General features: G+C 43.3%; 1 protein-coding gene and 1 pseudogene across 2 annotated transcripts; one reads left to right on the top strand and one right to left on the bottom strand.

The window, feature by feature from the left end:
* Window positions 1-26619: 26619 nt before the first annotated feature.
* LOC125550724 (DNAse I-like superfamily protein) lies at window positions 26620-36988 on the bottom strand. Its single transcript, XM_048713792.2, has 9 exons — window positions 36350-36988; window positions 34971-35063; window positions 34408-34552; window positions 30263-30461; window positions 29697-29775; window positions 28741-28802; window positions 28000-28086; window positions 27503-27606; window positions 26620-26926 (listed from the first exon to the last, which is right to left on the bottom strand). The coding sequence occupies exons 1-9, from the start codon at window positions 36986-36988 to the stop codon at window positions 26841-26843; spliced, it is 1494 nt and encodes a 497-aa protein (XP_048569749.2). The 3' UTR covers window positions 26620-26840.
* Window positions 36987-47766, top strand: LOC125550723 (ABC transporter C family member 10-like; annotated as a pseudogene). The gene is made up of 11 exons (XR_015600346.1): window positions 36987-37248; window positions 37390-38801; window positions 40192-40511; window positions 40592-40678; window positions 41512-42102; window positions 42203-42367; window positions 42456-42750; window positions 46029-46243; window positions 46345-46650; window positions 47207-47267; window positions 47348-47766. The product of XR_015600346.1 is annotated as an ABC transporter C family member 10-like (transcript).
* Window positions 47767-72089: the final 24323 nt, after the last annotated feature.

Below are 72089 nucleotides of genomic sequence, written 5' to 3'. Positions count from 1 at the left end.
CAAGGTACGTAGATGCATCTAATCACTCGTTGCTAGATGAACTCCTAGATGGATCTTGGTGAAACCGTAGGAAAATTTTTGTTTTCTGCAACGTTCCCCAGCAGTGGCATCATGAGCTAGGTCTATGCGTAGTTCTCTTGCACGAGTAGAACACAAAGTAGTTGTGGGCGTTGATTTTGTTCAATATGCTTGCCGTTACTAGTCTTATCTTGATTCGGCGGCATCATGGGATGAATCGGCCCGGACCGACCTTACACGTACTCTTACGTGAGACAGGTTCCACCGACTGACATGCACTAGTTGCATAAGGTGGCTAGCGGGTGTCTGTCTCTCCTACTTTAGTCGGATCGGATTCGATGAAAAGGGTCCTTATGAAGGGTAAATAGCAATTGGCATATCACGTTGTGGTCATTGCGTAGGTAAGAAACGTTCTTGCTAGAAACCCATAGCAGCCACGTAAAATATGCAAACAACAATTAGAGGACGTCTAACTTGTTTTTGCAAGGGTATGCTATGTGATGTGATATGGCCAAAAGGATGTGATGAATGATATATGTGATGTATGAGATTGATCATGTTCTTGTACAATGAATCACGACTTACATGTCGATGAGTATGACGATCTACAAGGATGATCATGGAGCCCCAAGATGGAGATCAAAGGAGCTATGTGATATTGGCCATATCATGTCACTATTATTATTTGATTACATGTGATGTTTATCATGTTTTGCATCTTGTTTACTTAAAACGACGGTAGTAAATAAGATGATCCCTTACAACAATTTCAAGAAGTGTTCTCCCCTAACTGTGCACCGTTGCTACAGTTCGTCGCTTCGAAGCACCACGTGTTAATCGGGTGTGATAGATCCTTTCGTTCACATACAACGGGTGTAAGAAGTTTTACACATGCAAAAACACTTAGGGTTAACTTGACGAGCCTAAGCATGTGAAGACATGGCCTCGGAACACAGAGACTGAAAGGTCGAACACGAGTCGTATGGAAGATACGATCAACATGGAGATGTTCACCGACGATGACTAGTCCGTCTCACGTGTTAATCGGACACGGCTTAGTTGACTCGGATCGTGTAACACTTAGATGACTAGAGGGATGTCTAATCTGAGTGGGAGTTCATTAATAATTTGATTAGATGAACTTAATTATCATGAACTTAGTCTAAAATCTTTACAATATGTCCTGTAGATCAAATGGCCAACGTTGTATTCAATTTCAACGCGTTCCTAGAGAAAACCAAGCTGAAAGACGATGGCAGCAACTATACGGACTGGGTCCGGAACCTGAGGATCATCCTCATAGCTGCCAAGAAAGATTATGTCCTACAAGCACCGCTAGGTGATCCACCCGTCCCACAAAACCAAGACGCTATGAACGCTTGGCAGACACGTACTGATGACTACTCCCTCGTTCAGTGCGGCATGCTTTACAGCTTAGAACCGGGGCTCCAAAAGCGTTTTGAGAGACATGGAGCATATGAGATGTTCGAAGAGCTAAAAATGGTTTTTCAAGCTCATGCCCGGATCGAGAGATATGAAGTCCCTGATAAGTTCTTTAGCTGTAAGATGGAGGAAAATAGTTCTGTCAGTGAGCACATACTCACTATGTCTGGGTTACATAACCGCTTGACTCAGCTGGGAGTTAATCTCCCGGATGACGCGGTCATTGACAGAATCCTCCAGTCGCTTCCACCAAGCTACAAGAGCTTTGTGATGAACTTCAATATGCAGGGGATGGTAAAGACCATTCCTGAAGTATTTGCAATGCTGAAATCAGCGGAGGTAGAAGTCAAGAAGGAACATCAAGTGTTGATGATGAATAAAACCACTAAGTTCAAAAAGGGCAAGGGTAAAAAGAAGTTCAAGAAGGACGCCAAGGAAGTTGCTGCGCCCGGCAAGCAAGCTGTCGGGAAGAAGTCAAAGAATGGACCCAAGCCTGAGACAGAGTGCTTTTATTGCAAAGGGAAGGGTCACTGGAAGCGGAACTGCCCCAAATACTTAGCGGATAAGAAGGCCGGCAACACCAAAGGTATATTTGATATACATGTGATTGATGTGTACCTTACCAGTACTCGTAGTAACTCCTGGGTATTTGATACCGGTGCCGTTGCTCATATTTGTAACTCACCGCAGGAGCTGCGGAATAAACGAAAACTGGAAAAGGACGAGGTGACGATGCGCGTCGGGAATGGTTCCAAGGTTGATGTGATCGCCGTCGGCACGCTACCTCTACATTTGCCTACGGGATTAGTGATAAACCTCAATAATTGTTATTTAGTGCCTATATTGAGCATGAACATTGTATTAGGATCTCGTTTAATACGAGATGGCTACTCATTTAAATCCGAGAATAATGGTTGTTCTATTTATATGAGAGATATGTTTTATGGTCATGCTCCGATAGTCAATGGTTTATTCTTAATGAATCTCGAGCGTATTACTACACATATTCATAGTGTGAATACCAAAAGATGTAAAGTTGATAATGATAGTCCCACATACTTGTGGCACTGCCGCCTTGGTCACATAGGTGTCAAACGCATGAAGAAGCTCCATGCAGATGGACTTTTAGAGTCTCTTGATTATGAATCATTTGACACGTGCGAACCATGCCTCATGGGAAAAATGACCAAGACTCCGTTCTCAGGAACAATGGAGCGAGCAACCAACTTATTGGAAATCATACATACTGATGTGTGCGGTCCAATGAGTGTTGAGGCTCGCGGTGGCTATCGTTATGTTCTCACCCTCACTGATGACTTAAGTAGATATGGGTATGTCTACTTAATGAAACACAACTCTGAAACCTTTGAAAAGTTCAAGGAATTTTAGAGTGAAGTTGAGAATCAACGTGACAGGAAAATTAAGTTTCTACGATCAGATCGTGGAGGAGAATACTTGAGTCACGAATTTGGCACACACTTAAGAAAATGTGGAATAGTTTCACAACTCACGCCGCCTGGAACACCTCAGCGTAATGGTGTGTCCGAACGTCGTAATCGCACTTTATTAGATATGGTGTGGTCTATGATGTCTCTTACCGATTTACCGCTATCTTTTTGGGGCTATGCTTTAGAGACTGCCGCATTCACTTTAAATAGGGCTCCGTCGAAATCCGTTGAGACGACACCGTATGAATTATGGTTTGGGAAGAAACCTAAGCTGTCGTTTCTAAAAGTTTGGGGATGCGATGCTTATGTCAAGAAACTTCAACCTGAAAAGCTCGAACCCAAGTCGGAAAAATGCGTCTTCATAGGATACCCTAAAGAAACTTATGGGTATACCTTCTGCCTCAGATCCGAAGGCAAGATCTTTGTTGCCAGGAATGGATTCTTTCTAGAGAAAGAGTTTCTCTCGAAAGAAGTAAGTGGGAGGAGAGTAGAACTTGATGAAGTATTGCCTCTTGAACCGGTAAATGGCGCAACTCAAGAAAATGTTCCTGAGGTGCCTGCACTGACTAGAGAGGAAGTTAATGATGATGATCAAGATACTTCTGATCAAGCTCCTACTGAAATTCGAAGGTCCACAAGGACACGTTCCGCACCAGAGTGGTACGGCAACCCTGTCTTGGAAATCATGTTGTTAGACGACAGTGAACCTTCGAACTATGAAGAAGCGATGGCGGGCCCGGATTCCGACAAATGGCTAGAAGCCATGAAATCCGAGATAGGATCCATGTATGAAAACGAAGTATGGACTTTGACTGACTTGCCCGTTGAACGGCGAGCCATAGAAAATAAATGGATCTTTAAGAAGAAGACAGACGCGGAATGTAATGTGACCATCTATAAAGCTAGGCTTGTCGCTAAGGGTTATCGACAAGTTCAAGGGGTTGACTACGATGAGACTTTCTCACCGGTAGCGAAGCTGAAGTCCGTCCGAATCATGTTAGCGATTGCCGCATTCTATGATTATGAGATATGGCAAATGGACGTCAAAACGGCATTCCTTAATGGTTTCCTTAAGGAAGAGTTGTATATGATGCAGCCGGAAGGTTTTGTCGATCCTAAGAATGCTAACAAGGTGTGAAAGCTCCAATGCTCGATTTATGGGATGGTGCAAGCATCTCGGAGTTGGAACATTCGCTTTGATGAGATGATCAAAGCGATTGGGTTTACACAGACTTATGGAGAAGCCTGCGTTTACAAGAAAGTGAGTGGGAGCTCTGTAGCATTTCTCATACTATATGTAGATGACATACTTTTGATGGGAAATGATATAGAACTCTTGGACAGCATCAAGGCCTACTTGAATAAAAGTTTTTCAATGAAGGACCTTGGAGAAGCTGCTTATATATTAGGCATCAAGATCTACAGAGATAGATCAAGACGCCTCATAGGTCTTTCACAAAGCACATACCTTGATAAGATTTTGAAGAAGTTCAAAATGGATCAGTCCAAGAAAGGGTTCTTGCCTGTTTTGCAAGGTATGAAATTGAGCTCAGCTCAATGCCCGACCACGGCAGAAGAGATAGAAGAGATGAGTATCATCCCCTATGCCTCAGCCATAGGTTCTATTATGTATGCCATGCTGTGTACCAGACCTGATGTAAACCTTGCCGTAAGTTTGGTGGGAAGGTACCAAAGTAATCCCGGCAAGGAACACTGGACAGCGGTCAAGAATATCCTGAAGTACCTGAAAAGGACTAAGGAAATGTTTCTCGTTTATGGAGGTGACGAAGAGCTCGTCGTAAAGGGTTACGTCGACGCTAGCTTCGACACAGATCTGGATGACTCTAAGTCACAAACCGGATACGTGTATATGTTGAATGGTGGAGCAGTGAGCTGGTGCAGCTGCAAACAGAGCGTCGTGGCGGGATCTACATGTGAAGCGGAGTACATGGCAGCCTCGGAGGCAGCACATGAAGCAATATGGATGAAGGAGTTCATCACCGACCTAGGAGTCATACCCAATGCGTTGGGGCCAATCAAACTCTTTTGTGACAACACTGGAGCTATTGCACTTGCCAAGGAGCCCAGGTTTCACAAGAAGACAAGGCACATCAAGCGTCGCTTCAACTCCATTCGTGAAAATGTTCAAGATGGAGACATAGAGATTTGTAAAGTACATACGGACCTGAATATAGCAGATCCGTTGACTAAACCTCTCCCTAGGGCAAAACATGATCAACACCAGAATTCCATGGGTGTTCGATTCATCACAATGTAACTAGATTATTGACTCTAGTGCAAGTGGGAGACTGTTGGAAATATGCCCTAGAGGCAATAATAAAAGCATTATTATTATATTTCTTTGTTCATGATAATTGTCTTTATTCATGCTATAACTGTATTATCCGGAAATCGTAATACACGTGTGAATACATAGACCATAATATGTCCCTAGTAAGCCTCTAGTTGACTAGCTCGTTGATCAACAGATAGTCATGATTTCCTGGCTATGGACATTGGATGTCATTGATAACGGGATCACATCATTAGGAGAATGATGTGATGGACAAGACCCAATCCTAAGCATAGTACAAAGATCGTGTAGTTCGTTTGCTAGAGCTTTTCCAATGTCAAGTATCTTTTCCTTTGACCATGAGATCGTGTAACTCCCGGATACCGTAGGAGTGCTTTGGGTGTATCAAACGTCACAACGTAACTGGGTGACTATAAAGGTGCATTACAGGTATCTCCGAAAGTGTCTGTTGGGTTGACACGGATTGAGACTGGGATTTGTCACTCTGGATAACGGAGAGGTATCACTGGGCCCACTCGGTAATGCATCATCATTATGAGCTCAAGGTGACCAAGTGGTTGATCACGGGATCATGCATTACGGTACGAGTAAAGTGACTTGCCGGTAACGAGATTGAACAAGGTATTGGGATACCGATGATCGAGTCTCGGGCAAGTAACATACCGATTGACAAAGGGAATTGTATACGGGGTTGATTAATCCTCGACATCGTGGTTCATCCGATGAGATCATCGTGGAGCATGTGGGAGCCATCATGGGTATCCAGATCCCGCTGTTGGTTATTGACTGGAGAGTCGTCTCGGTCATGTCTGCTTGTCTCCCGAACCCGTAGGGTCTACACACTTAAGGTTCGGTGACGCTAGGGTTATGAAGATATGAATATGCAGTAACCCGAATGTTGTTCGGAGTCTCGGATGAGATCCCGGACGTCACGAGGAGTTCCGGAATGGTCCGGAGGTAAAGAATTATATATAGGAAGTGCTGTTTCGGCCATCGGGGCAAGTTTCGGGGTTATCGGTATTGTACCGGGACCACCGGAGGGGTCCCGGGGGCCCACCGGGTGGGGCCACCTGTCCCGGGGGGCCACATGGGCTGTAGGGGGTGCGCCTTGGCCTTCATGGGCCAAGGGCACCAGCCCTACTAGGCCCATGCGCCTAGGGTTTCCACCACGGAGGAGTCCAAGTGGTGGAAGGCACCCCGAGGTGCCTTGGGGGGGAGGGAAACCCTCCCCTGGCCGCCGCACCTAGGAGATTGGATCTCCTAGGCTGCGCACCACCCCCCCTTGGCCCTCCTATATATAGTTGAGGAGAGGGAGAACTTCATACCTCAGCCTTTGGTGCTTCCTCTCTCCCCGTTACGTCTCTCTCTCGTAGTATAGGCGAAGCCCTGCTACTGTGACGCCCTGCATCCACCACCACGCCGTCGTGCTGCTGGATCTTCATCAACCTCTCTTCCCCCTTGCTGGATCAAGAAAGGAGGAGACGTCATCCATTCCGTACGTGTGTTGAACGTGGAGGCACCGTCCGTTCGGTGCTTGATCATCGGTGATTTGAATCACGTCGTGTTCGACTACATCATCCCCGTTCTTTGAACGCTTCCGCTCGCGATCTACAAGGTACGTAGATGCATCTAATCACTCGTTGCTAGATGAACTCCTAGATGGATCTTGGTGAAACCGTAGGAAAATTTTTGTTTTCTGCAACGTTCCCCAGCACCTACTAGGTGTAGTTTCAGTGATCAGGATGAAACGATCAAACACCTTTTTCTTGATTGCCCGTTAGCCAAATTTCTATGGCGGACAGTCCATATTCCATTTAATATTACTCCACCGAGTTCTGTCAACACGTTATTTGGAACGTGGCTTAACGGGATAGAGCCCGAAACAGTGAGACATATTCGCGTAGGAGTTTGTGCTTTATTGTGGGTAGTATGGAACTGCAGAAATGATTTGGTTTTTAACAGAACAACAAATATTCATTTTTTGTAGGTTATTTTCCGAGCCACTGTGTTGATCCGTATGTGGTCGCTACTCACTCCGACGGAGGCCAGGGAGCGTTTGGTTACTGGATGTAGCGACCCGACCCGAATGGATCAAGTCTCTGTGCTTATGTGTCATCCCTGGATCAGTATGCTGACACACACAGTACTCGAAGGATTTATAACAGAGGTAAATCACATGTATAAAGTAACGTAAGTACTATTACCTCAATCCAATATAGCGGAAGCAACAAGGTTGTGGATTCCCATCAACACCAACGGCAAAGTTGAGTGTAGAAATCGTAACCCTAACGTAACACTTACTCGTCGTAAGAAACCTGCAACATAAGACGTTGCAGCCCGAAACGGGTCAGTACATTGAATGTACTGGCAAATTCACACCATAGAGAATGATGAACATTGGCTATCACTACATGCATATTTGGCTGGTGGAAAAGCTCTATGGTTATAAGGTTTTTGCGTAAAGCCAATTTTTCCCTACTACAAAGGAATAAATTTATTTAGCTATCATGGTGGTTGTTGAACATTGAGAATGGTTGACAGCATTCTCAATCCCAATTAAAAATAATTAAAAACCCAACATCATTAATTAGAAGTAACATGTTGAGATTCACATGATATTCAAGTACTAGATACTCAAGTTGTCCATAACCGGGGACACGGCTAATCATGATTAGTTTGTACACTCTGCAGAGGTTTGCGCACTTTTCCCCACAAGACTCGATCGCCTCCGTTTGATTTCTCGCACTACAGGGTGTTTGAGAAGACGGATGACCGAGACATAGTCTTTCAGAAGCGCTAGCACCTTACGATGGATAGACCGGTACACCTACTTCCCCTACATTTGCTAGTCTACCCTATAAGAGTTCGCACGACTTAGTCAACTATGCCAAAGCCCATAATGGCTTGTGGCCGCACATGGAAGTTTCTAGCATGAAAGATCTTATGATCCCTTTGAGCCTGGGTGGCGGTCCGAAAAAAAACAGGCAAGTCCTGATAGACATCAGGTGCCTCAATCCACCCAGATGTGTGTTAGGTTGCCACCTTAGATAAACCATTAAAATTATCAATCTCACATCTGTCATGGATATCACTCACCCAATCCACGTCTACTAGCATAGCATGGCATAATAAGCAAACGTAGAAGTAACTCCCAAAGGTTTCATAATAATACAGGTAATAGGTACTACCTCATCTACTTCCCATCCCACAATTTAATTAGATCCTAATCATGCAATGTGAGAGGATTGATCTAATGCAATAAAACATGGGTTGTAGAAAAGGTATGATCAAAGTGTGAACTTGCCTGCAAGGTTGATGAAGATGATTCGCACTTAAAACTCTTGATAGATCTACTCGTCACACTCCGGTCAATCTATCGTAAGCAAACAATAGTAACCACACAATAAGTACTCATCTAATGCACAAGTAATACTCGAACGAGAGAACGAACCAGAAAGTTCAAATTAAGAACTCCGGTTGCAAAGAAAGAACGAACCGAACAAACGAAGGAAAACAAACGGCGGAAGAAAACAACTCGGTTCTAGCAAGTTGAAACTAGGTCAAAATTTTACAGTAGCAAAAACTTGTTTAAGTTGATTAGACGGAACGTCGGTTTCGAGACGAAACTCCAGGCGCTTGAATCATCTGATTCCGATAAACGGGCGAGAAGATAAACTAGAACGAAGATCGGATCTGAGATCGCGATCGCGGAATAAATCCGACGAAAAGAAAGAGACGAACGGTTAAACGAACGGGCGTCGTTAACCGGGAATAATCGGTGATCACGTTCATTGAGACGAACGGTCCGAAAGAAGAACGAAAACCGATCTAGGGTTTTCGGAAAAGAAACCGAAAAAGAAAACGGAAAACCGATCTAGGGTTTCGGAAAAGAAACCGAAACGAAGAATCGGAGAGAGAAACCGGAAAAGAAAACTGGAACGGTTTCTTTTAAAAGAACCGAGCCGCGGGGAAGAAAAAGAGAGGCGCGGGGCTACCTCCGGCGAGGCGGGGCGAACGGCGGCGACGGCGGCGTGCTAGGGCGGCGGCGGTGGCGCTATAGGGGCGGCGGCGGCGGGTGAGGGGCGCGGCTTGGGGAGGAGAGGGGGTTTGGGTTTTTGGTGTGAGGAGAGGGGGTTTGGGTTTGATTTGATGGGTTTAGAGGGGGGGTGTTGGGGTATTTATATTGGGGAGGGGAGGGGGTTTACTTGGGGTAGAGGACAAGAAATAGAATAGAAATAGGAATCCTAGATGAAAAAGAAACGGAATAAAGGAAAGAGCTAGCCTAGAGTCCAACTAGGACTCGGCTAAGACAAGAGGCGAGGCGGCGGCGCTGCCTACCTGCGCCTGGCGCACGCGCGCACAGCGCTGGGGTGGCCGGGTGAGGGGCCGGCTGGCATGGGCCTCTTTTTTAAACGGTTTCGCGCGCAGAAAAACACAGAAAAGAAAATCTAATCGAGCTCCAAAATTAATAAAGTAAATTTTCCCCGACTCCTAAAAATGAGCCGAACAAAATGAACTTTTCTCCGGACCTAAAATGCAATTTTCGAAAACGCGCATTTTTCCCTATCTAAATAAAATGCAAATAAAACTCCGGCAAAACCAAAAGTTGATCTATTTATTAAATCTTCATTTTCCTAAATTTGGGAAAGTCATATTATTCCCTCTCTCTTATAGTTTGACACCGGAAAAATTATTGAAGATGAAATAAATAAATCAAATGATCCTCTTTTCCAAATTCGAGAAAACTCTCAAATATGAAAATAACGAAATCTCCAACTCTCTCCGAAGGTCCTTGAGTTGCGTGAAATTTCTAGGATCGACCAAAATGCAAGAAAATAAGATATGCATGATGATCTAATGTAACATTCCAAATTGAAAATAAATTCAAAGGGGGCTTTGAATTTAATTCTTTGAAACTTCCAACTCATATTTCATATAATTTGAAGAAGTCATTTTATCTTCTCTCATGAAAATCATTGAGTTGCATAAAGTTCCAGATTCGGAAATATTTTCAAATGAAATTTAAATATTTTCAACACCCCTTGTCATTTAAATAAATGGAAGAAGTCATGTCATCTTCTCTCCAGGGTTTTGTGGTGAAAAGAATTTGAATTCATGGAGATCAGAAAGCAAATATGAAAGTTTGGGAAAGTCCTTTTATTCCCTCTCATTTAACTTTCAAAAGTTTCGAATTCACTCACTTTCAAACAATCAGTCAAATCTATCTATTTATTATAACATTCCAAAATTTAAAATTCTGGGATGTTACAAACCTACCACCCTTAAAAGGAATCTCGTCCTCGAGATTCGGAGAGGCTAGCAAGAAAAAGTTAGGGTTTGGGGGTCTCCTCGAAATTCATCGATCGTCTCCGGGGTCTGGGGTGCTACTACCCTTAGAAGCATGGTTACGGTTCCATCAAAACTCATATACTCCATCCTTATTCTTGACAGTGTCGGTCTTCTCAAATCCTCGAGAAAATTCCTTCTTTGAGCTCTTCTGGTAGTGGCATAACCTTTTCCTCAATTCTTCTGTCCTTTCCTCTTGGTAAGGTTATTCCGAGATTGGGTCTTCTTAGCTGAGGGGTCGGGCGCCAAAACTAAACAACTATCGACATCTCATGGTGGTCAACAATTTATTGTTTCTCCTGCAGGAAATGGGTCTGGGTTGATCCTCACCGTATAACCTACGGTTGGCAAAACCCGTGTACAAGGGAAAAATATCGCTATACCATTCTACGGTTTAAACAAGGTTTAATATCGTCGTCTCTCTACTATAGGTAAGTCACTCAGATTTACCATCCCATAGCAAGGCGAATAATAAGAGTAAGTCGGTATGGTGATCAATCCATCCCGCACCCAAATCATTACCTTGTATATGGTTTAGCGAATCTCGCATTGTAACACTCGGTCATCCTCACAAGCATTGCAGAATTTCTCTCGTCGACGAACCAAGTTCGGAAAAATCCATTGATTCTGCAAGCCAGACAACCATCTATCGTTCCTTCACAACTCTCAGGTTTTGCGTTTACTCCTATAAAATCGTCTGTCGACAAAGGTATATCCACTTCCAGGGTTTTTCCTTCAGCAAGAATGTGCTTGCTTCTTGGCAGGTCCTGGGCCTTTGGGTTATGGCCCATCTCATCACTTGTAGTCCTTGAACTTATCATCGGGCAACCGATCATTATTCCAACTTCCAACTTCCTAGTATTCTTAAATCCATCCAATTGTACTGTCTTCCTTCCGTCTATTGGCACCAAACTAGGACATGATTACTCAGACTCATCATGGAATTTTCCATTGATCCATATTTCCAACATCATACCTCCTTTATATCCAATAGTAATTTATCTATTCATCCTCGTGGGATATCCCTCATACCGAGATAAAACTTATACTTATGAAGTTCATATTCCACTTCGTGGAACATCATTATCCTTTCCGCGGTCAAGCGTCCTTACATGGGAATATTGGCCATCTCTGCATGGCACTTCTTCAACTGGGAAACGTCATGAACTCTTGACAGTCCTTCGGGTAACTCAACTTGTAGGCCACTTCTCTCATACGCTCCAAAACTCAGTATGGTCCTACAAATCTCGGGGCTAACTTTCCTTTAACTCCAATTCGTTTAACTTCTCGCAGAGGAGACACACGAAGACATGCTCTGTCTCCAACTTTCATAGACTACGTCCTTGAGTTTTTGAGTCTACATAACTCTTCTGTCTGGACTGAGCTACCTTTAGTCTATCTCGAATCAACTTAACATTCTCTTCTGACTCCTTGATCATGTTTGATCCAAACAACTGACGGTCTCCAACTTCATCCCACATACTCTTGGGGCATCACACATATCGAGACAAAACTCGTATTCATTTTTGTCCGAATCCACTCAGTGGAGTATGCTTATCTTTTCCAGGGGTCAACGGTTCTTACAGGGTACTACCACCCTTAAAATGCTCCAATATTTTATAGACCATATTTCTCATATCCTCAAAATGGTCAAAATCCTTCTTCATAGAGTAACAACTCATAAGATCCATATCAGTACGAACGATGCTAACTTTATTGATTCTCAAATTATTACAATCTCCTGTTTTTCCATTACATGCCCCAACTCAACACCTCAATATAAAGGAAAATGTTCTCACTACTACGACCATATTTCTTCTGTTACAAACTCAACTACTTATCACAAGTCTCCTTCTCCTTCGGACAATCTCTGGCAAAGTTCCCTGCTTTATTACAACTAAAACATATTACTTCTGACAAGTATCGAGGTTTCCTTTTTGGGCATTTGTTGAGGTAGTGCCCTGACTCCTTGCACCCATAACAGGTGACATGACTCAGATCCTTCCTGGAATCCAATCTACTTCTCTTCCTGGTCCTTTCCATTCCAATTAGGGCTTCTATTTCCTGTGGGTCATATTCTACTTCCTCTATCGGGAATTCTACTAGATCCCCATTCATACAATTCTGGGAGAGGTGTCCTTCTTCTCCACATGAATAGCAAGACTTGGTGTAGGGTTTAATTGGTTCCTCTTTGGGTGTGTCCTCCACCTCTTTCTTCATCACAGGTTCTTCTAAACCTTCCATGAGGGATCCTTTCATTGCTTCTTCCTTCAGCTGGATGGTTCGTTGTACCATGGGGTAAATTTGGCACTGAGCAGGATAGTGGGTAGTCCCTTCACACAAGAAACAAGTAATTTGCCTAGTTGGGCATTCTTCAACGGGGTGACTTCCTTCATAGTTAGGGCATTCATCCTTGTGTTCTTTATGGTTGTGTCCTATTTCTCCATAAAGTTTGCATGCATAAGTTTTCTTCATATCCTTTCCATAAGACTTCAACTTCTGGGACACCAGGTGAGATCTTTGCAGAGTCAACTTTATTTCTCTCCAAGTGGTTACTCCTTGCCATCCATTCATGGTTTGGTATATCTTCCACCAACTAGCAGCTCCTCTTTCAAAGCATTGAAGAGCATGCTGGGCCATATCCTTTCCGACTATAGGGTTGTTCTCCATATGTTCCTCCATGTTCTGAATCCATCGGTCTATCTCCAATTGACTCATTGGTCCAGAAAATACAAGCTCATCTCCCTTCATCATCTATTGGGTCCATGGGTTTGGGGTGAGATAAGAGAGATAGAGAGGGATGCACATAATACAAACAAAAGTTTTGAAAAGACAGATTTTTTGTTGTGGCTGTCTAAAAACATCAAACAAATGACAGCTCACAAACGTCGCATCTAACGTAGGTACATAATAGGGGTTTGGTCTTCTAAGGTCAATAAATCTTCAACGTCTCCAAACTCTTCAAGCCTTGTTCATGTCTCCAATGGCTTCTTCCAATCATGCTTGTCCTTCTCAAGTTCTTTTGCCAGATCAACTCTGTTGACGCGAAGTCTCTCGTGACATCCTTGAATATTCTGAAATTGCATTCCAAACTTCTAGGTTTCAACATCCTTGGCATGAGCCATGGTCATACTGTCCCTCAGTTCCTGACGAATCTCCTGTATCTCAAGGTTTTACTTCTCTAGCTTGGCTGCTTTCAACTTCTGGTCTTAAATTCTTCACGAAATGCTTCCTTATCAATTAATGCTTCTTTTAGGTCCATCTTAACTTCTTGATGTAACACTCCAGATCCTGGTGATACATCGGCTAAGGTTAAAACTTCATCTTATGCTAGGTGCTCCATCAGCCTTCTTCCATCAAATCCATTCTGAGGACTTGCATCCTTAACTCAGCACGGTGACAATAGCATTAGCGGGTGATGACATCACGGATAACCGTGTTTCTGCCCTTGTCATTGCCATGAGCTATCTTCCATAATTGATATCCCCTGCCTTAGGGTTTTCTTGACAAAACTTTGAGTTCTCATGCTCCTTGTTTCAGTCTTTCTCCGATACACCTTGATCTCGGGCATTGACAACTTCCATTGTCTGCCAAGTTCCATAAGGGTAGCATTCCTAGGTCATACAAATCTGGGGATTCTTCAGAGCCTTCAAATTCTCCTAGTCTTCAGTCTTCAGCCATTGTAGTTTCCATAATCATAATGTATGGTAAAATCCTCTTCATTCCAAATGGTCTTACTTGTCTGATATCCTGTACTTCTTGGAGTGGTCTCATCAGTCGAATCTTCGTGTGGTCAAAAGGGGAAAGGGGTATGGTCTCACTAAAGAGAATTTTTGAATAAGCTCAGAAGAGAAGAGAGGTAAAAGATCTTTTGAAAGGGGAAGTTGTAGAGAAAATCTTTGCTATGGACTTGCCAATTTCTAGGGTCACGTCCTACAGTCAACATGTGCTCTGATACCATCTTGTAGCGACCCGACCCGAATGGATCAAGTCTCTGTGCTTATGTGTCATCCCTGGATCAGTATGCTGACACACACAGTACTCGAAGGATTTATAACAGAGGTAAATCACATGTATAAAGTAACGTAAGTACTATTACCTCAATCCAATATAGCGGAAGCAATAAGGTTGTGGATTCCCATCAACACCAACGGCAAAGTTGAGTGTAGAAATCGTAACCCTAAGGTAACACTTACTCGTCGTAAGAAACCTGCAACATAAGACGTTGCAGCCCGAAACGGGTCAGTACATTGAATGTACTGGCAAATTCACACCATAGAGAATGATGAACATTGGCTATCACTACATGCATATTTGGCTGGTGGAAAAGCTCTATGGTTATAAGGTTTTTGCGTAAAGCCAATTTTTCCCTACTACAAAGGAATAAATTTATTTAGCTATCATGGTGGTTGTTGAACATTGAGAATGGTTGACAGCATTCTCAATCCCAAGTAAAAATAATTAAAAACCCAACATCATTAATTAGAAGTAACATGTTGAGATTCACATGATATTCAAGTACTAGATACTCAAGTTGTCCATAACCGGGGACACGGCTAATCATGATTAGTTTGTACACTCTGCAGAGGTTTGCGCACTTTTCCCCACAAGACTCGATCGCCTCCGTTTGATTTCTCGCACTACAGGGTGTTTGAGAAGACGGATGACCGAGACATAGTCTTTCAGAAGCGCTAGCACCTTACGATGGATAGACCGGTACACCTACTTCCCCTACATTTGCTAGTCTACCCTGTAAGAGTTCGCACGACTTAGTCAACTATGCCAGAGCCCATAATGGCTTGTGGCTGCACACGGAAGTTTCTAGCATGAAAGATCTTATGATCCCTTTGAGCCTGGGTGGCGGTCCGAAAAAAAACAGGCAAGTCCTGATAGACATCAGGTGCCTCAATCCACCCAGATGTGTGTTAGGATGCCACCTTAGATAAACCATTAAAATTATCAATCTCACATCTGTCATGGATATCACTCACCCAATCCACGTCTACTAGCATAGCATGGCATAATAAGCAAACGTAGAAGTAACTCCCAAAGGTTTCATAATAATACAGGTAATAGGTACTACCTCATCTACTTCCCATCCCACAATTTAATTAGATCCTAATCATGCAACGTGAGAGGATTGATCTAATGCAATAAAACATGGGTTGTAGAAAAGGTATGATCAAAGTGTGAACTTGCCTGCAAGGTTGATGAAGATGATTCGCACTTAAAACTCTTGATAGATCTACTCGTCACACTCCGGTCAATCTATCGTAAGAAAACAATAGTAACCACACAATAAGTACTCATCTAATGCACAAGTAAGACTCGAACGAGAGAACGAACCAGAAAGTTCAAATTAAGAACTCCGGTTGCAAAGAAAGAACGAACCAAATAAACGACGGAAAACAAACGGCGGAAGAAAACAACTCGGTTCTAGCAAGTTGAAACTAGGTCAAAATTTTACAGTAGCAAAAACTTGTTTAAGTTGATTAGACGGAATGGCGGTTTCGAGACGAAACTCCAGGCGCTTGAATCACCTGATTCCGATAAACGGGCGAGAAGATAAACTAAAACGAAGATCGGATCTGAGATCGCGATCGCGGAATAAATCCGACGAAAAGAAAGAGACGAACGGTTAAACGAACGGGCGTCGTTAACCGGGAATAATAGGTGATCACGTTCGTTGAGACAAACGGTCCGAAAGAAGAACGAAAACCGATCTAGGGTTTTCGGAAAAGAAACCGAAAAAGAAAACGGAAAACCGATCTAGGGTTTCGGAAAAGAAACCGAAACGAAGAATCGGAGAGGAAAACCGGAACGGTTTCTTTTAAAAGAACCGAACTGCGGGGAAGAAAAAGAGAGGCGCGGGGCTACCTCCGGCGAGGCGGGGCGAACGGCGGCGACGGCGGCGTGGTAGGGCGGCGGCGGCGGCGCTATAGGGGCGGCGGCGACGGGTGAGGGGCGGCGGCGGCGGGTGAGGGGCACGGCTCGGGGAGGAGAGGGGGTTTGGGTTTTTGGTGTGAGAAGAGGGGGTTTGGATTTGATTTGATGGGTTTAGAGGGGGGTGGGTGTTGGGGTATTTATATTGGGGAGGGGAGGGGGTTTACTTGGGGTAGAGGACAAGAAATAGAATAAAAATAGAAATCCTAGATGAAAAAGAAACGGAATAAAGGAAAGAGCTAGCCTAGAGTCCAACTAGGACTCGGCTAAGACAAGAGGCGAGGCGGCGGCGCTGCCTACCTGCGCCTGGCGCATGCGCGCATAGGGCTGGGGTGGCCGGGTGAGGGGCGGCTGGCCTGGGCCTTTTTTTTAAACGGTTTCACGCGCAGAAAAACACAGAAAAGAAAATCTAATCGAGCTCCAAAATTAATAAAGTAAATTTTCCCCGACTTCTAAAAATGAGCCGAACAAAATGAACTTTTCTCCGGACCTAAAATGCAATTTTCGAAAACGCGCATTTTTCCCTATCTAAATAAAATGCAAATAAAACTCCGGCAAAACCAAAAGTTGATCTATTTATTAAATCTTCATTTTTCCTAAATTTGGGAAAGTCATATTATTCCCTCTCTCATATATTTTGACACCGGAAAATTTATTGAAGATGAAATAAATAAATCAAATGATCCTCTTTTCCAAATTCGAGAAAACTCTCAAATATGAAAATAACGAAATCTCCAACTCTCTCCGAAGGTCCTTGAGTTGCGTGAAATTTCTAGGATCGACCAAAATGCAAGAAAATAAGATATGCATGATGATCTAATGTAACATTCCAAATTGAAAATAAATTCAAAGGGGGCTTTGAATTTAATTCTTTGAAACTTCCAACTCATATTTCATATAATTTGAAGAAGTCATTTTATCTTCTCTCATGAAAATCATTGAGTTGCATAAAGTTCCAGATTCGGAAATATTTTCAAATGAAATTTAAATATTTTCAACACCCCTTGTCATTTAAATAAATGGAAGAAGTCATGTCATCTTCTCTCCAGGGTTTTGTGGTGAAAAGAATTTGAATTCATGGAGATCAGAAAGCAAATATGAAAGTTTGGGAAAGTCCTTTTATTCCCTCTCATTTAACTTTCAAAAGTTTCGAATTCACTCACTTTCAAACAATCAATCAAACAAGGAGTCAAATCTATCTATTTATTATAACATTCCAAAATTTAAAATTTTGGGATGTTACACTGGATCTATCCGCTGGGAGATGGTAGCACGGGATATCTTCAACCGGTTTGAATGGCGGTCATGTAATAGGATAGGCAATTAGTTTACCTATCTCTCTTATGCCGGCCGGTTGTGGCTTTTTTATGGCTAGTTTGTCTTTTGGCCCTTTTAGCTCTATGTGAGCTCTCCTTTATTTTAGTTTTGAGACTTTAAGACCTTGTTGAACCTATTTATTTATTTAATAAGTTGGCCGTATGCATCGTTCTGATGAAGAGGCCGGGGAGTCCTCCCTTTTTGAAAAAAAGGAAAAAATTAAGAAATCACCAACTTTGCATCTAACGAATAACGGAGAGCACCGATCGGCTGATAAGCTCATGAAAATAACAGATCTGACTGGTTGGGCCCACCTGTTGGGTTGATGTGGCAAAGACTAATCCAAGTCAATATTTGACCTGCTGAGGTGGACAGGGGACCCACCTATCAGTTACTCATTTTCTCGCCCCCTCCCCCTCCATTTTTTTCTTCTTCTCCTTCCTCGTCTCTTCCTTGTGGCGGTTGGTCTAGTGGCAAGCACGCGAGCACGTTGACAGGAGGCGGGCTTCAGAAGGAAAGGGAGTAGGCGCCAGGAGAGAGAGAGGGGGCCAAATAACTTTACTCGAGATGACAATATGGCTTGCACAAGTTTAGGCGTGGCGAGCCATATTGAAATCATTCGAATTATATAAAAGAAAGTTTACAGTAAGATCTAGTCCAAGACAGAGCTAGACCACGGTACATGGCTCCGTCCATTTGTCTATCCCATATTATTAGCTTTCATCATTCAAGGTGCAGAATAAATTATTCTTCACCTGAGGTAATCTTACGATCACTACCTAAATAAATTACGTTTACAATATAAATAGTTACATGCATATTGATTCAATATGTAAAATTTGGTATAAAAAAAAAATATAGGTTATAAGACCAGAAAAATCACATTTTATGTATGTTTTACACTATGATTTTACATTCGTAATTTTACGTAACATAAAATATTTTTTACAGCGAGTACATACTATGTTACGTTCTTTTTTTATGTATGAAATAAGACAAAATTTACGAAACGTAAAAATACGATGCATTGATGTCAAAATAGAGAGGGGATGAAAAATAACTATTCCTCATCCAGGGTGACGAATATCACGACCCTATTAGCCAGACTATATATAACTAACATGATTCACTCCCTCCGATCCATATTAACTGTCTTTGATATAGTATAAATCAAGAATTAATAGACCATGTAAGCATTAATCGCATCAACACACATGATTTATATATTAACACATGGATTAAAACTACAACACTATTGCATAGACTATCACTTTTTTGTTTTCTCTTGCTATTCCCCACTTCCGGTTTATAAGGTATGCGTGTATCCCTAGATCATCAATTTGTCCAATGTAATACACGATGTTTATTTGAGAAAGTATATCATTAGAAGTTTATTTCAAATACGAATTCAATGGTATACCCTTTGATGCACATGCCAATGTAATACGCTGGTACCATGGTTCGACAATGGTGATCAACAAAAGTGTGCGAGATATATGGGCAAACAAGACATATGTTATTGGTAATCTATTGTTGGAAATACAAGAGATTAACCATCAAAAAAATTGGAAATTTGAATTGTTGTCAACTAGTATTAGAGGAACTCCAGTTAATTAGCTAGTAGGCCACACCAGCCTTCATTAGTTCTTTTGAGTGAAAGGGATAGACTGCCAGGACAAGAACTAGCTTCGTCTTGTGCAGTTTTGCATCAAACATTACGAGCCTAATCACGACCGTACATTACATGTGATTGAACTCCCTGGTCGGCCGACGGTTAGCAGCAGGATCGCCCCTATCGATCCTTATGTAGGAAGTACTTGGTACATAACAACAATAGTACTAGTACATCACATGGTCTAGATCTCCAAATTATCCACAGACGTACTAATGATACTACAAAGCTCCCACTAGGAAGGAGGTAAGAAAACGCCTCATCGACCACCGTACCACAGGGAGCGCAGCCTGCAGGGAACAAATCAGCAAGGTGTCTCCCGGTTTGGTCATTCTGTTGGACGCGGACCGGAGACAAGGACAGGATTTGGATCGAGCACCGCCTTGCTTTCCCTAGACAAAACGAGGTTAATTAACTGGAGCCACACCAACCAAGCACGCACTAGAGCGCTAATTAGCCTAAGCTAATCACGGTGGACCCCGTTTTATCTAAACAAGATTAGCGATCACGTTCCGAAGATCGCCGCCGAGATCGGAGGCAGATACCTGAAATCGGCTTGTCGATGGAGTACAGAAGGAAAGACCAAGAGATGGATTGCTTTTGGGTAAAAGTCGGGGGTCAATGGGATACGCCGGAATCTGAATGTCGCCATCCTCTCGGCCCGCGTGCCATGAATCTTCTTTTCTTCCCCCCTCACTCTCTGTCTCTCTTTTTCTTCGATTTGCTGCGGTGCGGTTTCATTCGTTGGTTTCCTCTTGGGGGAGGGTGGAAAGTTGCTTTGGTTCAGGTGGGAGCGTCCTACGCGGTGCCCGCTGAGACAGCGACGAGTAGGTGTGGTGGATGGGCGCACCGTTCCGGTTGATTCCCCTCCCTGTGGTTGCTCCCCTACTGTGGTCGGGAAGCAAAGGTGCGTATGAGATCGTTCCATCGGGCTATCTTGGGTCGTTGATCGGGATCCTGGGTCGATCCACGCATGCGTTAGAAGCCAGCAAAGGAACACTACCCCGCGATAAATGTTCGGATGACTGAACCCTGAAAAAAGACCTCGATTATTTTTTAACAGTATAGTTGCTCATATACATGAGCATAAAGTCAACCTTATATATTCATGCATGCATACCCTATCCTTATGAGCACATCAAAAATATTGATGCGGCAACATCTTGAGATTGACAGCCGTCACATGCATCTTTATAGTCGACGGAAAAGTCTTCTACTGAACGAATATCGCCAAAAACCAGAAAGCCTAAAATAAATTTAAAAAAAGAAACAATCACCAGTGCCTAATCTAGAAGTTGAACTCTGATGAGTTTGTTCCACCTTAAGGATGATCTACTCTTAGTTCACAAAGAACTCAGGTTCAAATATCCTACTGACACATATGTCCAATGAAAACTGCTAAGCTTTTTTCTTTTGCTGGGGGAAAGCATTTCATTACTCAAGTGTTAACAGTTTTACATTCATCCGCAACGATAATACTAATCTCCGGTGGTGCGTTTGCAAGCCAACAGGCTGTTCGCTGTTGTCCGCGTCCAATTGCTGCCGTGGCATGCCCAGCTTTGTTCTGCATATTGCTAAGCTTTGTTATTCGACCAAAGGAGCTCAAGCTCCCAATTTTTTTTCGTGAAACTGGTAAAACAACCACCGATCCAACAAGTTCCACCAGGAATACACACCACGGGCGCAGCTACAGCCCAGCTTCAAAGACCGCCAATCAAGTTGACACACAGGGAGACAAATCCCCACAGTTTGAATAGATATACAATATAAGGACATCTTCAACGACAATCCGCAATGAACATGTTATTTGTCTGAAAATCCATCATCTGGACTGGTGTCCGAGCATGGATGCGGAAGCCAGCCTTCGAAAACTAGTCACTATATATGTACACCTTTTTTAACTTAAAAAACAAGTATGATTTATGATTTGATGGAAGGTTACTAATGATAGTGCTTTAATGCACGCATTTTACTAAAGCTAGTATTCCCTCTGTTTCTAAATATAAGTCTTTCTAGGATTTCAATACAAACTGTTGTCGGATTCGGGGCTCCGCTGACCCAAGAAAGATTCGAACTCTGAGGCGGGTGCGAAAAACTCAATCTTCCCAGCCTGCCAGTTCGTTGCTCCCTCGGCCTAGCTCGATGAGCGGGAAAAGAAAGAGACACGGCGGTTTACTCATGTTTGGGCCATCTTGCGGTGTAAACCCCTACTCCTGCTTTGATTAGCCTCGAGGTGGTTGTGGATGAACTAGTACAGAGGAAGAACAACCCCAGGAGGACTGTTCTTGTGCTTGGGTGCGCTGGTGAGGAAAGAGTGAATTCGATCCCCTCCCTATGGTGGTGGCCTTGGTCCTCTTCCCCCAAAACGAAGGCGGAAAGGGATCCCACAACGGCCAAGTTTGAAGGCAGACAAATAATACATCCTATCCTGACGAAAGGTGGTCTTCACCTGCAAAACTTCTTGTCGTGACGTCGTGGTGGGCTTGGTGATGACCTCTGTCCTGCCGTCCTGGCGGCCTTGGTCTTGTAGCACAGAAATGAAAGCCTTTGGCTAATTTCTCGGGACTCCGCGCCTGCGCTTGCCTCTTTAGCACCAAAGAGGAAACCTGTTGTATTGCGCCCGCTGGCGCCCGCCTGGCCTTGGTCGTCATGGCTTGCGTCGCCCGGACCTCGCGAGGTGGGCCTGCATATAAGTCTCCACCCCTCAAGAGCCAGTCTAGGGAGGCTGCTTCCTCTCGAGGTCTTGATGTCGTCCGCCTTGCGAGGGTCTTGTGTTATCGATGCTAAAGGTGGATCGTACCAGGCCGCTGATGGAGCCACGCCAGGGCCGCAGGCAGGTAAGTCTGGGTACCCCGGTTTCCAAAACACCTAGGAACTTGTAACACCCACGATGCGGCTATATCTCCCACGTGTCGGAGCACGACTTAGAGGCATAGCCGCATAGTAGGCATGTCGCAAGAGGGGTAATCTTTACACATCCCATGTACTGAATATGAAAGGGATAAAGAGTTGGCTTACAATCGCCACTTCACACAAATACAAGTTAAACATACATCATCCAGAATACAATCAAGGTCCGACTACGGAACCAAAATAAAAGAAGACAACCCCTAATGCTAGGTCCCCGATCGCCCCGACTGGGCTCCACTACTGATCAACTGAAACGAAACAACACAACGAACACGATCTTCATCGAGCTCCCACTTGAGCTGGGTTGCGTCATCTGCACTGGTATCAACGACACCTGCAACTGGTTTTGGAAGTAAATCTGTGAGTCACGGGGACTCATCAATCTCACACCCGCGAGATCAAGACTATTTAAGCTTATGGGTAGGAAAAGGGTAGTGAGGTGGAGCTGCTGCAAGCACTAGCATATATGGTGCCTAACTTACGCAAACGAGAGCGAGAAGAGAAGCAAAGCACGGTCGAGAAACTATTATGATCAAGAAGTGATCTTGAAACTACTTACGTTCAAGCATAACACAAGAACCGTGTTCACTTCCTGGACTCCGCCGGAAAGAGACCATCACGGCTACACACGCGGTTGATGCATTTTAGTCAAGTTAAGTGTCGAGTTTTCTACAACCGGATATTAACAAATTCCCATATACCCATAACCGCGGGCACAACTTTCAAAAGTTCAAAACCCTGCAGGGGTGTCCCAACTTAGCCCATCACAAGCTCTCACGGTCAACGAAGGATATTCCTTCTCCCAGAAAGACCCGATCAGACTCGGAATCCCGGTTACAAGACATTTCGACAATGGTAAAACAAGACCAGCAAGACCACCCACTGTGCCGAAAAATCCCGATAGGAGCTGCACATATCTCGTTCTCAGGGCTCACCGGATAAGCTAAGCGTACAGGAGCCGACGTAACCCAAGTTGCCAAGGGATGGCCCTGCACGGTGCTCTAGTTTGGACCAACACTCAGAGGAGCACTGGCCCGGGGGTTTAAAATAAAGATGACCCTTGAGTCTGCAGAACCCAAGAGAAAAAGGCTTAGGTGGCAAATGGTAAAACCAAGGTTGGGCCTTGCTGGAGGAGTTTTATTCAAGGCGAACTGTCAAGGGGTTCCCATTATAACCCAACCGTGTAAGGAACGCAAAATCAAGGAACATAACACCGGTATGACGGAAACTAGGGCGGCAAGAGTGGAACAAAACACCAGGCATAAGGCCGAGCCTTCCATCCTTTACCAAGTATATAGAAGCATTAATTAAAATAAGAGATATTGTGATATCCCAACAATATCCATGTTCCAACAAGGAACAAACTTCGTCTTCACCTGCAACTATCAACGCTATAAGAGGGGCTGAGCAAGCGGTAACATAGCCAAACAACGGTTTGCTAGGCAAGGTGGGTTAGAGGCTTGACATGGCAATATGGGAGACATGATATAGCAAGTGGTAGGTATCGCGGCATAGCAATAGAGCGAGCAACTAGCAAGCAAAGATAGAAGTGATTTCGAGGGTATGTTCATCTTGCCTGAAATCCCGTAAGGAAGAAGAACGAGTCCATGAAGAAGACAAACGGACGTAGTCGAACGAATCCTCACAACTCCGGAACGAAACCGAAGCTAACAAGAGAAGCAACTCGGAAAGAAGAAGCAACATAGTAAACAACCATCACATAAACATGGCATGATGCACAATCAAGTATGATGCATGTCCGGTTTAAAGAGGCATGGCAAAGTGCACAAACAAAACCACAAGTTAAGTGGAGCTCAATATGCAACGAGTTGCATATTGACGAAACACCACATGACTTATTTAGTTCTCTCTCGTTTATGTACTCAACAATATTAAATGTGGTTAGGCATGGCAAGAGGTGGAGCATAAGTAAACTAAACATTTAGGCAAGTTTAAATGAGGCCGGAAATAACAAACAACAATTCCGGTAAATCCCCATATGCATTTAGTAATTTGGTGCAACAACAATTTTAAACATTTAAATGTTATTATCATGATGCGAATGACATGTGCAAGTTTTATGCAGTTTTATGAAAATGTTGACATGAACAAGATATGAAGCATTTTTTATCATGGCGGAAACGAAAGGGGTGCCACGGCAACGAATCCGAAAATGATGCCACGGCAACATATCGGTTCTGGTAGCTCATGGAGATACCGATGCAAAAGAAGATGCGACGGGAGCGTGTCATGCGATGAACGGTGGGGTGCTCCCGGTTACCGGGTTCCCACGGGTGGACGGCATGGCAACGAGGAGGAACATGGAAGCGACATTTTTCTGACACGGTGCAAACACGAGCACCTCATGCATCGCAAACATTCGTTCTCGGAAGGTCATCTCGGCGGTTATACCTTTGGAGCGTGCATCTGGGGTGGTTTGGGACGCACAGTGTAGTCGTTCACGATCGTCGTGGGAAGTAGTGGTACTCGACGATGGTAGTGGGAGTAGTTGTTCACGGCGACGGCAGTTGTACATGGCAATCGTGGACGAACTTGGAGGGTCATCGATAGTCGTTCATGGGTCTTGAGCGACGGTTGTGGTACATGTTCTGTAGATGTTCGGGCGGCGGTAGTGGTACACGTTTTGAAGGTGAACTTGACGAATTCGAATCCCTTCGGGGTTGTCGTGGTACTTGGGGTCTTCGGACCCGCCGGTCTCGTTCTTGCGACGTTAGTTGAACTTGACATATTCGAGGGATCTGGGTGTCGCGGTACTTGGCGTTCTTGGCGATTCCGAAGATGGCGGTAGATGTACTTGGTGTCAATATGGTCTTCGGGTACTTGACGACTCCGAACGGGGCAACAAAACATAGTCGACCTTGACGTTTCAGTGTTGTAGTGGAACAAACGTCCGTGTAGCCTTGCCGGTGTAGGTACTTGGCAGTATCCATGCGTAGAGGTACTTGGCAGTTTCATGTAGATGAACTTGAGGTACTCCGGGGCAGAGGTCGCAACGTTGCAACGATGGTCTCGGCGCATCCAGATCGAAACAAGGCCAAGTGGCCTCGAGCATCGCAGATCGAGGCAGCGGCGGGCGCTCGTCTCCTGCTCGAAGCAGAGGCGAGGCCGACGGCACAGGGCTTGGGGGCGCATGGAAGCTGAAGGACGGAGCAGGTTCGGGCGCAGGAGGAGGCTGGCGAAGCAGGCTTGGCGGCGCAGCAGGTGAGCTGGGGACTCCTGGATCGGACGCAGGACGGACCGATCTCGCCTAGACCAAATCGAAAACGGGGCGCAACGGCGCCGGGGTGCTGCGGATGAGGATCGGCGTCAAAGATGCGCTCCTGCTGGTCGCCGACGGCAGCAGGATGAGGTGGCGTCGGGGTTCACAGCGGTTCCAGGCCGGGCTCCACGGGAACTTCGAACGCCGGCGGAGGCTGGTCAACACGGCGGTGAGCTCTTGTTGGCTGCTGCCGCTCAAGGCGTGCTCGGACTTGGCTTCGAGATGCCGCGGGCCCCAACCGCCTGCGGATACCTACTCGAAGGAGGATGCCATGGAGATACATACTCGCAACCTGATTGTATCATATCTCCAAAAATAAATACCGAACTATCGGCTCTCGTTTACCCATATAAACGACAAGTGAGCCTCTACAAAAGATCAAGCTATGGAAAAAGCATGCACTCATAAACTAGCTGTGTAGATATGAGTTCAACATTTGTTGATCAGTAAAGATAGATAGGTAGGACGCAGGGCTATTAACCATCCGAGGGCCTGAACCCGAGTAAAACCATCATATCACCTTTCATTGAACGAGGACCCTTCAAACACCACCCATCCTTCTACATTCTTCCACGATTTCATGTACTCCCTCCGTTCTGAATTACTTGTCACAGATATAGATGTATCTAGATGTATTTTAGGTCTAGATACATCCATTTCTGCGACAAGTAATTTAGAACGGAAGGAGTAGATCGTAAGATCGGTAGTGTATTAACCGTCAACACTATTTCCTTGGGCAATCTCTGCCCTATTGTATCTGGGTCATAATTCCCATGTTATTTTCATGCAACGGATGTAGATCTTGCTTAAGAAAATTGGCTGCCTGCATTGCAAAACATGATCTATATACTATATTAAGAAACAGAGGGGGCATAATGTTGCCCAAGCGCTCGCATCTGGTTTCTTCCGAAATTGTAAAAGCCAGTCATAAGTGGAACAACTCTTAGAAATCTGAACTTAGATACCAATAGCTGATCACAGTAAGAGTTGAACTCTAATTCCAATCCAGATCCGGACTAGAGGGTGCACCGCAGTAGTGGCCTACAGGTCATAAAAAATGTTTAAATAGCTCATGATAGGCCAAGCGCTTCAACTGACCTAATAATAATCTAATAATCCATGGTGTCCGGTTCGAGAAAAACACAGAAGTTAGCTGGAGCTCTTCGATTCTGGTGCTTCCGCTGCTTCTTTGGAGAGCACAAGTGAAACAGGACAGTGATCACTTCCATAAAATCCTGCCATCATGAAAGTCCACAAATTGAATCAAGGCAAACACACAGACACCTCACATGAGAGTCATGTCACCATTGACTCTTTTGTTTTCATTTTTGACATGAGAAACAGTTAGACATACTAATGCCACAATAAACTATATGGTCAAGCAAACATTAATAAATAACTGAACCTGTTACATCTTTTATAATGATTACAGATTACATGAACACGGCTGGGAACTTGATATGATTATGTCGAGAGATTTGTCAGAACTCCAGCATGAAATGCATCATCATTTTTTCAGATGCACATACGATGTAAATCAATAGGGAATTGTACCGGTAGCAGCTTAGGGCAGTTCCAAATCTATTAGTAGCTGTTTTTTATCCTTCCATGTTATCTCAAAAGCAAATTACATACACAACTATAATTTTCTTTATTTAACATTGAATATATACAGCCAAGACATGGTCCAACCCCCTTAGTTATTTGCAGCTGATGATAGGCAAATAAAATTAGAATTTCGGAAAGACCAAAGGTAACATATCACAGTTATATAATTTGTCATCACGCAAAGAAATATGTGCAATACAAACCTTCCAGTTCAATTCCATGACCATGCATTTCACATGAAACAATTCTGTCTTTCAACCCTTCTGAAATAACAAAATAGTCAATCCGCATTCTCTTTCCTCGGTACCTGGAGAAATATTAAGCAATAAATCAGTCCATATAGAAAAAGATGAAATACGTACACTCCAGCATTAGCTGTCATATGTAGTAAATTACAAAAGAACATTGCTTATCAGCAGAACATTAATAATCAAATTCATGCTGCCAAATTCTTTTATAAGTGCCGTGCCTGAAATAAAATCAGATTGCTGAGATGGGGGATAATTTGTTAACGGTAAACATTGAGGACCACATGCTTACAAAGTAACCATATATCTATACAATAGGGATCAAATAACCCATCCAAGACATAAAAAGGAACAGCAGATATGCTTCAATCATGCAGGGTCAAATTTTGATAAGCAACTGAACACTATAATTAATAATCTAGAAGTAATACAATCATGGAAATATTTCTTACTTCCCAACTGGATTCCCAGACCAAGAGAAGCCACACTCCATGTCTTTTTCTTTGTGCAGGTATCTGTAAGCATCTACCAGCTTTCCCCTATACATCCAAATGTTAGTCCATAAGGTGGTATTCAAGACTATAAAGATTAATGCTTCTATGCAACTAACTTTAGCCTTCTATATTTCCACTAAAATGTCTTATTCACCATTCATTGGTTTATAGGTATGTTTTTCAGGCCTGTCCTATAAAATTCCAGACAAAGATGACAGTATGTGTTCTAGCTAGTTTGAACTTCATCCTTTTTGTGTGTGCAAAAACCTTGGTCCATTCTGAATTTACAATGACTAGTAAAGTACTTATAAACAAATTTAGAGGTTGTACCAGCAATATCTATATGATGATATGAGAACTTGACACTGCCCCCAGTCATGTTGAACATTTACCTTACTGAGCATTGAAACAATAATCTTTTATGTTTCCATGACCACAATTCCACAAGATTCACATTTGAGATGCTCATCAGGGCACTTTTTTGTTGCTTGTCTAAATAGAGATGTTAATACGCTCCAGCTATATATCAATGTGGGGCATCAGTTGAGAGAAAACGATGATGGTTATGGTAGATTAAGCATGCAAACTAAATTAAAAGGTTGCATACATTTGTTCAAGGATGGCCTCCATTTGAGAAATGGGGGAGTGCTCTATCAAGGAGAAGGAAAAAAATGCTGAAATATGTTAGTTTACACATACTGGGACAATATATTGCCAAAGCGCTGTCTCTCTGCAAGGGTGAATCCTGGCTGTCCACAGTCCTGTAGGAATAGATGAGACATTCCTTTGCATTAATGCATAGCTAAACAGATACATCAGTAACAGGGTACTAGTCGTCCAGTAGAAGTGTAAAACTGAAAGATGCATTTAAGATAGGCTGTCAGCTGATAGGCCAGACATTGAAAATCTGTTAAGGGTGTAAGGCTCTGTCTGCCATCGCCGTTTTCTGCTGCATTAGGCCCTTAAGTGCCAAATTATGCCTTGGTGAGAAACAGATAAGTCTCACTATGGAGTGTTAAAAAAAACACGACTCTTATTGTTTATTTTCACTGAGACAATCTTACAGTCATATAAAGTATATATTAAATAATGAACAAAAGAGCACACACATAATAACTAACAAATTTATAACTATACCAACACCCAATGAATGTTAGCCTATTTGCATAAGATTGGAAGGTTTCACAAGCTTGCCACTCATGTGTAACAGAAGCAGCTAATTCTTGAAGTAGCCTATTTGCTGCTGTTGCTAGAATATATACTCTAATTTGATAAAAAGTAACTTCAACTGGCCAATTTCAAGGTGTGATTTGCAAATCCGAAAGAGGAAATATAGTACTTAGAAAGGACAAAATAAGCATTCGCTAAACTTACAATAAGTTTAAGATAGAGAAGCGAGAATTTGGCTATCCTCACAAGATAGACATTAGACTAGATGGGCCATATGGGCCAAATCATCCTATAAAAATGTCACACCTAGGAATAGCTGACCCATTTGGATTTGCTTGATAAGCAGCAGCAGCATACAGGTGGGAGTCGAAGGATGCACAAGGGATTATGGCAAGATAAAAGTTGTTTCCAACACTTGAGTTTTGGGGAACATGAACTGGATTTACAAGAATAACCCAGAATTGCATCTTTAAAGCAAATAATACCTCTTTATTTGGAGGGATATATCCATTGAGCTTAGCATCGCTAAAAAAATCAGGATGGCTGACATCGATTTCGTCATGACTGAAAGATTTAAAAAAAGGTTACAGGGGGTTGGTTTGTGAAAAATTTATAAGAGACTCATTCCATCTATATATTGTATAGAGAACATGAATTCCTCGAGGATGGCCACGTAAAGTAATAAAACTTCTCTCCCTTACCTTACGAATTTTCTGCTCAAAACAGATTTACTTGAAGTGCATCTTGTAATTATCGGGGATCACGATAATATGCAGGAGGAACTACTTATCATTAAGGAGTGGGGATTTGAACCCAAGACCCCATAGACCACTGCCTTGTGTTTGCCACTAGACCACATGGATGGGCCCTAATTATGAAGTTTGGGTTGGCCATATAAAATGCAAATCCACAACTACATGTTTTATTAATCTATGTGGTTTCCAGAAGACTAAAATTAACTTATCATCAATAAATATTAAATAGTAACTTCATGCAAGAGGAAGGCATATATAATAACAACATAAAAAAACAGCAATGGGTTCTTAATTACCTAACGTTCAGGTCTCCGCACCAGATTAAGGGCTTGTCTACTTGTTGAACAAACTCCGACATTCTTTTATCCCACTTTCTTCTTCTTTGAAATGAATTTTCCTCCTCTTTCCACCCGTTGTTTGGAGCATATGTGTTTAGCAACAAGAATGATTCAAATTCCACAATGATGACACGACCGTCTGCATCATGCTTAGTAGCTGAAACAGGTAAAATACTATACCATCAGAAAGAATAATAGTTTCTGCAAAATTTAATTCCAGAAAGCACGCAAAAATTCAAAATGACCACTTTGTTTATCATGTCAGGGCAGACCAACAGCTCCGCAGCCCCACATCTGCTGCACCAGCAGGCACCTATAAGTGATTAGGAGGATAAGATCCCCTTTGAACCTAGCCAATCTGTGGATGTGGAGACAAACCTTCGATGGCTCTGGCGGTGCACACAGCCAGACAGTACAAGCGCTCCATCTCTAGGCCACTTGACCGGTATGGGCCTGGGCCTCATGGGCCAGTATAGATGGGCAACACATACAATACTCCCCCTCAAGAGGGGTGATAGGTATCTATCACTCCCATCTTGTCACACGCTAGGTTGCATTCTCTGGTTCCCAATCCTTTCAAGCAACTGCAATTTGTTGCCATGAACTCATATGCTCTATCTTGATAATCCTAGCATCTAGCTTTTCTTCGATAATAATTTGTCTAGCTCCAAATGTTTGGTTCTATCATGTTGAACCGGAGATTTTGCTATATGGATTGCCGACTTGTTGTCACACCTTCTAATAGGTTCATTCATGCAACAGGTCTTCAATATCTTCAGCCCTGCTAATAGGTTCCTCATTCATAACTCACTCTATCCCTGAGACATGGCTCTGTATTCAGCCTCTGCAGTAACAACAAGTTGTTTCTTGCTTCTCCAAGACACTAGATTTCCTCCTACAAAAACACAATGATCTGAAGTTGATCTCCTGTCATCCAGGCAGCTAGCCCAATCAGCATCAAGGTAACCATCTACAAGAAGGTGTTCATGACTCTTGAACAACACTCCTTTCCCAGGAGTACCTTTCAAGTACCTCAAGATTCTATATACCATCTACTGTTGGAATTGTGTCGAATATATTGTACAAGGTAGGTTACAGTTGGACCGTGTCTAGATAAAGTAGGAGTCGTGTCCTAATAGGACACCTACATCCTAGGCCTCTTATATAATGCGGGGATAGACACACGATGTAACCTATACCAACATAATAGCACAGACATGGGAGCGGTAGTGTGTGCTGGCATCCGGGTGGCCAGGGTGCGGTATTGTGACAGTGTCATGGGGAGGAGCGCCCATAGTCAAGCCCTAGGGATGTAGCCGAGTTCGGTGAACCCCGTTAACAAATCCCGGTGTCATGCCGTGTGATTGTTTGGTCCTCGGATGATAGATGATGCATCTCGCATTATTCTTTCAAGTGGTATCAGAGCTACGTTATTTGGAGGTCGTGGATTGTTGATCCAGAGGAACAGACGAAGGAAATCGTGGAAGTGGTCGGTTTGATCTGGGTAATGTCGAACGATCAAGAGCAATGCTTGGAAAGATCGAAGTTGACGAGAAGCACTGGATTGATGGGAACTCACAAGTGTGCCAGCAATTGGGAGCAGCGGGTCGATTAATCAATTGCACCTGCAGCAAGCGACTGCATACAACAACGACAGCAACCAGATCAGATCGTGGTTCTTTTTAGAGATTGAATCGAAGCCAAGGGGCAGGCCGAACTAGGTCAGACGTAGGTGCAAGCTGGTCCATGAGGGCTGAAGCCCAGGTGAGGCCAGCGCTGCATGAATCGGGAGTAGAACTGAGATTTGTTTGGGATAAAAAAAGAGGACTGAGTCCTCACGTGCAACAACAGGCAAGAGGCAAAACAATCTGGCGAATACGAAAATTGCACGGGATAGTCCATTGGAGACGCAAGGCATTGGAGAAAAGCAACATATCATTTGATTTTGTGCTAAGTGTTGTTTTCCACGGGTCAGGCGTACATATAAAATTCATGGTGTCGACGGATACCAGGTTCGGGTTATGGCAGACAAGGGTGAAAGATTTTTTGGTACAACAGAGATACTTGAATGGGTTGCAGGATGTCAAGCCATCTAAGATGGAAATATCATGTGAAGGATGAAAATTTGCGGAGGATGATTTGGCAGCCTGGAATAAACTCAAGTCCAATGTACATGAAAGTTTGATGCATGGACGAATTCAAGGTGGTGGAGAATATTTGCCAAGGTGGAGTTTATTCGAATTGTGTCGAATATATTATACAAGGTAGGTTACAGTTGGACTTTGAGTTGGACAGTGTCTAGATAAAGTAGGACTCGTACCCTCATAGGACACTTGTATCGTAGGCCTCTTATATAATGCGAGGGTAGACCCACGATGTAACCTATGCCAACATAATAGCACATACACGCAGGGGGAGCCGGCGGTATGTGCCAGCGTCCAGGTGGCCGAGGTGCAGTATTGTGACGGTGTCATGAGGAGGAGTGCCCATAGGCCTCGGGGGTGTAGCCGAGTTTGGTGAACCTCGTTAACAAATCTCGGTGCCGTGCCTTGTGTGATTGCTTGGTGCTCGGATGATCGACTATGTGTCTCGGATTATTCTAACATCTACAACAAGGTGTCCAAGGTATACTTTCTTTGAGAAAGAGATATTCCTTTTCCAGACCTAGCCACTTCTATACCAAGGAAGTACTTGAGTCGACCACGATCTTTAACTTCAAAGGCCTTACTCAGACACCTCTTTAACCTTGCTATCTCTAGTCATCATCACCAGTGAATGATATCATTTACACAGACTGCAAGCATGGTTATGTTTCCTTTTAAGAGTGTCTATAAAACAATGTATGGTCACCATTGCATTGTCACATACTGCCCATCTAAACTTTCAAACCAAGATCTTGGAGACTACTTCAGTCGCAAAGAGTTTTCCTTAGCCGCATACCTCGTCAACCGTTTCAAAAGTCAAGAACCCAGGTGGGATCTCCATGTAGACCTCCTCCTACAAGTCCCCATGCAGGAAAGCATTCTTCACATCAAGTTGATGTAAAGACATTCTTCACATCAATGTTCATCTTTGCTACTAGAGCAAAGGTCTCATCATAGTCAATGTCGTAGGTCTGGCTGTACCCCCTTGCCAAAAGCCTCGCTTTGTACCATTCAATATTTCCTTCTGCATTCTGCTTCACAGTGTATGTCCACTTGCAGTTGACCACCTTTTTTCTTGTTGGAAGAGGTGTTAGTACCCATGTCTTGTTCTTACACAGAGTCTCCAACTCCACCATGGCCATACGCCATTTTGAGTTCTCCTTTGTCTTCTACCAGTCAGTCAGAATTGACACAGACTAAAGAGAAGCAACAAATGCTTTATAGGCTGGAGCTAGTGCTTCATAGGAAACATAGTTTCCAATATCATTGACATTGAACCCATACCGTTTATTTGGTATCCCCGTTGTTGTTCGAGTAGTTCTCCTCAAAAGCAATTTGCCCATTGATTGACCCTTCTAGTCATCATGATCCCCATCAGAGGAGATGGAAGTCACATCAGTACTACCCTGTTGTTTCATCAGTGGATGATCTTGCTCCCTCGGATGTGCAACACCATTACCATGCTTCCATGAATACACCTTGAGCTGCTCCTCTTGCGTGCGACTGTGTGAAATTGGTGTTGATGCTTTTTTTGTGCGCATTGGTGTGCAGGATTAGGTTATTGCTCTTCAGATGTGCCTTCCGAGTTACAGTTGGCGGATTTCTTTACGAAGGCCCAAACTAAGTGTTGTTGATCCACCTGGGTTTTTTTTGTGTGTGTGTGTGTGGGGGGGGGGGGGGGGGGGGTAGCCGTGTACCCCTTTGTATTTCCCTGTTCTATAAGGGGTTTTCTGCATATTGTACTGCACATGTACGTGTATATATACTGGCCTATGGCCACATGGAAATACAAGTTACATATTTCCTAACACTTACCACCCTTACCAAATTAAATCCAATGACATAATCACAAAAATATAACATGCCGAACAGAATGTCCCACTAGAGTAGAGCATGCGACATTTCAAAATATAGTGTAACAGGGGAGACAGCTACTCAACCTCTCCAAACCAAACTTACATGTTCTATCCAAGTTGAATGACACTTTCTTTGGTTCAAACTTCTTCTTCATAAACACAGCTGTGCCTGCATATTTTGAATCTGAAAGGGACCACCACACACGGTAGTCTTTGAAAGGTGAGCTCGACAAAGCACGCAGCACTGTCTGCATGACATCAAGAAGTAATTGTAGAATTACTTAGTTAAGCACAACTAATGCAACTGCTGTAACAACCTACGCTGAAAAGAGAAAACAGATGGAAACTAAGTTGAAATTTATTCATAATTGTTTCCTGCTAAATACACAGTCACCACAACACAGCAATGCTTCAGGATGCAACTGATACAAATCAAAGTCCAATTTTACACAATCTAGAGTAATTTTTTCAAAAAATAGATATACTCTTGCAAAACTATCAGAAATCACCCTTTTCCATAAAAACAGAGTTTTTACAAAGCCATTTCAAGGAACTACACATCTTATCCATAATGCGGAAATCTAATTTCAGCCAGAACCAATGGATCTGACATAAGGGATCCACTTTCCATAACTACAGGGTACAGGGCTACTCCCTTAGTATTACCTGTTTTTCTTCGCGTGACGACGTTGTGTCGTCTTTTAGCTCACTAGGATTTTTAGGTGCCCCTTTGGAACCAGCTGCTGGCATCCGCACTTCCTGGCAAGTGGCAAAGAAGTTCAGCAAAGATCCTACTCACTGATACATACATAATATGCTTAGATTGTTAAACTAAAAAATAAAGTAGACAACCTAACCCGAGAACAGCATAATAGTTGCGATTACTGATTAAGAGTACAAAACAAAACAACAATTTGTGGCTAGGGCAACTAAACACCCAAAAGGACAAATAATAATATTATTAGGCTGCTAAGTTGTCATAACTCATAACAACTAAAGGTATTGGAATTGAACGGAAATAAAGACCTTGGCCTGTCATTTTTACAACCCAAAAGTGGGGTTTGGTATAAACCCAGTTCTACTCTACTGCACTAAAACAAGAACCCAAGGCGGATTTGGATTTCAACTATTGAGCTGCAATTTCAAAAAGAGGCTAGGGTTAATCGATCCACCATATCCAGACATCAGAATAATGTAGAAGGACATAAGTTTTCTCAAATAATGATTCAGCTTGAGAATTACTTCATCGTATGGCCTATATTTTGTTGTAACTGTACTATTGCTGCAAATCAGCACATGGTATAGGTACGAGAACTTGTTGTAGCAGCAGATAGTGGCTAATTGAGCAACCAAATAACTGGAATTGGAACACTAGGACTGACATAAGTAACAGATAGACCAAAAACAAGTTTTTCACATTTTCTTTCCGCAATGTTGCCAACATTAATCCAGGATAAGTTGATAACAAGAAACAGGCAAGTAGATATCAGTTCACTGATTTAAGAATATTTTCATAGCATTCAGTCTGTTTCATAAAATGCTCAACACAACCTCTGCAAACACCACCCTAGCCTTTACAACCATCAACACTGCATGCTCTCTACTCTCAGTGGTACATAGCATTGATGTATTATGAGCAAATATAGCACAGCATGCCAAACAACCAGAAAAATGCACAGCAGGAATCGTCGGTCGGCATAATCAGTCACCAGCTAGTCAGCTAAGACAACTGGCACCATCAATCTCGCAAGGGATGCAGCACGCCGGAATTGGATTAAACCCTAGATCAATCAGATGGGTCAAACCCTAGATTACCAGAATTGGATTAATCTTGCACAAAAGGACAACTAAGATGTACTCGCCCCAATGTGCTAGATGAAATGCCTGCGAGCAACGGCAGCTCCTGCATGCCACATTGCAGCACACTCGCCTAAAAATCCCTCGGCACAGCACTCGCATTGCAGGCTAAAACCAAATCTAGGGTAGCAAGCAAATCCGGACACACAGAAAGGGTGCTGAATGAAACGCTCTTTGCCTTGGCTCACCTGGACGCAGATGACGTCGGGGTCGAGGCGGGCGACGAACTGACAGAACGCGGGCCAGTCGCTCTTCATCCGGAGCAGAAGGCTGTTGGCGTTCCACGTGATGAACCTGCGTGGCTCCTCGCCGGGAGGGCCGTCCCCGCCGGCGTCGGCCGCGGTGGGGGCGCGGCCATCAACGCAGTCAGAGGTCGCGGCTCCGGCGGGCCTCTTCTTGGCGGGGGATCCGTCCTTGAGTACGGGCTGGAAGAAGCGCTTCATGGCTGGCTGGTGCGGCTGCGCTCCCCGGCAGCCGCCAGCAGGGGAGGGAACACCGGAAGTGAAGTAACGACGGGCAAAATACTTTTTTTTTGCCGATAAAGGGCGCCTTCCGATATCTATCGTAGGTAAGGCCCAAGAAGCCCAGCAGCATCTCAGCCCAAGAAGCCCAGCAACAAACCGTGCACGATGCACAGCCGCCTCCGCGACACTCTCCGTTCTTCTCGCCGGTCCTTCCTCGACGGCTCGACCCCCACCGCGCCGGCGCTGCCGCGGAGCACCTCGGACGGCATGCAAATCAGGACATCCATACACAGCGGACAGCGCGCGCCCTAATTCTATCATATCGTGCCCCAGGTAGACCTCAAACCCGTCCCCCGTCCCCATGACATGCCGAGCGTGCTGTCCCGCTCCCCCGGCAAGGTGCCGGCAGCCGGGTGGCGGCACCCTTGTTCTCCCGGCGGCTTCCCACTTAGTGCCAGGGATTCGCTGCCACCAGTACCCAAAAAGCCCTCCTCGCCTCACCTTTGCCCACGCCGCCAAACACGCCTGCAGGCTTGCTTCCACTGAGGCACGCCGCCTCCAGGTCTGTCCACCTTTCCTCCACTGGACTGGCGTGCGGACTCGGAAGATTTCTTCATATTTCGGTAAGGAACCCTAACGTTGCTTGGATTTCTGCCTCTTCGGGTCAAATCCAAACCTCTTCTTCCTCTCATTTAGTTACTGAAAGTCTGAAACACTATGTACCATTTTGGTTTACATTTTTCTAATAAAATGTGTTGACGCAGCTTGCAAAGCAACTGGTTTGCACAACTTGCTAAACAATGACACTATTCAGGATGAATTTGATTCTGAGAGATCGGCGTCTCCTTTCTCGGTTGCTGGATTTTTCAGTAGGATGTCATTCTGGTGGATGAATCCCTTGATGAAGAAGGGTTACAGAAAGCCTCTTGAAGAGAAAGACATACCTGCGTTGGATGTTGCAGATCAAGCAGGCACTCAGTACTCAATGTTTGTGGACAAAATCAATGCTAAGCAATCATCTCTTTTCTGGGTAATTGTTTCATGCTACAAAAGGGACATTCTGTTTTCTGGGTTCTTCGCATTGCTCAAGGTACTCACTCTATCTTCTGGTCCGTTGCTCGTAAAGGAATTTATCAATGTATCCTCAGGAAAAGAAGCTTTCAAGCATGAAGGTGTTGTTATAGCACTTGGACTTCTTCTGTCTAAATGCTTGGAGTCATTAGCCCAGAGACAGTGGTATTTTCAAACACGGAGGGTGGGAATCCAAGTGCGGTCACTCTTGTCAGCTTCTATTTACCGAAAGCAACAGAAATTATCATGCTTTGCCAGTATAAAACATTCTTCTGGAGAGATAATGAACTATCTCATAGTAGATGCGTACAGGGTTGGGGAGTTTCCTTTCTGGTTCCATCGGACATGGACTACCGGCTTCCAACTTGGCATTGCCTTGGCAGTACTATACGATGCAGTTGGTCCTGCAACAATAGCATCTGTTCTTGTTATAATGCTTACTGTTCTACTGAATGCCCCTCTGGCCAGGCAACAGCAAGATTTCCAGAAGAAACTCATGGAAGCTCAAGACATGAGGTTGAAAGCTATGTCTGAGTCTCTTGTGAACATGAAGGTCCTGAAGCTTTATGCATGGGAGGCCCACTTCAAGAGTGTTATAGAACATCTTAGGGAGTTGGAGCTAAAATGGTTGTCAGCATTCCAACTAGGAAAAGCATATACTAGTGTTGTCTTCTGGGCATCACCTGCACTTGTTTCAGCGGCAACATTTATCGCATGCTATTTTCTGGGAGTCCCACTTAATCCTAGCAATGTATTCACCTTTGTAGCTGCACTGCGCCTTGTTCAGGACCCTATCAATCATATTCCAAACGTTATTGGCTCTGTAATTCAAGCAAGGGTTGCATTCTCTCGGATAAGCAGTTTTCTTGGTGAATCTGAGCTGCCAAAGGATCAAATTTCGATGGAGCATTGTGTGTGTAGTCAGTATCCTATAGTATTCAAATCTGGCTGTTTCTCATGGGACAGCTCAGGAAGTCCAAATCTGAGGAATATTAATTTGGAGGTGAAAGCAGGAACGAAGGTAGCAATCTGTGGCGAGGTTGGCTCAGGAAAATCCACTCTTTTGGCAGCTATTCTGGGAGAGGTCCCAAGGACAGAAGGAATGGTATATTTTTGCTGCTTTGTGTTTAATTTACTTTGCTAACCAATGATCATAATAATGATGTATGTTATTCTGGAACCTCCCTTTCTACCATCAACTTATTATCCATTTAGTATTGTCACATGGTTAGCATGTAGTGTACTACTTACTCTACTGTGTTGCAGCTATGAATCTAGCTTACAGTAAATGTGTTTGGGTTATACTAACAAAACTACCTTTTGTAATCTAAAGAGTGAGGTTATAACATTTTGTTCTGTCTATAGTATTGGATCAAATTATGGGCATCAAACTTTTTGTCCTCGCAGGTTGTGGCTGCAACACACTGCTCCTTAGTGTCATTTTCCAATCCCTTATTCAGAGCATGAGTGTGCCATGTTCAATGCTGCCACAAGAATCTTCGTCGGGGATTGGGACAACATTTACTATAGGAATTGATAGGTGGTTAAATGGCTTCTCTGTCGTGGTTCTCGGAATCCTCAGGTTCTTACTCCACCTGCTTTGCTTATCTCGCATGCATCGCAGCCTCGCTGGCCTTGAAACCTTCCGAGTTGATCCTGCAAAGGTCCCCTTTATGTTGGAAATTTTTCGTTTTACTTGTGATTTGCAAATGCGTCTGGATGGTTGATCACTTAGCCAGCTGTGGACTCTATCATAACGCCAACTGGCCACTGTGCAACGATCATGAGAGAAATATTGATCACCTATTGGTGCGATGCAGTACCGGAGTAGTGTTTTTTTCTTGGGCTCGTCTCCTAATTTCACACCCACCCCACAGGCAATGCTTCCCTAAAGATTGGTGGATCAACTCCTATGACACTCAACAAGCTTTTCGAGGCGACTAGAGCTGAGTGTCAACTCTAGCAAAGGGCTAGAGCTAAGGGATTGGTTGTTCCCTTCCCTTAGTTTGCCTACTAGTCGCTTTGTGGTCACTTTTTGTTTGCTTTTCTGGTTGTCAGCATGTCTTTCCTATTATAACTCTTGAACCTCTAGTACCTGATCTATAATTAGTTGGAATTATTTTTTCATGAGAAATGTGCATTATGCATAGTGCTTAGTTATAACAATGACTGTGTTATTAGCTTGGTTAGTGCAATCAACAAACAGTTGCACCACCCTCCTATTCCACTAAGTGGGAGAAGACAGGTTGGAGAAAAGTTAATTTTTTGTTGTGCATGTACTTACTGTTTATGTCATAGATATCTTCAATTAATATATTTTTAAAGTAATGTCTCTTAACATGTTTAGTAAACCTGTATATGATATTTTGCAAGACAGCAAAACAGAGGTCCAAATTTGGATTTCAATTTAAGCACAAATTACTAAATATTATTGGTGCGCGTGGACTGTTACACTTTTTTTCGAGTACTAATTTCATTGCTGAACATAATTGCAGAGTCATGTTTGTGGGAAAATAGCATATGTTTCTCAGGATGCATGGATTCAAACAGGAACTTTGCAGAACATACTTTTTGGGTCTAACATGGACAAGCAAAGATATGAAGAGACTCTCCGGCGGTGTTCTTTGGTGTATGACCTTGAAAGCTTGCCTTTTGGTGACCGTACTCAAATTGGGGAAAGAGGAGTTAATCTTAGTGGAGGACAGAAGCAACGTGTCCAATTAGCTCGCGCATTGTATCATGATGCAGATATATATATCTTTTGGATGATCCTTTCAGCTGCGTTGATGCACATACTGCTTCAAGTCTTTTAAATGTAGGGGTTATTTGTTGGCATCTCAGTTTGGCTACATGAGTCTCCAATTTTTCTAAATTTTAATGATCATTCTTTTGCAGGAATATGTGATGGGAGCTTTATCTGAAAAGACAGTTCTATTAGTAACCCACCAAGTGGAGTTCCTACACGCATTTGATTCTGTTGTCGTAAGTATTGACTCTTTATTCAACTATTGGCATTTTGAGAGGTTACATGCATGTTTCATTGCCGAGATAGAGGCTCCACCAGGCTTGTGGGATGCAATTTCCTCATGTAAGGTTTCCTAGCTTTCCCTTCAAGATCCTGCAGGGGTTGAGTGTTGGGCCCAACTGACATACAGGAATCAAGCTTTCTTCCTGATCCAGTCCTTGCTAATATGCATGTTAACCCTGGGTGATTGCTGCATATTATAGGATATTTTTTTATATTAATTTTATATACTAATAAGGGTCAATCAAGTAAAATAAGTGATTATTAGTAAAAACTAAAGTATTTGCTAATATACCAGTTTTAGGATTCATGGTGTGAGTCCAGGGAAGCACGCGGATCTCCTCTTATGCTTAACAAAGGGGGAGGCTAAGGGGCTTCATTACCACCTTGAATAAACAGAGTAGGCTTAGAAGTGTTTAATTGCAAGGATCAGATAATAGTGGGGTTTATAGGGCGATTTTCATTTGGCATTTGGCTATAAGCATATATTCATCCCACGTTTCATGGCTATTTTTTTCTCCCTTTCTTTATTGAGGTGGTGCTACCGGTGTTCCTGGGTAGTAACAGATTTGAAGTGATTCCTACCACCTGTCCTATTATTAAGTTGGTTGCACTACAAAATTGCGACTTATGTTAAATTCTGCATTAGATCATCATAAGGAAGCAACCATATGAAATTCATCACTGTATTGTGCTTTCTCAGCTATTCACAAGATACAGTTTGGTCATCCTTCGGTGCATGGGGAACTCCTACTATTTTGTTGACAGACAGTAACTTGTCTTTTGGCAGTTAATGTCCCATGGGCAGATCATGCATGCTACTTCATACCAAGAACTGCTAGTGTCTTCCAAACAATTTCAGGACCTTGTGAAAGCACATGAAGTCACTACAGACTTTCCTAATGTTAAAAGAATGGCTTATAATGTAGGCAAGCAGTTTGAGAGGAACGCCTGTGTTATTCACGGTACGGCAAAAGAATCCATCAAGTCATCAGCATCTGATCAACTAATTAAAACAGAGGGGAGAGAAATTGGTGACACTGGACTGAAGCCTTATTTAATGTATTTGGGCCAGAACAAGGGCTACATATATGCTAGTCTTGTTGCTATTACTAACATTATTTTTGCATGTGGGCAAATATTTCAGAACTCATGGCTTGCTGTTAATGTTCAAAATCCCTGTGTATGCACATTGAACCTTGTTCTGGTGTATACAGCCATTGGATTTGGTTCAATCATTTTCTTGCTATCTAGAGCTCTGTTAGTAGTTGATCTTGGTCTCCGGACATCAGGACCTCTATTTGCCCAACTACTTAGTGGCCTATTCTGTGCACCCATGTCTTTCTACCATTCCACTCCACTTGGAAGGATACTTAGCCGTGTAAGTACTAAGAACTGGTAGTACTATATGAATCTCGTTTATTTTAGTTTGACCCATGATAATTTTAAATTAGGCAGCAAGTAATAACTCTATGATGCAGGTATCATCTGACTTAAGCATCATCGATCTTGATCTTCCATTTACGATGTCCTTCAGTATTTGTGCCACACTAAATGCATATATCAATTCGAGTGTTTTGTGCTTCTTTACCTGGCAAATTTTGCTTGTTGCTGCACCTGTTATCATCATGGCTGTCAAGTTGCAGGTAAGCTTGTATAATCCCATTTACGCATGATGTAGTCTCTGTAGGCTCTTATTTACATGACCTGGTTTACTGAAATATAACATTACAGAGATACTACTTAGCCTCCTCAAAGGAATTGATGAGGATCAATGGCACTACAAAATCTCTAGTGGCCAATCATCTTGGAGAATCGATTGCAGGAGCAGTTACAATAAGAGCCTTTAAGCAAGAAGATCATTTTTTTGCTAAAAGTTTGGATCTTATCGACAATAATGCAAGCCCATCTTTTCACTGCTTTGCTGCAACTGAATGGTTGACTCAACGTTTGGAGATAATGGGTGCTGCTATTCTTTCCTTGTCCGCACTTGTTATTACTCTTCTTCCTGCAGGAACTTATAGCCCTGGTGAGATGTGTGAAACTTTATTCAAGGGAATGCAATGTTTTGTAACCATTAGTTAACTTGCTCTTTTGCCCTTAGTGCTAACCTGTGTTTTTGTAAAGAATTTAGGTACACGATGTTGAAGATTATATTGCATTGTTTTCCCTGTCAATAAATAAAAATTATATTGCAAGTGGTTCCTTTTCTCAGAGGATTACCCTTCAGCGTATATCTCGCTAATCACCATCTCGAGCCAAACTGCCATCCCATAGCTGTGACACAGTATCATATTTTTTTTGAAAAAGGAGATAACCCTGGACTTACATAGTACTGTTAGAGTTATAATATAAGTCATGTACCCCTTTGTATTTATCCCGTTGTATAAGGGGTTTCCTGCATATGTTCCACACCTGTACATGTATATATATATCGGCCTATGGCCTCATGGGAATACAAGTTGCATATTCCTAACATGGTATTAGAGCTAGGGTAATTTTGTCTGCACGTTGCAACTCGTGCTATCGATTCCCAGCCGCCTGTCTCATCTCGCTCGAAGCCCCCGTCCTCGATCCCCCCGTCCTCGATCTCCTGAGTCTCCCGATCGAAGCCGGCCCTCCTGATCGGATCTCCCTCCCGATCGGATCTCCCCAGCCAGCTCCGGCGCGACTTCCACGCCGGGACGCGACTTCCACGCCGGGACGCCTCCCTCCCCTACGGCGGAATCGGCGGCCGCCGCCAGGATCCGCGCCCGGTTCCCGATCGATTCCTGCCCGGCTCCGCTCGTGCTTCAGCCACGAGGTCCCGCCCGCGATCCAGCTGAGCTGCCCAAGATAGCTGGGTCCCAACTGCTCTCTTTCCCGATCGACGGGCCGGCCTCGATCCCCCAGCGCTCTCTCTTCCGCTAGGATCCCATCGCTAGCGTCCTCTGCTGTCGCTGGTGCTCTCGTTGGTTCCTAAAAAAATGTCTGCTACATCGGGCTATGTTGCTGTCCCTCGTTGTCCGGTGATCTTTGATGGTACTAACTACACTGAGTTTACTGGCTTCATGCGCATTCACATGCGTGGTATCCGTCTTTGGGGTGTTCTTTCTGGCGAGGTCTGCTGTCCGCCACGTCCAGTTCCTCCGGTGGCTCCTACTCCGCCAACTCCATCGGTTCTTCCTACGGATGCTAATCAGGCCGCCAAGGATGTGGCTAAGGTTGCTGATGAGGCTGCTGATCGTGCTTATGATGAGAGGGTTTTGGCTTATGAGGAGATTGCTGCTCTTGAACGCACTGGTACCTGGGATCTTGTTTCTCTTCCTCCCGGAGTCCGTCCGATCACTTGTAAGTGGGTCTACAAGGTTAAGACTCGCTCCGATGGTTCTCTTGAGCGTCACAAAGCTCGTCTTGTGGCTCGTGGTTTTCAGCAGGAGCATGGTCGTGATTATGACGAGACTTTTGCTCCTGTGGCTCATATGACCACTGTTCGTACACTTCTTGCCGTTGCCTCTGCACGCCACTGGTCTATATCTCAGCTTGATGTTAAGAATGCCTTTCTTAATGGTGAGCTGCGTGAGGTGTATATGCAGCCACCACCTGGGTATTCTGTTCCTGATGGCATGGTATGTCGTCTTCGTCGCTCTCTCTATGGCCTTAAGCAAGCCCCCCGCGCCTGGTTTGAGCGCTTTGCTTCTGTGATCACTGCTGCTGGTTTTTTAGCCAGTGCTCATGATCCAGCATTGTTTATTCACCTTTCTCCTTGTGGTCGGACTCTTCTTCTTCTTTATGTTGATGACATGATCATCACGGGGGATGATCCCGAGTATATTGCCTTTGTAAAGGCCCGTCTTAGTGAGCAGTTTCTTATGTCTGATCTTGGACCTCTTCGCTACTTTCTTGGGATTGAAGTCTCTTCTACCTCTGATGGCTTTTTTATATCCCAGGAAAAGTATATCCAGGATCTTCTTGCTCGTGCTGCTCTTACTGACGAGCGCGTTGTTGAGACTCCTATGGAGCTCAATGTTCACCTCCGTGCTACTGATGGTGATCCTCTCCCTGACCCGACGCGTTATCGTCATCTTGTTGGCAGTCTTGTCTATCTAGCTGTCACTCGTCCGGACATCTCTTATCCGGTTCATATTCTGAGTCAGTTTGTCTCTGCCCCCACCTCGGTTCACTATAGTCATCTCCTTCGTGTTCTTCGATATCTTCGAGGCACGATCTCTCACCGTCTATTCTTTCCTCGCTCCAGTTCTTTACAGCTCCAGGCCTATTCGGATGCTACGTGGGCTAGTGATCCTTCCGATCGCCGTTCACTTTCTGCTTACTGTGTTTTTCTTGGTGGTTCTCTCATTGCCTGGAAGACGAAGAAACAGCTTGCAGTTTCCCGTTCGAGTGCCGAGGCTGAGTTGCGAGCAATGGCTCTTTTGACGGCAGAGGTGACTTGGTTACGGTGGTTACTTCAGGATTTAGGTGTTTCTGTCACTACACCAACTCTGCTTTTATCTGACAGTACGGGTGCTATCAGCATTGCACGCGATCCTGTGAAGCATGAGCTCACCAAGCATATTGGTGTTGATGCGTTCTATGTGCGTGCTGCTGTGCAGGATCAGGTTATTGCTCTTCAGTATGTGCCTTCCGAGTTACAGTTGGCGGATTTCCTGACGAAGGCTCAGACTAGAGCACAACATGGCTTTTATCTCTCCAAACTCAGTGTTGTTCATCCACCATGAGTTTGAGGGGGGGTGTTAGAGTTATAATATAAGTCATGTACCCCTTTGTATTTATCCCGTTGTATAAGGGGTTTCCTGCATATGTTCCACACCTGTACATGTATATATATATCGGCCTATGGCCTCATGGGAATACAAGTTGCATATTCCTAACAAGTACTACCATCTAGTTCTGGGTTTCTTTGATGATCTTTTGTTGCATGATTCATCTTTGATTTCAGTCATTTGTCTTGGTGTCTGGTGCTCCCAGCTCCTTTTCTAGCTTCACACATCTTGCTCCCTTGCTCTTCCATCCTCAAGAGGTTGCTTGATTCCAAGTAATTTTGTCGAGACGAGGTCATAACATTAATCATCCATTTCACAGCATGGCAGATTTGGAAGAAACACAACATGATTCTCTTGTTATTATCATGCATATGTAGTTCTATGTTCCTGTAATGTTTTTTCTTATAGAATTTGACATAGGTTAGTTTATCAGTCTATAGAATTGCATCATTTCCTTTCCTTTTAGTAGTTGTTGAGCACATGAAATGAGAATTAGATTAAGATTAACTCATAATTATTAATGTTGGCTTATACAATTCTGCAGGTTCTGTAGGGATGTTGCTCTCTTATGGTCTGTCACTTAATATGTTATTCCTGTTCTCTATACAAAATCAATGTTCTCTTGCAAATCAAATAATCTCTGTTGAAAGGTTGAGCCAATACATGGGTATTGTAAGTGAGGCACCATATATTATGAAACAGAATCAACCACCGGATGCATGGCCCTCTGTGGGTAAGATAGAACTTGAAGGTTTGGAGGTAGGTGATGAAAAATAAATGTCTTGTTTATCGTCCATAGACATGACCAGTATGATTTTTTCATGCATTGTACATAATGCAATTGATATTTGTGTTAGCAGATAAAATATAATCAAGATGCTTCTCCAGTACTTCATGGAATTACTTGCACATTTCAAGGTGGCGACAAGATTGGGATAGTCGGTCGAACAGGAAGTGGCAAGACAAGTTTGATAAATGCAATTTTTCGTCTTGTTGAGCCTTCTGGAGGAAAGATAATCATTGATGACTACGACATCACAGAAATGGGGTTACATGACTTACGATCTCGAATTGGTCTTATCCCTCAAGATCCTATACTCTTTTATGGTTCCATAAGATATAATTTGGATCCTCAAGGGCGTTTCTCGGATGAACAAATCTGGGAAGTAGGTTTCCATATGTTGTTACTATAATTTGATTATTTTCTATTTTCCCTGTTAAAAGAATTTAGCATTCGTTCCTCAATGTTTTTTCTATGATGAAACAAGAATAGTTAAGAGAAAAGAAGATCAAAAGCAGACGCTCTCACATGCATCCATGAGTTATAATAATCAATAAATGACCTCATTATCTTTGTAAAAGATGGTGTTTTATGTTTTCAGACTATACCCCAGATGGAATGCTCCTTGGTTGTCAGTATATTACTTTCCTCTTGAGGGTTTTTCAATCATAGTTAGATAACCAGATCTTTGCACCTCTGGTTGCAATCTAGTAAATCAGTTGGTAGTGTTTGAACATTGTGATATGTTGCTGAAATTATTATGTTGAATAATTTATGGCATGGTAGCATTGAACTGCTAGCACCTTGCAAGCAGCAACACTACTGAAATATACTGCTAAAGGAAATATTTGCACTATTACACAATTTAGTACTAGTCCCCTCTTCCTAATAAACAGCTTATTTGAAAACTAAGGAAGCATTTGTGAATTAACCTTTGCCAGGTTCTAGGCAAATGTCAACTAATTGAAGCAGTTAAAGACAAGCAAGGATTGGATTCACATAGTAGGTCTTTTCAACCTCATTCTCTTTTACAGAACTTGCTGCAATTATGTCACATTTCTTTTACTTGCTTTGCCCAACAGTTGTGGAGGGAGGATCAAACTGGAGCATGGGCCAAAGGCAGTTACTTTGCTTGGCCCGTGCGCTATTGAGAAGAAACTGCATCTTGATCCTTGATGAGGCAACAGCATCCATTGATACTGCAACTGATGCTATTATTCAGAAGATAATCAGGACGGAATTCAAGGACAGCACAGTTATCACAGTTGCACATCGGATACCAACAGTGGTGGACTGCACCTGGGTACTTGTTATTAACAACGGTATGCATGCATCTAATCAGTCTTTATGGCTTTTCATGATTGTTTTCAGGTTCGCATGTGGTGTTAAATTACAAATATTGTTTGCTACCAACTACCAAGAGACTCTTTCAGAAAATGAATGTGCATGTGGTTCTTGCCCTCGACTCATTATTCGGTACAATCATGTTGCAGTTTGCTAGTATGGTTCCACCAGTGGTCATGAGTTGGACCCAACTCTTAAAACAACCTGCAGGTCTTATTTACATTTGTAAGTCGCACATATAGTGTATAAACAACACATTGCAGCCATAACTTTTGAGAGAAGTCCATATTACAACCCTGAACTTTTCGGTTTGTAGTCCATATTACAACCCTGAACTTTTCGGTTTGTCTAAAGATTCAATGCCAAACTCTAAAACCGGTTAAGATTCAACCCTGAACTATCAAAACCGGCTAGTATTTAACCCTTCTCTCCCTTGAATCTGGTTTTGACCCGTTGACCATCCAGTCAGCAGCCACATCAGCGTTTTGATTGTACAGGCAGAAATTGAAATTTGATGCTATTTATAGTTCCTTTGAGCCAAAATGGCTGAACATTTCCGAGAATGATCAGTATGTTATTCTATATTTTACAGAAGCTTTTCGATATTTCTGGATACTTTCATTTGTTTGGACGAAATTTGACCAAAATTGGGGCTGAAAATGTAATTTCAGGGTATTTATAAATATTTGGCAAAAAAACTGAAACTTTCTCAGAATGATCGACATACTATTATTGATTTTACAGAATTATGTCAAATTTCTGGATACTTTTATTTTTTGACCAAAAAAGGGGCTGAAAATGTAATTCATGTTAATTTTAAATAAATTTGGCAAAAAACTATGAAACTTTCCCAGAATGATAGTATAATATTGTTGATTTACAAATTACTTCAAATTTTCTGGATACTTTAGTTTTTGGCTAAAATTTGACCAAAATAGGGGCTGAAAATATAATTTTTTTCAGATTATTTTTAAATCTGTTTGACAAAATAAAACTGACGTGGCTGCCTACTGGACGGTCAATGGGTCAAAACCAGGCCTCCTCAGGGAAAACCAGATTCAGGGAAGAGAAGGGTTGAATCCTAGCCGGTTTTGATAGTTCAGAGTTGAATTTCAGCCGGTTTTACAATTCGGGATTGAATCTGACAAATGGAAGATTTCAGGGTTGTAATATGGAAAGACAATAGTCAAATAATGTAGAACTGACAGTACTTCTTTGGGACCAACTCTAAAATCAATTGGCAAGGGATTGTTGAAGATGGGCTCGTGCATCAGTTTGAACGCCCAAAATAAATAGTTACGCATGTCCCCTGCCTCCCAACCACACCATCACCACACAGGCACACACACAGGGACTGTTGGAGACCCTTGATCTCAGAACATAGCCACGGCTGGGAGGAATTGGGGAAGAGATACAAGGGATGGAGGGGTATTGCTATACCAACATGGTAACCAGGAAGTATAACCGGGCGAGCATAGTCATGCTTAAATCCATTACTATATGGGGCACCTTCCCCATATATAGCTGCATAGAGATGAGTTGAGGTAAATGACTGCGCTATCTCATGCTTAAATCCATTTCAATATGGGGCACCCTCCCCATATATAGCTTTTAGTTTAGGCCAGGTGCTAAGTAACCTACTTACTGTTCACTGAACAGGCGCAGCTGACTCAAACTGTTTTAAGTAACCTTTTCCCAATAGAAGTCTCATGTATAGCCGGAATCCTTCTCATTAGGAGCTCCCTAAAGGATAAATTCTAAGTTCTCCAAATAGTTGGTCAAAATTCTCGAACTTCTTGAATGTCAGCCAATGTGCTGTGTACTTGTGTGTGCAAATGAACTTCATCAATTTTGACAAGGTTAGCCATATCAAACGACTTCTATTTTCATCAACTTTCACGACAATCTGCTTTTGTATTGCAAAGATCAAACATGTCTTGATGAACGTATTGGTCAGAGTTCACTCCAATATATTTGAAGTATTGCATATTCTTTCTGGAAAACACCGTAGTGTCAAGATGGCATTGGATATCATTGTTCCCAAAAGCTGCAGAATTTCTAGAAATTTATCAGGAAACTGATGTGTATATTAATTTTCGTAAATTAGTGCACTACAAATTTTGGGATCATTTAATAAATTAAGGGTTTTATTCCCTATTTTTGTCAGAACCTTCATTATTTTCAGAAATCTCCATCTTATTAAATTTTTTTAAGTGTGCAATGTTACCATAATCTGGTGTGGCCTTGCGGGATAATGCAACACATATACATTTGGAGCAATTACCTGTTTATGCTAAAACCTAACAACTTATTACAAGAACTTGAGAAGTAGTAATAATATTAATAATTAAGACTCTTATCTGCTTTGATCAATCGAAAATTGCCTTGCCAGCTTGACTTTGTGGATGAACCAGTTGGTGCATAGAATTTGGTATGGAAGCAGAGCCGGCTGATATCTCTTAGTTAGAGATTGCACTGGTTGAAAACGTGCACCATGTGTAAGGGACTTGTAGCTATACAGTGACTGCCCTTTATTATGTAAAGCAATGATAGCTTGACCAAATTATCTAGCGGCTTAGCCCCTTTCACATGGTATTGATATTCATAAAAATTATTTGTGGCGTGCTTTGATCCTTTTTGTTTTTGTTTTTGTGAAAAGCATGCTTTGATCTGACGTCTAAGATATGTTGGGGGCTAAGATGTGATAAGAAATTTTGAAATATATATTCCCCACCTTTCTCAATCACCTTAAGCTTTGGGTAAAACTGCTGGTGTAGGCAATTCAATAAAAGTTAATCTGAAAGTGCCATTATGGCCATTAGGAGTAGAAGACCAGAAGTACACACAAACAGTCAAACGAATGTGGCCCGCATGAATGGTTTCCGAGAACTTCAGAAATTAATCCTGTTCTATTTTATCACATTTGTTGTTATATAAACTCTATACTTGTAGGAAAGTTATTGTATTTTAGAATTCTAGTACTCTTTCCTCAACGTCTAGTAACACCCCAAATTTGCCAAATAGGCACTGAAGTACTTTTGCCAGGTATCTGTACTAAGATTCCGTTAGCTGGGAAGGGATAATCATGGCCCTGCCTACAAACTTCTTAATGTCATGTCAACCTCCCACCCTCCTGTAACTGTAGCACAAAACAAAACTCCTATGACAGAGAGTATAACATGCTGAAATGTTGTTTCCCTAGATGTTTAACTGGTCCTTGCACTTCTTTTACCCTTGCACTTCTTTTACCCTTGCACTTCTTTTACTATTTTCTGGTATTGTTTCTCAGGGGTCATTGAGTATTTTGTTGTAGGCTAACAGTTATGTTTTTTGCAGGCAAAATGGTAGAATACGATCGACCTCACACACTGATGGAGATGGCGGCTGGCGGTGTCCGGAGTGTGTGCGGTCGGGCGCGTGGCTGCGGGCCTCGGCGAGTGGTGGCCCGGCTGGGCTTCGGCGTTCGGCGGCGAAGCGCGCACGGCGTCAGGCCTCGGGTGGTGGGCGGTGGGTCCCTCCTCCCGTCGTCTTTGACTCCTCCTCCTCGGCTTCTGCCCTCCCTCCCCCCTCGATCTGGCTGGGTGGGCATCGGATCCGGCCTCCCTGGTAGTTGGCGGTGCTGCCAGTGGCCCATGGTGGGCTGGATCGAGGGAGGTCGGGGGTCTCCAGCTCAAGATGGTGCCTTTCCGTCCTACCGGCGTTGGGGTGATGTTTGAGGGTTGGTGCTTGGTGACGGCTGGAGGCGTGGGTTCGTGCCTGACGGCTTCGACGCCTGGAGCTCGCCCGGGCGATGCGGGTCGGGCAGTGGCTCGGGGCGGCTGCTGCTCTGGTCATGGATGGCTCCACGGCGGCTTGGCAAGTCGGCTGCGGCGACGGCTGGCATGTACCAGTGTCGGCTCGTCCGTAGGTGGCTTTGTGTCGGCCCTTGATCTATCTTCTCGTCGTCCGGGTGCTATTTCCGTTGAAGGGATGACCCTCTCCCTACCGCGGTCCATCGCTAGTCTCGTGCTCAAGCTGCAGGATTGAGCTCGTCTCACGCCCGGCAGCAGGACCATGCTCGTCTCGCACCCGGTGCTGCATGACGAATCGATGGGGGCTTGTTTGCCCCAGATCCGATTGTCTCTTCGGTGGGGGTAGTGGCGGGTGTTGGGTGAGGTGGTATCTAGGTCTTGGATGCCGGGGCAGCGGCCCTGGTGGTGGTTGTGCTGTGCTCATGGGCAGAGCCTGTCGCTTGGTGCTGCCCGGTGGCCATGGTCGTGTGGGCCGCGTAGTAGTCGAGGTACGGCGTTCGATGGCGGTGAGTGTTGGCCGGGGTGAAAACCTGCTCTATCTTCGAGAGAAGCGGTGGCGGCGTAGCTCGTTCCCTTCTAGAAGGCGTTCTCGCGGCTCTCATTGTCTGTCGTGTGGCTCCTAGGAAAACTTTGATTCTCGGATCGGGCGATGGTGGCGCTCCAGTGTCGTTACCTTCGCGAAGGCACCGTTTTAGAGCCCACGGTTCGTCGTATGTGGCTTCATATCTTCGTGGTGGCGTGTTCACTGGTGGAGCCCCGGTTGCTCTTATATTATTAGGGGTCGTGTTGCTGCGCTCAACACCTATGTATCCCGCCTTGGGTGTGTGCGTGTGTTGTGGTGGAGTGCGTCTGTTCCAAAATATTATTGATCATTGCTTTATATATAAAGCGGGGCGAAAACCTTTTTCAGTAATGTGCCTGGACGCTATTTGGTTCGTCATGATGCCTTCACGCCTGACATGAAGCCTGTCGGTTTGACTCTCGGGAAAATATCCGGTGATACCTGTCCTTACATGATACCATAATGCCAACTTGCAAAAATTAAATTCAAACATGTCAAATATTTCTGAAAGAAAAACATGGATGTTCACAACACATATGTCGATAATCGCTAAAAAAATCAGATCAAAATTCAAAATAGAGAAGGAGAAAAGAAAGAGAAATTCATCATGAATAGTGTCAAAAGAAGATAAAAGCAAGAATGACAATATTCACATCTTTATTTGTATTTTTTTGTTTCTCTTTGTGTCTTTTAAATTTTGATTTGAATTTTTTAGGGGTTGTCAACATATGTGTTGTGAACATGATTTATTTTTTCAGTATTTTTGACATGTTTAATTTGAGTTTTGCAAATTGGTATCATGGTATCATGTAAGAAATGGTATCACGAATAGAAGCTAGCTTATCAAAATCTTGATTACTCCCTCCGTCTGGGTTTATTAAGCCTAAGAGCAGCACAAGCATGTTCATTTTTATAAGGCCTTGCTTTGAAAACCTACATGCATGCAGCCATTTTATTCTTTTTAGTGTGAGGCATCGTTGCTAGTCCCATAGTTGAATAATAAATATGTTGCATGCATATTTTTTCATTGACTGCGCGTGAGAGCTGATATGTGAGAGAGTGCATTGAAAATGAAATGGAAATATTAATATGAATAAATTACTATGTGCTTTGATTCAAAAGAAGTGGTCTTCGGGCCCAATAATCCCAAACGAAAATAGTAGCCTACAGATGGTCCAGGCACCCCGATTAGCCTGGCAGTTTGATCATATACTTAACTAGCAAAATGTTAATGCATTTTATTAAAAAAATATTGTTGGATTCTTATTTGGATATACTCCCTCTGTCTTATAATATAAAAGTGTTTTTTTACTAGTGTAGTGTCAAAAACGCTTTTATATTACGGGATGGAGTGAGTAGCTTTCCATGACATTATTCTTTCTACATATAATTTATTTTTTATTAGACAAACTTATGGTCAAACTATAACTCAAATTATGAGGACGACAAGTAAACCGGACGGAGGTATAGAGTACTTTAATTTGCTAGTTTCCCCTGGGCCAGCTCCCAAACGAATTCTTTATACTGTAAGCTTTCTTCAAGCAAACAATCCAATGCCTCGGCTAAAAAAAAGCCATGCCTGACACGCACAAAACTTCTATTTTTCAAGTTGTGCTCAGGCATCACAAACACGGTAGAATTTCGTTGTTTGACCCTTTTATGATGTTATTTCAAGATCTGACCCCTTTTGGAAAAAAATGAGATCTGACCCTTTAAGATGTGGCGGTAGGTGACAGGACGGCGCCTGACGACCGTTAGCTGCAGCTGATGTGGAAAAGGACCCTACCGCCACAGCAGACCCTGGCGGTAGGCTACTAACACCTGCCGCCAAGGGCCCTAGCGGTAGGATCCTAGGGTGGATAAGGTTGGGAGGAGTTGGTGTGTGGGCCCCACCAACACTCTTCTTCCCCATTCTTCTTCTTCCCCGTGGTGAGCTCCTCTCCTCTCTCTCTCCCTCACCCAAACACCCCCTAGATCAACTCTATTTGCTTGAGATTTTGCCAGTGGATCCGAAGCATTTTCATCACCCAAGGTACCTCTCTCATTTTCCCTCATTTTGATTGGTTGAAATCTTGATTTTGTGTGCATTTGCTCAATTTTATTGCAAACCCTAGGTGTTGATCTTGTCGTGTGCATTTATGATGCATTTATGGCACATTTATGATGCATTTATGGCTATGTTTGTGCTTGCCTAGGGTTAGGGGTTATAGTGGTAATGTTAGGGGTGAGTGTTAGGGTTAGGATTATAGTTATGGTTAGGGTTATGGTTAAGGTTAAGGTGAAACTAACTATGAATAGAAGTTATTTGTCTAATGTGTACATAAATTATGTTATTGCTCCATTTGAATTGGTTGGATGACATATATGGATGACTTTACTGTTTCCACTGTTCTTAGACGCATAAGCTCGTAAATGTTCATTATTTGGACAAGACAACATTTATGAATGGAAAAGACGATGAACGGGAAGAGGCTATGGTTTTTGACACAAGTCCAAGCTTTGATGATCTTGCAGTGAAAGTGAGAAGCGTCTTACATTGGAATGACCAAATGCCGAGGTTGATCTTATTGGGAGGTATGACATTGGATTGGGAGTAAAGTCCCGATTAAAGAGTATGCCCATCACCTTCCAATTGCATTGGAATGTGTACAAGGACAAAGTAGACGCATCACAAGACAAGTCTCTTGAGATATTTGCCACAAAGGTTGATCCTCCTCCCTTGCAAATTGATTTGAACCGCAGTGTATCCTCCCCAATACATGATGGTAGTGCCGAGGTGTATCTCCCCAATTATTCTAGCCAACCACCAAGTAGCCAACCCAATGAAGATCATATCAATGCCAGCGCCATAGTAATCCGAGATGATGCTATTCCTCTTGTTCAAGAAGATGCTAGTGGTCATGTTGATGATGATGCTATTGTTGCTCAAGAGGATGCTTACGCGGAGAATGAACAGATTCATTAAAATGCCATTGGTAACTTGGATGTCATTGTGTGGCAACAAGACATGGACCGTACCGTCCCTTATAACCGTATGTGTCGGTATGGTTCGGATGATGAGGGTCCGGAGGAAGAGTTGGATGAGGATGGGTTGACGTCGCAAGAAAAATTAATCTACAAGAAGGTGACCAGCAAGGAAATAGGGTCGTCGTTGTTTACAAGCAGGTGAAATCAGATACGGGGTGCGCATCAAAAACCGGTGGTGCCAATGTGAGAGGCCACACAAGTATCATTGGCCTTGCTCGCATTTGATGACCGCAACACGGGCGAGAAACTTGCCCGTATCCGATGGTACAATAGTGCGGTTGCACGAGTTCACATTGGAACGAACGATGTTGACGTGGGCGCTTCAGTTTAATCCTTTCCTTGATCCGCCACAGTGGCCTGATTATGATGGCCCACACATTGCGCCAGATCCGGCACTCATGATGCCTATGAGGGATAGAAGAAGAAAGAAGAGGTTCATGAGTCACATGGATGATCTAGCTGGATACACCGGAATGAAGCAATTTGGTAGTGGTCATTTCATGGAGGCACCAGACACCAACAATTGTGGAGAATGCAACGAGATGGGACACAACATTAGGAGATGCATGAAAAGACCCAGAACCAACACGAGCACTAGTCAAACATGTGGCGGTAGAGGAGGTTCCGCCGGCACACGAGGAGGAAGGAATAGCCTTGGAGGGGGGCGTGGAGGAAGGACTAGTCTTGGAGGGGTCCGTGGAGGAAGGACTAGTCTTAGAGGGGGCCATGGAGGACGAACGAGAGGTGGTGGTCGTGGATCCGGTGGTTCTAGGACATGTCAGGTTGATAGAGGAAAGCCTGTCGACGTGTTGCTAAATCCGGATGGTTAAAATAATGTGAATGGTACTAGTTGTCTCCGTCCATGTCAATTTGTTGATATATTTGCTTAACATATTTAATTATTTGCTTCTTTACATGTCAATGTGTTCATATGTTTGACTTATCATCTTTAATTGTTGTAGGCATGGCTTCATCCAATTCCATGACTAGGCCACCGTGTGCTAACTGCTACCTCTTGAGCATGCGTTGGTTTTCTCTTGAAGAGGAAAGGGTGATGCAGCAAAGCAGTGTAAGTATTTCCCTCAGTTTTTGAGAACCAAGGTATCAATCCAGTAGGAGACCACGCGCGAGTCACCTCGTACCTACACAAACAAATAAGAACCTCGCAACCAACGTGATAAAAGGGGTTGTCAATCCCTTCTTGGCCACTTGCAAGAGTGAGATCTGATAGAGATGATAATAATAAGATAAATATTCTTTGGTATTTTTATGATATAGATTGAAAGTAAAGATTGCAAGATAAAATAGATTGGAAACTTGTATGATGGAAAATAGACCCGGGGGCCATAGGTTTCACTAGTGGCTTCTCTCAAGATAGCATAAGTATTACGGTGAGTGAACAAATTACTGTCGAGCAATTGATAGAAAAGCGAATAATTATGAGAATATCTAGGTATAATCATGTATATAGGCATCACGTCCGTGGCAACTAGACCGACTCCTGCCTGCATCTACTACTATTACTCCACACATCGACCGCTATCCAGCATGCATCTAGAGTATTAAGTTCATAAGAACAGAGTAACGCTTTAAGCAAGATGACATGATGTAGAGGGATAAACTCATGCAATATGATATAAACCCCATATTTTTATCCTCGATGGCAACAATACAATACGTGTCGTTTCCCTTTCTGTCACTGGGATCGAGCACCGCAAGATTGAACCCAAAGCTAAGCACTTCTCCCATTGCAAGAAAGATCAATCTAGTAGGCCAAACCAAACTGATAATTCAAAGAGACTTGCAAAGATAACCAATCATACATAAAAGAATTCAGAGAAGATTCAAATATTGTTCATAGATAAACTTGATCATAAACCCACAATTCACCGGATCTCGACAAACACCGCAAAAGAAGATTACATCGAATAGATCTCCAAGAGGATCGAGGAGAACTTTGTATTGAGATCCAAAGAGAGAGAAGAAGCCATCTAGCTAATAATTATGGACCCGAAGGTCTGAGGTAAACTACTCACACATCATCGGAGGGGCCATGGAGTTGATGTAGAGGCCCTCCGTGATCAATGCCCCCCCGAGCGGAGCTCCGGAAAAGGCCCCAATATGGGATCTCTTGGTACAGAAGGTTGCGGCGGTGGAAATAGGGTTTCGTGGTGCTCCTGGATGTTTTCGGGGTATATATATATAAAGAAGTAGGCCGGTGCAACAACGAGGGGCCCACGAGGGTGGAGGGCGCGCCCAGGGGGTAGGCGCGCCCCCTGCCTCATGGCCACCTCGTTGATTGCTTGATGTCCACTCCAAGTCCCCTGGATCATGTTTGTTCCAAAAATCACGCTCCCGAAGGTTTCATTCCGTTTGGACTCCGTTTGATATTCCTTTTCTGCGAAACACTGAAATAGGCAAAAAAACCCAGCAATTTGGGCTGGGCCTCCGGTTAATAGGTTAGTCCCAAAAATAATATAAAAGTGTAAAATAAAGCCCATTAACATCCAAAACAGATAATATAATAGCATGGAACAATAAAAAATTATAGATACATTGGAGACGTATCAAGCATCCCCAAGCTTAATTCCTGCTCGTCCTCGAGTAGGTAAATGATAAAAACAGAATTTTTGATGTGGAATGCTTCCTAACATATTTCTCAATGTAATTTTTCTTTATTGTAGCATGAATGTTCAGATCCGAAAGATTCAATATAAAAGTTTAATATTGACATAGAAATAATAATACTTCAAGCATACTAACTAAGCAATTAAGTCTTCTCAAAATAACATGTCCAAAGAAAGTTATCCCTACAAAATCATATAGTATGGCTATATATGCTCTATCTTCACCACACAAAATATTTAAATCATGCACAACCCCGATGACAAGCCAAGCAATTGTTTCATACTTTTGATGTTCTCAAACTTTTTCAATTTTCACGCAATACATGAGCGTGAGCCATGGACATAGCACTATAGGTGGAATAGAATGGTGGTTGTGGAGAAGACAAAAAGGAGAAGATAGTCTCACATCAACTAGGCGTATCAACGGGCTATGGAGATGCCCATTAATATATATCAATGTGAGTGAGTAGGGATTGCCATGCAATGGATGCACTAGATCTATAAGTGTATGAAAGCTCAGCAAAAGAAACTAAGTGGGTGTGCATCCAACTTGCTTGCTCACGAAGACCTAGGGCAATTTGAGGAAGCCCATCATTGGAATATACAAGCCAAGTTCTATAATGTAAAATTCCCACTAGTTTATGAAAGTGACAACATAGGAGACTCTCTATCATGAAGATCATGGTGCTACTTTGAAGCACAAGTGTGGAAAAAGGAAAGTAACATTGTCCCTTCTCTCTTTTTCTCTCATTTTTTATTTGGGCCTTCTTTTTTTTCTTTTCTTTTTGGCCTCTTTTTTTCTTTTCTTTTTGGCCTCTTTTTTTCTTTTCTTTTTGGCCTCTTTTTTTCTTTTCTTTTTGGCCTCTTTTTTTCTTTTTTTCGTCTGGAGTCTCATCCCGACTTGTGGGCGAATCATAGTCCCCATCACCCTTTCCTCACTGGGACAATGCTCTAATAATGATGATCATCACACTTCTTTTTTACTTACAACTCAAGAATTACAACTCAATACGTAGAACAAAATATGACTCTATGTGAATGCCTTCGGCGGTGTACCGGGATATGCAATGAATCAAGAGCGACATGTATGAAACAATTTATGAAAGGTGGCTTTGCCACAAATACCATGTCAACTACATGATCATGCATGGCAATATGACAATGATGAAGCGTGTCATAACAAACGGAACGGTGGAAAGTTGCATGGCAATATATCTCGGAATGGCTATGGACTCAATGCCATAATAGGTAGGTATGGTGGCTGTTTTGATGAAGGTATATGGTGGGTGTATGATACCGGCGAATGGTGCGCGGTAATAGAGAGGCTAGCAAATGTGGAAGGGTGAGGGTGCATATAATCCATGGACTCAACATTAGTCATAAAGAAATCACATACTTATTGCAAAAATCTATTAGTTATCGAAACAAAGTACTACGCGCATGCTCCTAGGGGGATAAATTGGTAGGAAAAGACCATCGCTCGTCCCCGACCGCCACTCATAAGGAAGACAATCAATAAATAAATCATGATCCGACTTCATCACATAACGGTTCACCATACGTGCATGCTACGGGAATCACAAACTTCAACACAAGTATTTCTCAAATTCACAACTACTCAACTAGCATGACTCTAATATCACTACCTCCATATCTCAAAACAATCATCAAGTATCAAACTTCTCTTAGTATTCAATGCACTTATATGAAAGTTTTTATTATGCCTAAAAGCAAATTGCCATGTTGTTCTAAAGGACTCTCAAAATAATATAAGTGAAGCATGAGAGATCAATTATTTCTATAAAATAAAACCACCACCGTGCTCTAAAAGATATAAGTGAAGCACATAGAGCAAAAATTATATAGCTCAAAAGATATAAGTGAACCACATAGAGTATTCTAATAAATTCCAATTCATGTGTGTCTCTCAAAAGGTGTGTACAGAAAGGATGATTGTGGTAAACTAAAAAGAAAATACTCAAATCATACAAGACGCTCCAAGCAAAACACATATCATGTGGTGAATAAAAATATAGCTCCAAGTAAAGTTACCGATGAACGAAGACAAAAGAGGGGATGCCTTCCGGGGCATCCCCAAGCTTAAGATTTTTGGTGTACTTGGATTTTACCTTGGAGTGCCTTGGGCATCCCCAAGCTCAGGCTCTTGCTACTCCTTGTTCCATAATCCATCAAATCTTTACCCAAAACTTGAAAACTTCACAACACAAAACTTAACAGAAAATCTCGTGAGCTCCGTTAGCGAAAGAAAACAAACACCACTTCAAGGTACTGTAATGAACTCATTCTTTATTTATATTGGTGTTAAACCTACTGTATTCCAACTTCTCTATGGTTTATAAACTCCATTACTAGCCATAGATTCATCAAAATAAGCAAACAACACACGAAAAACAGAATCTGTCAAAAACAGAACAGTCTGTAGTAATATGTAACTAACGCAAACTTCTGTAACCCCAAAAATTCTAAATTAAATTTATGGACGTGAGGAATTTATATATTAATCATCTTCAAAAATAATTAACTAAATAGCACTCTCCAATAAAAAATGGCAGCAATTCTCGTGAGCGCTAAAGTTTCTGTTTTTTACAGCAAGATAAAAAAAGACTTTCCCCAAGTCTTCCCAACGGTTCTACTTGGCACAAACACTAATTAAACACAAAAAAACACAACCAAAATAGAGGCTAGATAAATTATTTATTACTAAATAGGAGCAAAAAGCAAGGAGCAAAAATAAAATTGGGTTGCCTTCCAACAAGCGCTATCGTTTAACGCCCCTAGCTAGGCATAAAAGCAATGATGGATCTAGGTATTGCCATCTTTGGTAGGCAATCCATAGGTGGCTCTCATAATGGATTCATATGGTAATTTAATTTTCTTTCTAGGGAAGTGTTCCATGCCTTTCCTTAATGTAAATTGGAATCTAATATTCCCTTCCTTCATATCAATAATTGCACCAATTGTTCTAAGGAAAGGTCTACCAAGAATAATAGGACATGAAGGATTGCAATCTATATCAAGAACAATGAAATCTATGGGCACATAATTCCTATTTGCAACAATAATAACATCATTAATATTTCCCATAGGTTTCTTAATAGTGGAATCCGCAAGGTGCAAGTTTAAAGAACAATCATCAAATTCACGGAAACCTAGCAAATCACACAAAGTTTTTGGGATCGTGGAAACACTAGCACCCAAATCACACAAAGCATAGCATTCATGATCTTTAATTTTTATTTTAATTGTAGGTTCCCACTCATCATAAAGTTTTCTAGGGATAGAAACTTCCAACTCAAGTTTTTCTTCGTAAGATTGCATCAAAGCATCAACAATATGTTTAGTAAAAGCTTTATTTTGACTATAAGCATGGGGAGAATTTAGCACGGATTGCAACAAGGAAATACAATCTATCAAGAGCAATTATCATAATTAAATTCCTTGAAATCCAATATAGTGGGTTCGTTGCTATCTAAAGTTTTAACCTCTTCAATCCCACTTTTACCAATTTTAGTATCAAGATCTAAAAACTCCGAATTTTTGGGACGCCTTCTAACTAAAGTTGACTCATCTCTAGTCCCATCATTATCAAGATTCATATTACAAAACCAGGATTTAATAGGGGACACATCAATCACTTTTAGATATTCATCCTTATTCTCATAAAAACTTTCTGGTTTAGCAGCCATCTTATTAACTAAGGTGGCCTGCTTATCCAAAATTTTGGCAATTAATTTTTCAAAATGAGCAATTTGAGATTTCAAACCATAAAATTCCTTAGACATGTCATCAAACTCAATAAAGCCTTTTTGTTCCTTAAGCGCGTTTCTAAAGAAATTGTTATGCTCAAATTGTAAAGTCATAAAGCTTCTAACGTTACTTTCAATCTCTTCGAACCTTTTAAGGTGAAGATCACCAAATCTAGGCAGGGCCATAAGGGCAACAAGCAACAAGAAGCATGCGAAAAAGGGGTGAACGGAAAAGAGGGCGAATAAAATGGCAAGGGTGAAGTGGGGGAGAGGAAAACGAGAGGCAAATGGCAAATAATGTAATGCGAAGGGTAAGAGTTGTGATGGGTACTTGGTATGTCTTGACTTGGCGTAGATCTCCCCGGCAACGGCGCCAGAAATCCTTATTGCTACCTCTTGAGCATGCGTTGGTTTTCCCTTGAAGAGGAAAGGGTGACGCAACATAGCAGCGTAAGTATTTCCCTCAGTTTTTGAGAACCAAGGTATCAATCCAGTAGGAGACCACGCGTGAGTCACCTCGTACCTACACAAACAAATAAGAACCTCGCAACCAATGCGATAAAGAGGTTGTCAATCCCTTCTCGGCCACTTGCAAGAGTGAGGTCTGGTAGAGATGATAATAATAAGATTAATATTTTTGGTATTTTTATAATATAGATTGAAAGTAAAGATTGCAAGATAAAATAGATTGGAAACTTGTATGATGGTAAATAGACCCGGGGGCCATAGGTTTCACTAGTGGCTTCTCTCAAGATAGTATAAGTATTACGGTGAGTGAACAAATTACTGTCGAGCAATTGATAGAAAAGCGAATAATTATGAGAATATCTAGGTATGAACATGTATATAGGTATCACGTCCGTGGCAAGTAGACCGACTCCTGCCTGCATCTACTACTATTACTCCACACATCAACCGCTATCCAGCATGCATCTAGAGTATTAAGTTCATAAGAACAGAGTAACGCTTTAAGCAAGATGACATGATGTAGAGGGATAAACTCATGCAATATGATATAAAACCCATATTTTTATCCTTGATGGCAACAATACAATACGTGTCGTTCCCTTTCTGTCACTGGAATCGAGCACCGCAAGATTGAACCCAAAGCTAAGCACTTCTCCCATTGCAAGGAAGATCAATCTAGTAGGCCAAACCAAACTGATAATTCGAAGAGACTTGCAAAGATAACCAATCATACATAAAAGAATTCAGAGGAGATTCAAATATTGTTCATAGATAAACTTGATCATAAACCCACAATTCATCGGATCTTGACAAACACACCGCAAAAGAAGATTACATCGAATAGATCTCCAAGAGGATCGAGGAGAACTTTGTATTGAGACCCAAAGAGAGAGAAGAAGCCATCTAGCTAATAACTATGGACCCGAAGGTCTGAGGTAAACTACTCACACATCATCAGAGGGGCCATGGAGTTGATGTAGAGGCCCTCCGTGATCAATGATCCCTCTGGCAGAGCTCCGGAAAAGGCCCCAAGATGGGATCTCTTGGGTACAGAAGGTTGTGGCGGTGGAAATAGGGTTTCGTGGTGCTCCAGGATGTTTTCGGGGTATATGAATATATATAGGAGGAAGAAGTAGGTCGGTGGAGCAACGAGGGGCCCACGAGGGTGGAGGGCGCGCCCAGGGGGTAGGCGCCCCTGCCTCGTGGCCTCCTCCTTGATTGCTTGACATCCACTCCAAGTCCCCTGGATCACGTTTGTTCCAAAAATCACGCTCCCGAAGGTTTCATTCCGTTTGGACTCCGTTTGATATTCCTTTTCTGCGAAACACTGAAATAGGCAAAAAAAACAACAATTTGGGTTGGGCCTCCGGTTAATAGGTTAGTCCCAAAAATAATATAAAAGTGTAAAATAAAGCCCATTAACATCCAAAACAGATAATATAATAGCATGGAACAATCAAAAATTATAGATACATTGGAGACGTATCACTAACAAAGAAGACATGACGAACAAGTGGGAGAACACATCTTTGGACAAGGGTGAAGGAGAAAGATGTGAAAATCCCACCATGTTGGTGTGGAGATGTTTGCAAGGTGAAGGTTTCCACCGACCGAAAGAAGTCATGGACGGAGGGAAGGAGATATTTTGTATGCCCCAACTATGCCCATGATCATGCGCTTCCAACTAACCCCTATGACCGACCACCGATATGTCTTAAAAGTAACATGTTGCTTTCAAATTTGTGTGAGCACTAACAATTTTTGTGTATGCAGTCACCGCCTCCTCTATGCAAGTACTTCACATGGATAGATCATGAAATGCTAGTAGATGTCCAAAAGGACCAATATCAAGATTGTCTTAGGCGCCAATGGCGGTTCGAAGAATCGTTTCGAAGAGGTTTGGAGGAGGAGCGTCATCAGAAGGAGAGGTTGGAGCGGAAGAAACGAGAGGAGGAGAGGGCACACCAAGCAAAGCTTGCTCATGAGGAGGAGAGGGCAAGAAAGCTTGCAAAGGCTCACGAGGCGCAAGAGGAGGATGAGGCACGTGACAAGAAGGGGAAATGACCTCGTATGACTCAGTAGGGCCTTCGCTTTGGTGGACTCGTCATGTAACCGGATGAAGCCATGCCACATTTATCATGAACTATCTAGTACTAAGGCAAGAAGCCATGTGTCGTGAACTACCCCTTAGACCTAAATTTGTCATTTGTAATGAATTTGTCGTCAAAACTATCTGTCTCGTAGACATAAGTTTGTCTTGAATTTCTTTTTATTGTCATGAATTTTTGTGATAAATTGTGATAAACTGTTGTGGGATGTGTTTAATGAACACAAAATAGAGGGTGTGCTCTGTTTTTTACACCTACCGTCAGGGCCCATGGCGGTAGGGTGCAAGATCCTACCGCCAGACCCCTTGGCGGTAGGGTGCCCCCATTCGAATTTAGTTGGTGTAACGGAAGTGGCGATTTTTTTGGTAGGGTTGGCTACCCTACTGCCAGACCCCTTGGCGGTAGGGTGCCACCATTAGAGTTTAGTTGCTGTAAGGAAAGTGGTGCTTTTTCGGTAGGCTTGGCTACTCTACCGCCAGGCCCCTTAGCGGTAGTGTGCCAACCCCCCCTCAACCGTTGCTATAATGAACTGGAGGCATTTTCTTTTGGTAGAGTTGTCTACCCTACCGCCAGACACCTTGGCGGTAGGGTGCCAACCCCCTCATAATATAGTTTTTTCACCCTTTTTACAAACTTCTATCAACGAACATCCAAAAATGACATCTAGACGTGATCAAGTAGCAAGGACATACATAACTCAGCATAGTTCATTACATCCACAAATGACACTTGTTCAAGTGACTTAAAACATCTACCGATTCGAATGGCATGAGTTCAAACTACAAGCTCAAGCTCAAGCATACATTTTCTACACCGAAAAAATAGCTCTAAAATGTATAAGACGTTCAATTTGTTCGCCGGCTTTAGTCGAAAGTCAGCGGATCCCGCCCAATTCTCCAACACACCATTCGTTTCATGGAACCAGCCCCATCGAGCATGGCGGTCCGGATTCTCTGACACGCCTTGTGTGATTGCCCATCCAATGACATGTCTGGGTTTTGTCAAGTAAAGCTCCCGGAATTCTTCTTTGCTGACAGAGAACCCAATCTCCATTGCCAAAGTGTGTGTGTAAGCATATTCCAGCTCCTGCAGCTCATGAAGTATCTTCTTTTTTCTTTCACAAGCCTACGGGAAACTTTTTTCTCCTTACCATCACAAGGTTCCTCGATAATGTAATACTTGCTAAAATCCGTCATGGCCGCATTTGCATCATAACAACTCTTTAACCATGCTTGAAGCTCCCTCATCATACCATGTTGTAGCTCCGCTACAACCTTCTCACGTGCTACCGCCAGACTCATAGTTGCAATGTCCATCCTACATGAATATACGGGTTTAAGATGACAATCAACAAAATAAATCAAACAGAGCACAACACTTGGTTACTATTAAGGTGATCTTGATCTTAATTATTTTCTTAAGCCTAACCCTAACCCCAAAGATGACCACTCATCATAGCACTAGATCTAGATACACAAACAATTCTAGGAACATAATACATAAGGAAATAACAAACATAATCCTAAATGCATCATACTAATTGATTTGACCACACCAAAATGATGAACTAGGATTTGCAATAAAATGAGCTAATGCACACAACCAAGATTTCAACCAATCAAAATGAGGGGAACTGAGAGAGGTACCTTGGGTGATGAAAGTCCTACGAATCCACCGGAGAAATGTCAACCAAATGAGAGAGATTTGCAGGCTCTTGTAGTAGAAAGAGAGATGGGGTGACTTCAGCTCGGGGGAGAGGTGTGTGGTGACTTGTGCTGAATGAGTGGGTGTGGGGGACCAAAGGTCTGCCCCACTCAACCTTATCCACACCAGGAGCCTACCCGCCAGGGCCCCGAGCGATAGGTTTTAGTAGCCTACCGCTAGGGTCTGTGGATGTAGGATCCTTTTCCATGTCAGCTGTAGCTGATGGCCGTTAGGCGCCGTCCCATCACCTACCGCCAGGGACCTGGCGGTAGGGTGTGGTGGGCTACCGCCAGCACCCTTGGCGGTAGGCAAAAGGGTCAGATCTTGAAATTTTTTCAAATGGGGTTAGATCTCGAAATTATACTAAAAAGGGTCAAAACACGAAATTCGGCCCACAAACACACACAGAGTGACACCTCCATTTCCTGGAGCTCACATGCAACTTTATTAGCATAGCTAGCTCACAGGCAACCCAACTAGGCTCAGGGGGATGGAATAGGATGCCTGGGTTCTGTAAGTGCATCTAGTGCCCCTTAGTGATTTTAATGTATTGAAGACTTATAGGTTAAGGGACTAATGTGTTTGTGAGTGTACACAGGTCTATAAGTCTATGAGGAGTTTGATATTTACGATGAAAGTCGACCCCTAAAAATGAATGTCTTCAGCTCAAGACTTTGGTTTTCTTGAAGACTTTGAAAGTGAAGAAATTGGTGTGACCATGAAGACTTGATATTCATGCAAGGATTATGAAGCGTGAAGACTTTTGTTTTCGTAGTTTCATTTCCCTTTCTTGAGTCATAGGAAACATCGTACTGTTAAAGGGGGTCGAGGTAAAACTAAGGAGAAGTTTCCAAGTGATGCTCATCGCAAAATCCTACACCTACCCAATCCTTTCGAGTGAAGCCATTGGAAATCTCATACAGTTCAATCAATTTCTTTAGTGACAGAGATGAAGATCTTATGTTCTCTGAGGAATTTGTTCTAACTAAGGAGTTAGGAATTCGCCAGTGCGGATTGCCTACAAGTGAGGAACATGATAGCTCTGAGGAATTTGATAGTCAAATTTCCGACCGTTGATGTGCTATGCGCCAGCTGTCCCAAAATATCTACCCACCTAATGGTCATATCATTGAAGGGCATTTATGTCTTATCATGTTGGGCTGCTCCCTAGGCTACAATAGCCGCCCCTACAACCACTAGCTGGTTGGCTGCTCTGAGAGAAACTGACACTTGTCATTAAGAGCATTCCATCCTTCGAGGACTTTGAGCGAAAATCATCAAGTGAGGAAAACCCAAATCCAAACACCTACAAACCCAAAGTGATTGAGCATCACTAAAGAGATTGTTCCTGTGTGGAACCGACGCTTGTTACCTTTGAGGACTGTGCATGCTCCAGACGGTTAGGCATCATGGTCTAGAGCATCCAAGAGGAAATTGTGGATCGCCGAGTGACCGAGTCTGTGAAGGTTTGCAAGTCACCTGAAGACTTGCCACGAGTGATTGGGCGAGGTCTATGTGACCCTAGCTCAAGGAGAATATGGTGAGGATTGTGTGTCCTCAGGTTTAAATACCTAGCTGCTCCAACCAGACATACAACTATCACAGCAGTTGGAACTGGTCGACCAAATCATCATCTTCATCAAGCTACTGGTTCTATTTCCTCAACCCTTTCATTTCTATCAGGTATGACCCACCCAGGAGGGGCTGGGTCATCCCTATGGCAGTTCATCTCAATGAAGACCAAGAGCATATTAACAATGGCAGTTCACCGAGCCATGTTACAAGACTTGTATTGTAAGGCATGTAAAAAAGGTCACCGAGCCGAATCCGTTGTATGAGCCGGCCGAGACTCTGTAGGCCATAGGGCGTCAACCCGTGTATATAAGGGGATGACCCAGCGACGACTTAGGACAAGAAACAATAGATCGAGAGCCAGGTTAAGCGTATTCGCTCCATGCTCATCGAAACCCTACCAATACCACCTCCAACTTGATTAGGCTTTTACCTTCACCGCAAGGGGCCGAACCAGTATAAATTCCTCATGTCCCTTGTCCTGATTAACCCCTTTAAGCTAACATCGTTGCGATGGCTCCACGACTAAGTCCTCACACTAGGACATATGCCATGACAATTCCACGACAATTAGCGCCCACCATGGGGCTATCGCACGATGGTTTCAAGTTCTTAGAGGGTAACTTCAAAGGGATCAAGGGATACGCCGTGGGCCGGATGACCAAGAGTCGTCGCGGCAAGCTCTACATCGACAACGCAGGCTGGGTCTCCAAGGCCGGCTCAATTGAGTACGGGTACCGGGTCCCCTTTGGCGGAATTCACGTCTTCATCGGCAGGATCGGCAAACCGAGCCCTCAGCCGGACATCTGCACCGACATCATCGAGACAGCTCAGCATGCAAGACCTGCCCGAGTTTGGCCCGCCATGAATTGTGCCTTCATGGAGTTTATCCATGGAGCGGAATCTGAGGATAGATCGGCATCCGGTGGTGAGACCGTCGTTTACTCTAATGGCGAGTCATCCACTGGTGAGACCGAGTCATTTTATCAACTGCAAGACGGCCGGCTTGGGGGCTGTTCTGATGGTGACAGTATTCCGGACCCCTGCGAGCCGCCGAACCGGGTTGCAATCTTCATGGCCGGTACACAGCCCGTGCATCACTCATCGACTGCAGCAGAGCTGATTTCCGGGTCAGCAGTGGCAATGGCTGCTGTGGCAGGAGGCCCTGTGCGCCTGCCGGCTCAGCTCTTAACTGATTTGCTGGATAAGCTGACAGCCTTGTTAACAACAGTGGTTAACCCGGCGGATCAGGATGAGCATAATGCGGTGATTGCAAAAGTGCGTGATGAGATAGCACAGGCCAAGGAGGAGCTAAACGCAGAAAACGCTAGGATGGCCGAGGAGCGGGCTGCTTTGGATGCTCATGCACAGCGGATCCAGTTGGAGTCTTACCGACTAATGCTAGATCAGAACTCTTCAAATCAAGTCATGAGGTGTAACACCCACAATGCGGCTATATCTCCCACGTGTCGGGGCACGACTTAGAGGCATAGCCGCATGGTAGGTCTGTCGCAAGAGGGGTAATCTTTACACATCCCATGTACTGAATAAGAAAGGGATAAAGAGTCGGCTTCCAATCGCCACTTCACACAATACATAAATATACCATACATCATCCAAGGTACAATCAAAGGTCCGACTACGGAACCAAAATAAATAAAGACAACCCCAAATGCTAGACCCCTGATCGTCCCAACTGGGCTCCTCTACCGATCATCCGGAAAAGAAACATAATATCGTCCCGAATCCTCGTCGAACTCTCAGTTGAGTTCAGTAGCGTCCCCTGCACTGGCATCATCGACACCTGCATCTGTTTGGAAGTATCTGTGTCACGGGGACTCAACAATCTCACACCCGTGAGATCAAGACTATTTAAGCTTATGGGTAGGAAAAGGTAGCGAGGTGGAGCTGCAGCAAGCACTAGCATATATGGTGGCTAACTTACGTAAAAGAGAGCGAGAAGAGAAGCAACGCACGGTCGAGAAGCTAATAGCGATCAAGAAGTGATCCTGAAGCTACTTACACTCAAGCATAACACGAGACCGTGTTCTCTTCCTGGACTCCACCGAAAAGAGACCATCACGGCTACACACGCGGTTGATTCATTTTAATTAAGTTAAGTGTCAAGTTCACTACAACCGGATATTAACAAATTCCCATCTGCCCATAACCACGGGCACGGTTTTCAAAAGTTCAAACCCTGCAGGGGTGTCCCAACTTAGCCCATCACAAGCTCTCATGGTCAACGAAGGATACTTCGTCTCCCGGGAAGACCCGATCAGTCTCGGAATCCCGATTACAAGACATTTCGACAATGGTAAAACAAGACCAGCAAAGCCGCCCGAATGTGCCGACAAATCCCGATAGGAGCTGCACATATCTCGTTCTCAGGGCACACCAGATAAGCAATCCGTACAACTAAAACCAACCCTCAAGTTTCCCTAAGGTGGCGCTGCAAGGGGCTCTAGTTTGGACCAACACTCAAAGGAGCACTGGCCCCGGGGGTTTAAAATAAAGATGGCCCTTGAGTCCGTGGAACCCAAGGGAAAAGGCTTAGGTGGAAAATGGTAAAACCAAGGTTGGGCCTTGCTGGAGGAGTTTTATTCAAAGCGAACTGTCAAGGGGTTCCCATAACACCCAACCGCGTAAGGAACGCAAAATCAAGAAACATAACACCGGTATGACGGAAACTAGGCAAGAGTGGAACAAAACACCAGGCATAAGGCCGAGCCTTCCACCCTTTACCAAGTATATAGATGCATTAAAGTAAATAATATATAGTAATTATATCGCAACAATATCCATGTTCCAACATGGAACAAACTTCATCTTCACCTGCAACTAGCAACGCTATAAGAGGGGCTGAGTAAAAGCGGTAACATAGCCAAACAACGGTTTGCTAGGAAAGGTGGGTTAGAGGCTTGACATGGCAATATGGAAGGCATGATATAGCAAGTTTTAGGTATCGCGGCATAGCAATAGAGCGAACAATTAGCAAGCAAAGATAGAAGTGATTTCGAGGGTATGGTCATCTTGCCTACAAAGTTCTCAGAGTTGACGAAAGCTTGATCCTTGTTAGTGTAATCAACATGTTCCTCGGTCACGTACTCGTCTCCCGGCTCTACCCAAAGCAAGAACACAAGTAAAGGACCAACAATCAATCACGGTGCAATGCACAAACAACATGATGCAAAACATGGCATTATATGCAAGACATGATATGCAATGCATATGCATGCTCAGGAAGGGAAAGAATGATCAAGGCATCAACTTGGCAAACCAAGTGTGCCACTGGAAAGATGAGATTATTTCGGTCTAAATCGATATAAGGATCACCGGAAACGGAGGCACGGTTTGCAAATGGCAAGCAAAACAATAATGGCACAATTCTGTGATTAACAACATGATGACACCTAGAATGCAACATGAAACTAAGCTACTGCACCCCAACATAACAACAAATCATATGGAAGTGATGTACTCAAGATGATTGACAAAACATGAACACTGAGCTACGGCTAAATCACTCAAGAGCAGGTTCAAACAAGCATGGCAAAAGTGCAAAAGATATCAGCTTCACAGACTTAGTGAAAATACTAACATGCCAGAAATAACATCAGGAAGCCATGTTTAGAGCAAGCAAACAACATACTATAGGAACATATCATAGCAATACAAGGCATGGCATGAATCTAATAAATGCATAGAACAAAGGTCCCTTACTGATCATGAGCCAAAAAGGCACAGAAGATATGATGGCACCCATGTAAACATAGCAAGTTTTATTAACAGTTTCTGACTTAGCAGAAAATAGAGCATGGCAAAAACAGAGTTATGAAGGCAACTTTGCAAGCTCAAATCACTCACCACAAGGCATTGCATGACAATACAATCATACCAACAGCAATATGACATGTTCATGAAGCTAACCATGGCAAGAGCAAGTTCATAGAATGCATGGATCACTAGCAACAACCATGGAAAAATTGATTAACATGTAAACAATCTGCCAGGAACATTTTATAGCAAAAGTAGAGCAAGATTAAGACATTCTAGGGCACTCCATAATTGCAAACATGGGTATGGATGGATAGAGCATAACCATGTGTCAAAACACCCTTAATGAAGATACTCAAAACAAGCATGTATCTCACTGTAGCATCATGTTTACATGGCATAAAAATAACAGCAGAACAAAGACTTAGCAAAATCCAAAGTCCCTGAAATCAGCAATATCACGAAGCCTAGTTTGCATGCCTGTGCTAGTCACCACATTGATCACAAAATTAAAAGGCAAGCACCTCTGTAAAGATGGCATGGCATAGTTTAAAACACATGTAGAGGTCATGCCCATATGATGCACACATAAAATGTGACAAAAATGACAAAACATCATAATCTGCTAAGGAACAGGAGTAAACATTTTATAGCACTCTTGCATCAATGATTTGGGCATCAAGATGAACTCAAACAAGCATGACACAATGGAATGAAATGAAGAGCATCTCCCAATGAACATTTTGATATATCATGCGCATGAAACGGAGCTACGGTCATGGAGTTATGAGGTAAAGAACAGGGGCATAAAATGTTAGGGACTCAAAAGAAATCATCCTCCGAAACTGGATGGGGTCGAACCGGGACGGAGGGGCGCCATTTGGTTGTATGGGCGGGTGGATCTGATCCAACCCGCGGTGGATCCGGCTCCGGCGAGCGTGGCGGCTCCGGCGATGGCCGACGAGGAGCAGGGAGGTGGCGGCGCACGGCGCGCAGATGCCTGATCCAACCCGTAGTGGATCCGGCTCCGGCGAGCGTGGCGGCTCCGGCGATGGCCGATGAGGAGCAGGGAGGTGG

This window comes from Triticum urartu, chromosome 4A (genome assembly GCF_056163025.1).
Source record: "Triticum urartu cultivar PI428250 chromosome 4A, HENAU_Tu73, whole genome shotgun sequence".
NCBI lineage: Eukaryota > Viridiplantae > Streptophyta > Magnoliopsida > Poales > Poaceae > Triticum > Triticum urartu.
The sequence above is the reverse complement of the archived record's forward strand: the minus strand, read 5'-3'. Positions and strand labels throughout refer to the sequence as shown.

Bases quoted from the DNA above. Each gene is read 5' to 3' on its own strand.
- LOC125550724 (XM_048713792.2), bottom strand. From the start codon at position 36,988: ATGGGGACGGGGGACGGGTTTGAGGTCTACCTGGGGCACGATATGATA. The intron at 35,064-36,349 runs GTGAGCCAAGGC...GCCACTTGCCAG, and splicing joins CCGACGTCATCTGCGTCCAG to GAAGTGCGGATGCCAGCAGC. The intron at 30,462-34,407 runs GTAAGTTTGGTT...TACCTGTTTCAG, and splicing joins ATTCAACTTGGATAGAACAT to CTACTAAGCATGATGCAGAC.